Source organism: Mus caroli, unplaced genomic scaffold, assembly GCF_978045245.1.
Source record: "Mus caroli unplaced genomic scaffold, Mus_caroli_1 scaffold_7, whole genome shotgun sequence".
NCBI classification, from domain to species: domain Eukaryota; kingdom Metazoa; phylum Chordata; class Mammalia; order Rodentia; family Muridae; genus Mus; species Mus caroli.
In genome coordinates this window covers 31,022,902-31,094,990 of record NW_028227262.1, presented here as the reverse complement: position 1 = coordinate 31,094,990, position 72,089 = coordinate 31,022,902, and the positions used below count along the sequence as shown (strand labels likewise).

Here is a 72,089-nt window from a genome sequence, read left to right as displayed (position 1 = left end):
TGTGAGCATCAGTGGCTTGGGTTACATCCCTATAACCTGATGCCTGGAGCATACATCAGTACTTTCTTGCCCTAGCTTTACTCAGTGCATATAACCCTCCTTAAGAGGCATCCCATATTCTGGCATCTCCAACAACCAAGGATCCCACTGCAGTTTAAATATGGGGGTGCTCTTCCACCTTTTCTGACTTTCCTCCCTCTCTCCTCTTCCCTCCCTTTCTTCATATCGCATAAGGTTGCGATGATGTCACCCATAAACCAGAGAGTAAGTCCTTTTCAGATTTGACCTGTCAACACATTGACCTTGGACATACCTTGACCTTGGGTGCACCCTGACCTTGGATGTAGCCTGACCTTGAATGCACCTTGACCTTGAATTTCTGGCCCCCACAACTGAGAGAAACAAATATTTATAGTTTGATCCACCTCCTGTGGTATTTGCTATAGTGCTTGGCAAGACTCATCACAAGAGCCTGCCATATAAGTTAACTATCTTAGTGCCCAGAGCTTTTTTTCCAGTAGCTGCCTGTCAGTACCTCCAGGGACAATCAGAATAGTCACGATTTCTCCAAACGCTGTTGCTGGTGCAAACCCTGCCCCAGAGCTGGCATCCATCCTCTCCACTTTACCCCTCTGATTCTGATTCTCCCCAAAAGAACATTTCACTCAAGTACCTTATAAGCATCCAAGGGAAGAAAAGCCCAGTGGGTGTCATAGGGGAGAGGTGGGTATGGATACTTTAGAAATATAGCTTAAACCACAGAAGTTTGTTTCTCACAGTTCTGAGCCTGGAGATCCAAGGTCAAGGTCCCAGCCAGGTCGGTTCCTGGTGAGTCCTTTCTCCTTGCCTTCGTTATCACCACCTCCTCCCTACATGTTCACGTGATAGAGAAAGTGAGGGTGCCTGCTCTCATAGGCATGAATCAATGGAAGCCCAACACCTGTGACCCTTAAATCACATCACACCCCCAAGGCCTCATCTCCAAATACATTACATTGGGTGTTAAGGGTTTAACCGACTGTCTAGGGCCAAAACTCAGAGGTGAGGTCAGCAAGAGAAGATCAAGTCTTAAGGGCACTGCCTGCATGGATGAAAACAGCAGCTTTTCTAAGAGCTCCAGGACTAAGGGAGCCCTGCTGTAGAGCCAGACCTTGACTGCTTTGTGGGCTCTTCTTTCCTCCACCCTTTCAACCTCCTAACACAAGACAGGAGAGAGAAAAGGATCGAAAGGAAAGGAGTCAGTATTATCCTTTGACTACTTCCTGCTGATTAGGGGTTCAAGTTCCTTGAGGCAAGTTTGATCTTTGTCATCAGGATATCTAATTTCTTCTCCTTTGCACATGACTACTCACAAACCATGACCAACAACCCACAACAACCCATAAACAACAACCAATGACAATCCACAACAACCTCCCTCCCAACCTCTTGGGGCCCTAGCATTTATATACTCTCTAAGTCCCCAGAATTTCAAACATCACGCAATCATAGAAACTATCTGCAGCTGGCAAAATTACTCCCCTGCTAGAACATTAGATAAATCAGTCTGCTGCTGTAGACAATCTGAAGCAGCCCCATATTGCACACCTGGGATTAAAACAAAAATATATTTTTATAACACTTCTGTGTTTTTCAAAGAAACCAAAACTCCAAAATTGTTGCTATACTTCTGTAGCTTTTACCTTCTCCCATTTAAGGACACAGTATCCAAGGGGCATTTGAGAAGCAGAATGCTCAGCAGTACTCCCCAGGGACCAGTGTCAGGGCCTTGATCATGGGCTCCCCAGCCTCTAAGTGTGAACAATAATCCGATTCTTTATAAATGACCCAGCCAATGGCATTTTACAGCAGGGCACGTGCTCTAACCCTGCCTCCATCCCCAAATCTCTGAAGTGCATCTCTTTACACCATGGTCTCCTGCTCTACTCCTGGGCTTGCCCCATAGAGTGTGGATGGATTTGTGATGTGCATATAATTGCCTGAGAACATAGTAGATCCGGACCCTCAGCTGGCCAGGCCTATCTGTTCTGCTCCTTCGAAATACTCTCCCACAAAGTCACATGAGAGGAGAGACAAGGGTGGCTCACAGTGGGACAAAGATCTAGCTTCGTGAGTGTGAACAAGAACCAAACAGGCGTTGTTAGGGCCACTGTTGGACCCTTAGGACTGATTTGCTTTCTAGGGAAGACGTCAAGTAGATGGGTTGTCCATGGTCTAAAGATCCAGAATTGGAGAAGATACAAAGTCAACTTGACACCAGAGAAGCTAAAGCACAGAGAATCTCAGTGTTCCGACTGCAATGGACAGTGGGGTCTCAGTCCCACAGAGTAGCACCATGTATGTGTGACATCAAAACTGACTCCTCCTGGCAGTGACCTCACCCCATGTGTCAGTCAACTTTCCATTACTGGAACAAACTACCTAAGACAGTCAGCTTATCGGAGGAAAGGTGTATTTTGGCTTGTGCCTTCAGATGTTTCAGTGCCTAGTCACATGGCTCTGCTGCTTTAGGCCTGTGACATCAGACTGACAGGAGCATGTGACAGAAGAGATCTGCATGTGGCACCTAAGAAGCCAAGGGATGGAGGGGGAGAGGTTTGCCAATGTCTCCTTCAAGGGCACACCTCAGTGACCTAAATTCTCACCACTAGGCTCTACCCCCTCCCGTTTCTACTCCCTCTGCGCAGTGTCTCAGTCTGTGGAGCACACCTTAAATACATGGACCTTTGTAGGACCCACAATTCAAACTATAACAATGTGTCTACCTAGTGCTGTTTTTAAATGATGTTTACATTGTCTGTATGAGTGTTTTGCCTACATTATTAAATGTTCCATAGTTGTCTACACAGCTTTAAGTTCCTGGTGAGTAGTGCACTGCCCAAGAGATAACTCAGATCCAATAATAGAAACACACACACACACACACACACACACACACACACACACACACACACGGTCTCCCTCAGTCCTCCAGATTCTCACAGCATCCTAGACCTACCCGCTGCTCCTATCTTTGCAATTCTCAGTGTCCCGCCCCGTGTTCAGTCATTGGCTACTGGCAACTTTATTGATAGATGGAGAAACCAATTGAAGGCAAGGACCTTTAGATGTCCAATTAAATCAAAACATCAGAACCACCCTCGACAGTACCCATAGAGGCCAGAAGAAAGTGATGGCTCCCCTAGAACTGGAGTTACAGGTGCTTGTGAGCTACCGTGTGGGTGCTGAGAATCAAACCTAGGTCCTCCAAAAGAGCAACCAATTCTCTTAACCCCGGAGCCATCTCTCCAGCCCCTTTAATAGAGTAGCAAATAATATCAGATATCTTTCCATAGAAACCCCGGGAAACACAGATGCATAATCCTGCAACCTAGAAAATCCGTTTCACACTGGGTTTCCACTATCTAGCTTCTCACTGAGAAACAAGCAGAGAGACTACACAGCTCTGCAAGTCTCCCCGGCCTAGGCCCCAGAAGTGCTAACACGATTCCATTGCCACCCCCAAAACAAGTGCCGTGGGGCCTCCAAATCTGGAGCTGAGAGCACACATCTGCAAGGTTGATGCTCTGGGCATGGACCCTGGATACTGCACACCTGTCCAGGTGTCAGGTCCCCAGAGGCCAGCCTCAGCACAGAAGACAGGAGCAGACAGACTGGATCCGGAATATGCCCTCATCACCTCAGCAAGATTCAGTCCCTAGAAAGACTCCCAGGCTGAAGGTTGGAAGTTTCCCACCTAGGATCGTGTCGTGATTCAGAGGAAGTGGTTGTTGTGTTTCTGAAAGAGGACTGAACAGATCAGGCCCTTCCCTGAGTTCTGTGGGAGGGACTTGTCCACTTGCCACTCACGGTACCAGAAACGCCTCAGCAATGGGCCAGGACACGTTTCCCAATGGCCCAGGGCATATCTCACAACGGCCCAGAGAGAGTCTAGCAATGAATGGCCCAGGGCTGGTCTAGCAGTGGCACAGGGCTTACTACCCTGTATTGAAGGGAGCCGGATCAACTTCTGCCGGCGCTGCTCAAGGGAGCCCGCCCTGGCCCTTCCTGACCATCAGTCACTTTGCTTCAGCCACACCATGTTCTTGCATGCTGCCTCTACTGGACACAGGTCTCCCATACATACTTTTCTCATGGACTGTGTGTGTGGAATTGAACTTTCGACTCTTCCACTTACTCTTGGAAGCAGCGCCTTTTCTCCTTTGCTCAGTTTACCATGTTGAAGTTTATGTCCACTCCTGACTCCGTCATTTCACATATAGCTTCATATTTTAAGTGGCCCTGCAACCACTGTAGGACCTTTTGTCCCCATGCTTCCTGGTCGAAGTCAGGTCGATGACAGATAAATATGCCAGCGGTTCCAGTCAACCTTTTGGTTAACATATGATAGACTGTAAGTTCAACAACAGAGCTCCATGGACATCCACTAGATGCTATCTTAACTGAGAAAGCCCGCACTTGGCCTTCTTACATCAATTGTCTTCTGGATAGCTGTAGGTAAACCAAAAATCCAGTAAGCAGGTCAGAGCCTTCAGTGTTTCAGAGTGCTCAACCCACCAGCTTCGACCTTCATTTGAGTGTTTTTATCCACCGTATTGGAGTCCCTGCTTTCTCATCCTTAGGCTTCCAACTCATTGCCCAGGCTAGCCCTCACTGATGAGCTGAAGTGTGGCACCAGCACTCGGCTCAGCCTGTGAGCCCAGATCCCTAGAGCCTTGGCCTGTCCCCCGAGAAGGCACAGCCTCCTGAAGCAGCCATCTTTGTTATTATTATTGGATTTTTTTTCATTTTTTATTATTATTGGATTTTTTTTTCAGGTGCACACCATGTCTTACAGATTTCATCTGGAAAACTCTTGAAAAAAATCTCTCTGTCTCTCTCTCTCTCTGTGTCTCTGTCTCTGTCTCTCTCTCTCTCTCCTGTGTGTTGGAGGGTGAGAGGGTGTAAGGGTGTGTTCGGGGGTTGGGGGTATGATGTAAGTGTGTGTGTGTTTGTGTGTGTGGGGGTATGGGTGGTGTGTATGTGAGTGTGTGCATGCATGCTCACCTATAGGCACATACCTATAGGCACACACAGGGGCCAGGCCAGGGCATTGGGTGTCCCACTCTATTACTTTCTGCCTTATTCCTTTCAGGCAGCATCTCTCCGTGAACCCAGAGCTCATATTAATTAGATCTTCTGGCCGCCAACAATCCCATGCTGTGTATGGGTGGTTAAATGTGTGAAGCCAGAGAAAGACTTGAATTCCCTCACAAACCCGGGCTCCTCCCATCCTTCTTTTCATGGCTAATTTAGTTAAGTGTTTAAACAATGTAAACCTGGCAGCTCCCGTCTATTGAAGCTGAGATGAAGCACAGCTGCCGCCCAGCCCCAGCCCTGCAGTGCAGCCTGGGCTGCAGCACCCATCAGCTTTCCTGAAATAGCAAGGCTTGCTTCCTTCCAGGCTTCCCCTGGAATAACCCGGGGAGGAGGCTGTGTTTCCTCTGCCCAGGCCACTCTATTCATTACCACTCAGGGAGTCCATATTTGGAGAAAAAAGTTTCACTGCTGTTTGGAATGAAATCATATGGTTGCAAATAGCCAATATGGATTGAAATCAAACGGAGCTAACAATGAGATTGTGTGCATATGTCAATCCAGACAAGCCTCTCCGGGGGAGAGGCAGGGCAGGGGTGAAGGTCACTCTCAACAGCAGGTGACAAGTGGGGCTCAGACAACTGCAGGTACCTTTGGTCCTCGGTCTTCCTGGTCCGACTCAACTAAGTAGATGAGGACAGCCCAGCTCCCTCAAGACACAGTCCCAGTAATTATCAAGATGCTACGTGAACCGCTTACAAAGCAGTCTATCTTTACATTTTCTGTGTATCAAAAAAGGGGCTGGGGACCAGATTGTGCAGGTCACGTTTTGAGTGCACCTCACTCCTGAAATCATATTCTCAACTTGCTACTAAGCCAAGTCGATTTTTATTTCATAGGTGTGCACCCCGTGCGTTGCATTAAAAAAAAAAAGCACTCTAGAAAAAGCTAAATCTAATTGACAACACACTGCATGTTGGGTGTTTACGTTCCCTTGAGCTAGCTCCTTTGTGGCTGTGAGACATCACTTTGCAAAGGTCTCACTGCTGTGTACCAGCACCTGCCTAGATGGCAAGGGTATGTTTGCGAGGCTGTTTAGGACTTACAATGAAGATCCCTGCATCTAAACAGGAGCCTTTGAGAGTTGCACACACACACACACACACACACACACACACACACACACAGAGAGAGAGCAAGGCAGCAGCATTCAGAAGCACATCCACATGCCTGGAACCCAAGAGGGAGTGAGAATCTATGGAAACCAATGCTCTGCTCAAACTGGAGATGTTACTTATTGGCGACACTAACTCCATTTGATTGCATCAGTGCTGGGGAACCCCATGGCTACAGAAGAATGGGTGTATAGGAGTTGAGTTGCACTCGTGACTAGGCCCCGGCTTCTCTGCTTCTCTTTTGAGTGCATGCTGACAGCCTAATCTCATGTGACATGCTCATCACAAACTCCATTAATATCCTATGACAATAGCCCTCATCCTAGGACCTTCCAACAGCACTGGCTGGTCTTTGTGAGCCAAAGCTGGGCACTGGTGGGAGTGTAGTTACTCGGGGGAATTCATGCCCTGAGGACATCGCTCAGTGAGGATGTGGCTCCGTGAGGATGTAGAGAAGCTGTGCGTTCCCCATCCGGGCTATACAAGTGGCTGATGCTGTTTGAACCCACCGTTTCTGTCCACATGATCTGTCACCCTCACTACAGTAACAGTCCTCTCTTGTGTTTTCTAAACTCTGATTAAGTACACTCAATTCTTTATATTGGTGATCCTGTTAGCTAAATAAATTAGCATGGTTACTATATTGACTAAGTCAACAATGAGTCCCATTCTGTTCCCTGTTCAGGGCCCTGCTGTTGCTCTCCTAGTATTTGAATTCACCCACTGTATCTTTTCCTATTGCCTTATTTTAGAATTTTTGGATTGACTAGGCACACTAATGCAATTATTAGATTTTTTAACCTAATATAAATTCTCTGATTCAAGATGAAAATCCATCATAATCATTTTCGTAACAGGATTCATATACTTGGTTTTATTTCTGCTATTTTACTTTCCTTTCTAATAGACCTTTTCATATGCCAGTTTTTTTTTCATTCTGACTTTTCCTTTGTGATTTTGAAAATTATACCTACTTTTTTATTCTTTTATTAATGATGCTTAATGGATATGCATTCAAATCCATTTCATCTAATTCTTATTATCAAAATAAAGTGATGTCAATTGACTGTTTTCTCTAAATTATAAAGACTATTCTGTGCTGTCTTGTTCTCTGGCCACTCAATCCTCAGTTTTTGCTGGTGGTGGTATTTGAAGTATAGTTATTATTATTAAGTTGATGATTTTAAAACATGAGATCACTTTCAAAAATTTAGGCATTTTATTATGTTTTAATATAATATTGAGAATTAATTTTGTTCCATGACTTTTTGTTTCGTTTTGGGGGAAGGAGTTGTTTGTTTTTCATTAGGCCATGAATCTGCCACTCTTGAGTTTGGTGTTTTGATGCCTCACTCAATTGGCTTATCTAACTCAAGTAAGGCTAGTTTTTCCAGGCACTCATGTAGGGTATATAGTTTTGAGATTATGTATACAAACGTCTACTGCCTGCTGCAATGTAGCCAAAAGACACCTGTGCAGGTGCTGAAGTAAGACTCATTTTCATTTTCAACAGCAGCTTTTGAGGAGTAGCATACCCCCAGATTTGCCTGGACACCTCCCCTTTAACCTGGCCTGAGTACCTTCTCTTTAACTGGCCTAAACATCTCTCCTTTAGCCTGGTGGCCTCATATGACCTACAGTTCTTTGCTTCATCTTGATTCTGCAGAGACTGATTGGTTAATGTCAGCTTTCTGTTTCAAAGGCAAAGTTGGAGTCAAATGTCATCTGCTTCGCTCCTCATTGAATTTGGGGTTTTTTGTTTGGTTGTTTGGTTGGTTTGGTTTGTGTTTTAGTCAGGGTTTCTATTCCTGCACAAACATCATGACCAAGAAGCAAGTTGGGGAGGAAAGGGTTTCTTCAGCTTACACTTCCATACTGCTGTTCATCACCAAAGGAAGTCAGGACTGGAACTCAAGCAAGTCAGAAAGCAGGAGCTGATGCAGAAGCCATGGAGGGATGTTCTTTACTGGCTTGCTTCCCCTGACTTGCTCAGCCTGCTCTCTTTTTTTTTTTTTTTTTTTTATATTTTTATTACATATTTTCCTCAATTACATTTCCAATACTATCCCAAAAGTCCCCCATAGCGCCCCCCGCTTCCCTACCCACCCATTCCCATTCTTTTGGCCCTGGCATTCCCCTATATTGGGGCATATAAAGTTTGCAAGTCCAATGGGCCTCTCTTTCCAGTGATGGCCGACTAGGCCATCTTTCGATACATATGCAGCTAGAGACAAGAGCTCCAGGGTTCTGGTTAGTACATCATGTTGTTCCAACAATAGGGTTGCAGATCCCTTTAGCTCCTTGGGTACTTTCTCTAGCTTCTCCATTGGGAGCCCTGTGATACATCCAATAGCTGACTGTGAACATCCACTCCTGTGTTTGCTAGGCCCCGGCATCGTCTCACAAGAGACAGCTATATTTGGGTCCTTTCAGCAAGATCTTACTAGTGTATGCAATGGTGCCAGCGTTTAGAAGCTGATTATGGGACGGATCCCTGGATACAGCAGTCTCTAAATGGTCCATCCTTTCATCACAGCTACGAACTTTGTCTCTGTAACTCCTTCCCTGGGTGTTTTGTTCCCAATTCTAAGAAGGTGCACAATGTCCACACTTTGGTCTTCATTCTTCTTGAGTTTCATGCGTTTATCAAATTGTATCTTATATCTTGGGTATCCTAAGTTTTGGGCTAATATCCACTTATCAATGAATACATATTGTGTGAGTTCTTTTGTGATTGTGTTACTTCACTCAAGATGGAAATTGTTCTGTTGAATATATAGTCCAATTTAACAATAGGGCCCATTGTCAACTTTATTCTCAATACATAGTTCAGTCATAAATTATCAAGGCCCACAAGCTGCTCGGCCTTCTATAGGATTCTGGCAAGATGTTATATGGATAAGATTTTCTATAGGAAGCAATTGTGGCTTCATTCTGTGATAGGCAAGGTGCCAGGAAATACTAAATCAAGTGGCAATGGAGTCTCTTGAGAAAGTTATTCCTGATCTGTGATGATAGTTTGAACAATGCTGTTGCCCTTGTTTGTGCACTGGAAAGACCATGGAGTTATGTCTTATTCTAGCAAGGGCCAGCCAGTCTGCCAAAGCCGAGCACTGGGGCTGAGATACAGAACAGCTCCATCATGTTAACTCCCAATGTCTGGGAAAGGCAATTTCTTATTACCACAGCACAGCATAGCTATGTGTTTGTTTCTGCCAGCACACCTGGCACACCCAAGCCTATGAGGGCATTGTAGAGGTGGGAACACAGAATGCTGTGGGTTTGAGGAAAGAGCAAAAATAGAGGGCAAGAATACAGGGAAAAATGGATGACAGTCATAAACAAAAGATGACCAAGAGTACTGGGCTGTAGTGCACATACCTTTAATCCCAGCACTCCAGAGGCAGGGTCAGGTGGATCTCTGTGAGTTTGAGACCAGCCTGGTCTACAGAACAAGTTCCAGGACAGCCAGGGCTACACAGAGAAACCCTGTCTCAAAACAAAATTGCCAAGGGCTATGGGATGAATCTGTGGCTATGCATTTGAATTGCAAGAGGAAAAAATAGCTCAGCAAAGTTAGGGTCCAACTGTTCAAGTACCTATAATGTTGGCGAGAGAGAGAGAGAGAGAGAGAGAGAGAGAGAGAGAGAGAGAGAGAGACAGAAACAGGGACAGAGAGACAGAGATATTGGGAGGTTGTATTCTCTTATCTAAGTTCTAGAAATTTAAGAATAAAATAGACTAGCATAGCCCAGTAGAAGTGTGATATACACACCACATGTGTAATTTCAAATTTTCTCATAGCCACATTAAAAGAGCACACAGAAAACACTAAAATCATCAGGAACAATTTATTTGATCTAAAGTATTTGAAGCATTCTCATTCTGGCATGCACCATGCATTAGCCTGATCCATGGAATAGGTGATGGTCTTCTCTTTACTCCAGGCCTTAGAAGCCCAAGTGAGTCTGGGATACATTTGGTGCCCCAGGAAACTCCAGCAATCCACCATCCTCCATCCCAGGAGCCTTGTATGCTAACAGGAGGGACCAAATGGCTGCTGTGCAGAACAAGACCCTTCCTGGATGTTCACAGTCCTGCTCACCTCTTTTTGTCTCCCTGAACCTAAAGTCTCTCTCTCTGGATCAGTACAGACCTCTCAGTGGCACCACCTTGCTAGCCCTTTGTTTTTGGTCCTGTTGCTTAGCACGACAACACAAGGTTAACTGGGTCATATGTGAAAGCTGAAAAGTCAATTTCATAGAAACAGGAAGCAGAGGAGTGGTAAGCAGAGGTTGGAACCGGGCGGAGACTGGGTAAACCAAACTACAATAAGATCAGAGGAGCATTCTCTGATGCTACAGAGAGCAGCAGGGGACTGTGACTTACACCTCACTGCAGAAGGTAGAAAAAAACTAACGGAGGATTTTAAAAGTTTCCCAGTATGAATAAAGGGTAAATGTTTAAGACAGAAACATTGCTGGCCATGGCAGTGCATGCCCATAACTCCAGCACTTGGGGAGACTGAGGCAGGAGAATTACTTTGAGTTCCAGGCCAACCTAGGCTACGTAATTTAAGAATCAAAGAAACATGGAGAAAGAAATGCTACCATCCCTTTTGATCTTTCTTGGCACCAGATATGAAAGTTTCACATGGCACCCTGTAAGTGCTCACAGCTATGTGCTGATAAAATGAAAAATTGAGGAATTCTGAAGGAGCCATTGCTCCCAGGGTTCTCTGCTAGCCTTACTCAGTAGGTCCTGCCAAACTATACAATTAACAACGTGACGCTGGAAAACCCTGTGCGGGAGCTGCCTGGCTGTGATGACTAATCTTAGTTATCAATGTAACTTGATCTAGAATCAACTAAAGCCCAGGCTGCTGGGCACTCCTATGAGGGATTTTCTTGATCAGATTATTTGAAGCAGGAAGACCCACCCTTCACATGGGCAGCACCTTCTGGTGGCGATCCACATAAAAGGGCGTGGGAGAAGGAAACTTTCACTGTGTGCCAGCTGCCCTCGCTCTCACTGGCAGGTTCTTCCCCGATGTTAGAACCCACTTCTTCAGGCACCCAAAGTAGACTGAAGACCAGCAGTTCTCCAAGAATCCTCAGGGTCTTTAGCACCAAATTGGAACTTCCAAGCATCCAGCATTGAGGACTGTCGGTGTGAGACAGCCACTGTTGGACGACAAGAGCCACACCATGTAAGCTTAATATATATTCACTCTAACAGTTCTGTTTCTTTAGAGAACCCTGACTAATTCATGGCAGAACAGGTAGACTTCCAGCAGGCTTAGCCGTTGCTGCTCAAGTCTGTCTTCATCTTGCTCTATCTCCTTTTGAGGCTCCCTTCCCATGTCATGCAGGGCTTCCTGGCCTCAGAGAGGATGCAGCAGGGGGAGGGGAAGGGTGCTGTTCTGTAGCTGGACCAGTGCATGAACCCAAGGGCAAGGCTGATGGATGCTCCAAGATGTACAGGAAGATCAACAGGAAGATCACCCCAGGCAGGTCAAACACATTAGCTGGTCTGTCTAGCTATGAGATGCTTGACAAATGGAAAACACCTGACCTCTCCAGGCAGTTTGGAGCTACGTCTACCGATCAAACCGGGCATCGTCCAGAGTGGTCAGGCTGTGGATCAGAACGGATCCATGCCACAGGATGACAGAGTATGTCTGATCAAAACTGTCCTGTCTCTAACTCCACTTCCTGAGGCCTGTCACCTGCCTGACTTCAAATACCTGCTCATCACTTCAGTCTTCATGTACACCCATAAATAGTATCATTGAGCTAACAATAAACGTCTGATCTTACAGATCCCCGGCCATCACCTTCAGCATTTGAATGGGTAAACTGTGCGTGTAACTCCTGTCAGCTTGTCTCCTCTGAATTGGTATCCTCTGAATTGGTATCACCAACTTTCTCTGCAGCCCTAAGCTGTAGGCTCGGGGCAGCCCAAGGTCTCTTCACTGGCTCATGCTTAGGTACTCACGCTGGAAGAGTAGAATCATCTGTGCCTGTGAGCATCCAGGACTAATGGTCTCAAGGCTGTCCCGGTGCTGATGAGCTCTGCAGAGTTTCTCCATCTTCTGATGAGCACCCAGTCATACTCTGCCCCTTCCGCACGCCCATGTAGAAGCACTGTCTCCTGTGCTATCTTTACAGGCCTTTCTCGAAGGAGAGATCCGACAGGATCTTCTGTCAAGTGCTTTACAGCTTAGATGAGTATTGCCTTCATATTCTACCTGCTTCACTAGAAATGTCTGCCATTGCCCAACCACCAGAGGAGACTTCCCCCCAGGTCACTGACACTGGAGTGGATCCAGCCTGCTCCCGACACACCCATTTCCACTTCTTTCCCTCCTGTTTCCAAAGCTTGAAGCTCTATCTTGAGGCACTGAGTAAGCAATGATTATGGATGCTTCGTAATCTTTTTTTTTTTCACCTTTTTTTTTTTGAGTAAATGTAAGAAGTACTGATGCCTTTGAGCCTGAGAAATTTAGTTTTGAGTCTTGGCCCCGAGATTTAATAATTCTATGACATGTGGGCAAATTGCTTAACGTCACCAAGCCTTACTTTTTCATCATAGAAATGTGCTAAGCTGTGGGGAGCAGATGACATGGTGAGGGGATGTGGTACTGGCATGTCACATAAAGATCCCGAGGCCTCAGACCCACAGACATGGCAACGCCTGCCCCTGGTCCAAGTACAGATGTTACCAATGAAAACAAGTATGCTACACTATCGATTTTAGCTTCCATTCTCAGGAAGATTGCAGCAAGAGACTTTTCCCCTGCAGAGACCTCCTATCTATATTAGCTCACTCATCTCCTACATGTTCAGATCTATACAGCAAAGCTGCCTCCTTGCCCAGTGGTGTATAATAAATATGCAGAGCCTCCAAGCTACTGCATCTCCATCAGAACACACAGCCCACTGGTCCCAGCTTCTCAGTCCATGTGTCTGTGTGCCTGCCCTTTCTTCATCACCCTAATCAGGTTTCCAGGGACCAGGTTTGTGACAATAAATCCTATTGATAAGGTTGTCAGAATGACCGGGAATATCAAGAACGGTGGAGTGAGTAGGATATTTTCCACAAAACTAACATTGTTAAAGACAAAGTGTACTATAGGCTCATGGGAAGGAAGCTGAGATAAAATAACCCTTCAGACTGGAGCCTTATTAGGAAAGTTAGCTGTCATGAATATTGTGGTAGGGGTCCTTAAGGGGGAAAGCTTTAATGCACTTCGGTTAAGAGGGAAAGCTTTAATGCACTTCAGTTCCCAAGGATCAGGAGAGTTACAACATTGATAGAGCAATAAGGTCTCTGAGGGAGAAATAGACCCTTCAGTTCCAAAGAAGAAAGAAGGGAGTCTATCTTTATGGGAGGTAAGTTCCATACTCTATGACTTAGCCTATGTACTAGAAGGCTCTGATAAAGACTAGCTATAATTCAAGGGAGTTTTGTGTCTTAGCAGTAGAGAGGGGATCAGGTTCTGCCTGAAGCCTCACAGAGGAGGGAGAAAACTCAGCCCTGTGGTTGTTGAAAGGACACAGCATTTTGGTATTAACTCTGTCCAGGACAGAGAATGCAAGGGTGTGGCCTGATTGGCCTGATTTCTGGGTGAGATTAGAGGGAGGATCTATTTTAGTGTGTGTTAGAGACAACTGCTTTTTAGTGAACAGTTCTTTGCCCATGACATACTATAAGTTACTCCCTCCCAATTCTGTCCTATCTTAATAAGTGTTAGCAGCTCCACTTCATGCTGTCCATAGCCTGAATCCCAGGAATAGATGCTATTTGGTGGCCTTGTATAGGCTGTTTAACAATGATCTACCTATCCCAGTTATCCAAACTCCCATGTTATGTCCTTGTCTTACTGTGATTGGGCCTCCCTACATCTCTTGTGTGTGTCCATGAAGCCCCACCCAGGGTTCTGAACATCTGGACTAGGTAGTATGTCTTAGTCCATCTTCTGTTGTCAGAGCAAGGTATCTATAAACAGAGAAGTCTACTTAATTCACGATTTATGGAGGCTAGAGAGTCCAAATAGCATGGCCTCCGGCCCTTAAGAAGAGACCTCTCTGCCCACAACGTGGCAGAGAAAAAGAAAGGAAGCTGGTCACAAGCAGGATTTCTGGTGCAGCATGGCCTTGCGTTATACTTCACCATCACAGGAACTGCCCAAGATCGCTAAGCACTCCCGGCTCTCAGGCTTTTGGACTCAGGCTGAATTCTTCTACTGTTCTCCAGTTCTGCAGGCAATAAGCCATGGGAATCTCCGTCTTCATAGCCACTGAATCCTATTCTTATAGAGAGAGGCCATCTCTGTGAAGGTGAGTGCAGGGTTCTGTGTGTCTGTCTGTGTGTCTGTCTGTCTGTCTGTCTGTCTGTCATGTCTGCGTGCCTGCATGTCTCTGTGTCTGTGTTTACTGTGGTGGCTCTATTCCTCTGGAGAACTCGGACAGTGCTAAGATGTATCACCCATTCCTGACAACCACTCCTAGTGCCTGCAGCACCCCTACCTGATACCCCTTTTCTCCAAGTCCTGTCATCATCCTGGGTGAGTTCTCAGTCCTTTAAACAGCTTGTTTCCAGGGACCGTCACCTCCTTGCCACGTGTGCCCATGAACTCTCCAGAACGCTGTCATCAGTGGTGCCTGCTGTGTTCCTGAAGCCAGGCTTTCAACACCCACTCTCTCCTCCCTTCTCTTCTCTGCTCCTTACCTTCAGTCACTCCCACTCCATCCATGTTTTAACACCATCAAATTCGCTGCCTCAAGAACCGCCCGCTTTCTTGTTATCCAGCAGTTCCTTGTGTCTTTGCTTGTTTGAGTTTCTAATCCACTGAAGATTGCACAGGACAGCATTTCTGCCATGGTTGACTGTCTCCATAGCTTCCTCGTTCCTCCATCTCCCTCTTTGACAAAAATCCCCTCAGAAGCAATACATCTGCCAACTGTCTTGTGCTTACATCCCAGATGTTAATCACTGTTCAAGAAAAACAATTCCGCAGGGTTGAACAATTTGGTACCATTATAATAACTGGCAACATTTATTGAGGGTTTAATCTTGCCAGGCAGTACTCAAAGCATATTACATAGATTATCTCATCCTGCCTTCTACATCAAGCTGGCCAGATGCCCAGGATTCCTGTCCTCAAATCTCTGAAGCTCATTTGCATCAGACAGCCTTCTCCTGAGCAGAGAAGTTAGAGGCCATCTATTAAGGACACAGTGCACATCTTCCTCCATACTGTACCAATGTTCAACAGAAGTGGCCTCCTTTGCCCCTTCTCCTCTCCCCTTCCTTTACCCTCCCCCACCCCACAGTCTTCCAGACTTCTGTCTACTTCTCTAGCCCATGCTCAGCTTTCTCTCACATTCTTCTCAGGTTTTCATTTACATTTTGATGATTCCTAAAATGGTTTCTTCTTTCCCAATCACTATTTTTTTGTGTGTGTTCATGTCCAGCTGTAGAGACTTCATTACATCTCCTATGAAAACTGTTCTCCAATCATTCTGTCAAACTGGAAACAAACCAAAGAAAAGTGATTCTCCAATTGCATGCTCACCCCACATCTCTCAGTCCACAAATACACATATTTCTCCTTGGATCTGGCCATCCAGTATGGGAAGGCATAGCAGAACTTCCCACACATGCGGCCACTTCTCTATAGCTGTGACCATCTACAAAGATTGCCCAGTCAGGAATACAAAGCTGTGTTCCTATTTTCCCTCTCCCACAAACCTCCCAACCAATTTCTACTTCACCTGTCTCTTTGGAAGACAATAGCCTCTATTTACACTCAGTACCACTCCGTAGCCTAGAACTCCCACTGCAGGACAGCAAGACTCTCTAGTCTCTTCACTCCATTATGCTTATATTCAGCTTCATTTCCCTCAGGATCGTGCCCCACAATCTTTCCTCAAACCGTCAGTACATCTGGTGTGCTCTTCAGAATTGACTTCTACTGCTGAGTTCCCTCGCCAGCGCTATATTTCGTTCCTATCTTTCTCTCCTCTGAAGCATATATAACCTACTGAGAAATTGTTCTCAATAAAGTTTTGTTGAAAAGATAAATTGTCAATAAGTAAGTTAAAGAATCCACCCAACATTTAACAAGTGAATCAATATTTAGTTTAAATTGCTTGAGAATGAATAAAGTTCCTTATTTTGTTTGCTTCCCATGGCACCAAGATTAGTCTTTGTATTGACTAGATTTTCACTATTGTAGTGTGTGTGTGTGTGTGTGTGTGTGTGTGTGTGTGTGTGTGTGTGCCTGAGATGATTAGGTTTGGAAAAAAAAAAAGAAAGTTCTGCTTTAGCTCAGAGTTTTGAAAGTTTTACTCCATTGTCTGTTAACCCCATTGCTTTCCAGGCTGGGATCAAGCAGAATACCATAGATTGGGTGGTGGACAGGTATGGAGACGAGCTGCTTACTTCACAGGGAAGGAGAAATAGGGGAGAGAAAGAGTATGGTTTGTACTCAAAGAAAAGTGATTCTCCAATTGCATGCTCAACCCAGATCTCTCAGTTCACATATACTCAATATTTCTCCTTGGATTTAGCCATCCAGTATGGGAAGGCATAACAGAACTTCCCACATAACGGCCACTTCTCCATCTCTGTCACCATCTACACCACAATCCCTTCAAAGACACACCCCTAAGAACATAGAGCTTCCACTTTAGACATTCCATCTTCCAAAGGCTCAACCATTGTTACAGTAAATTACCAACCAAATCAGCTCAGGCAATGAAAACACAACTCAATTAATATGAATCCATGCTGTGTGCCTAGATGGGACAGATCTACCACTACACTACCATCTTCCCCATTTAAGAGACCCCTAATACCTTGTGGTTTCTCTAGGCCAGGTGCTTCTGCTCCACTTTCCTTCTTCCTCCCCCCCCTCTCTCTCTCTCTCCCAAAACCTTCAGCTCCATCTTCCCCTCTTTCTCCGCCCAATCATGGGCACTAGGCTTTATTTATAAATTAAGGTGGGAAGAGGGTTTACAGGAAATCATCTGAGTGCTGACTCATTCCTTGTTTGCAGCCCCTCACAGGAGAACAGAATAAACATCAAATATAAGTAACCCCAGGTCTATCTGCAACAAACCATCACTAGTAGCAACAGAGACATGGGACCAGGCCTCTAACATAGGGACCTTAACATGATTAACCCTTGTTAAGTGTATGATAGGATGAATGTATGCAACTCGGTTCAGATCTGTAATTCTAAAGTCTTCATGTACTTTTTTAGCTCACTGGACCAAATTTGTTTTGAACTTGGAAATACCAAACATTCCACATACTTCTATCTGCATCCTGTTTTCTTAAGTTGAGTTTTTTGACCCTCTCCAGTGGGTCCTGACCAGCCCAAACCACTGAGTTTAGAGATCTAGATTCTGTGGGTTTCCGGTGGAGCTGTGTTGTATGTAGATGGTTATAGAGATAAATGGCTCACAGCAAGATCCAGGGTTGGCATTCCTTAGATGCTGGACCCAGAAACCGAGCTAGGAAAGAGCAGGAATAAGAGAATGTGCGACCTTGAAGGAGAGGCCAAAGCCTTCAAAACAGAAACAAGTGACTTGAGTCTAGGCCTCTGTCCTGGGACCCTGGGCTCCCATCTTCAACAGTGCCAACATTCTGAGAAAGGGGTCTTGACACCCTGAGCATGGATGACTTCCTGAGCCTCAACAGCTGAGCTTTGTCTCATGCAGTGGCTGGCCATGCTAACACCTTGGGAGACCTGGGAGCTCAACAGCATCCCATTTTCCATATTCTACACAATCCAGAAGGGGTTTTGTTCCATTTCAATTCTAACGGAGGCTCCCACAGTCAATTTGAATCTAATTTCAGCGATGCAAATCTAGCATCTATTACATGTTTTTAATGTAAGCAATGTATGAGTCATCCTCTTGATACATTTCGTCTTCAAAAAAAAAAAAAACAAAAAAAACCAAACAAACAAACAAAAAAAAAAACAAGCTTATGGCCTAGGTCAAGCAGTAGCAAGAAAATATAAAGAACAGAAGTTCAACCAAAGTCCGAGAAGCAATCAGAGACATAGGATGGAGGCAAGTCTGCTCAGAAGGCAGCTAATGAAAGGAATGTGCTTTCTGTCCACCATCCAGTAAGCTAAATGCCAGGCAGAGCAGGCAGCTGGGAGCCTGAACTGTCTCTCACATGTGTATATCTATAGAAATAAAGAACCTCAGACATTAGCAAATGACACCACATCAGCCTGTCACCATTTAGCTCTGACATGTATGAGTGTGAACTCCTCGTAAAATGTCACAGTGTCGAGGGAACAAGAGTGATTGGGAACCCAGTAACCCCCTCCCCCAGATCACTTTCTGCCTCTCGGGGCCACTGAGAGTCTCGGGCCGCCCAGCATAGCCTGTATTTAATGCATCTCAGGGAATCTACTCCCCCACAGCAGGGCAGGAAATGTTTGGGAAAGGAAAACTTTGTACTAGACATCTGCACAGATATGTTTCATCAATGGCAGCGTTGCCTGGGGACCTTTCTCCCCAGTCTGCTCCTTGAAGCAGAGATATCTGTCTGGGGCCTTAGAGTCACCCCTCTGGGAATTTGGTAGTAACCACAGATATGTAATTTGTAATAACTGTCATGATTCTAAGGTCATGCAAAAGAGCATAGGTGGCCTTAGTGTAACTACTTGTGATAACTTGGACAATTGCCAAAAAAGGCATTGCCCCACCTAGGTCAGTTCTGACACCTTCAGCCCAAGCTCTACAGACTGGTGGTAACTTTGTATTATTTGTTCAAACAGGTACCTAGCAGATGTAACTTTGTATTTATTTGTTCAAACTGGTACCTAGTATCTTCTCATGGACTTGATGGGATCCTACAGGAAACAGAATTCCAGTGTCAGTGTCCCTTCCTCTGCTCTCAGACTCTAGGGCAAACCAAGAGTCTAATGCAGCTCCTGTCCTGCAGAGGTGATGAACACCATGCAAGAGGTCACAAAGTCTCTGCCCACATCATCTTGGTTATCAAACTCAAGTAGAACTAATACTGCTCGAAGACAAATGTCTTTAAAGTCCCACTGTCCAGTTACAAATAAACAGAGGAAGGAGAGAGATGGGGAGGTGGTACAGAGTGCCTTGGGGACAGAAGGAAGAAAATACCCAGAGCATGCACAAAGCCAAGTGGTGACGAACTCTGGAGGACTTATCTCATCCAAGAGAGAGATAAGAGTGGCTGGAGGAAAACAGGCTTGGGAGACACCCCAGTCTCTAAAGTGCTGGCCCCACAAGCATGAGGACCTGAGTTTGATCGCCAAAATATACACTTTAAAAGTCAAGTTTAGCAGTGTGCACTTGTAATTCCAGTACTGGGAAGGCTAACACAAGCCGCTACTGGGTTTCACCAGCCAGACAGCCTAACCAACTAGGTAAGGTGCAGACCAACAAGAGAGACCATCCCGTGAAACAAAGTGGGTGTCTCCTAAGGAATGGTGCACACACACACAAAAAAAAAATTAAATATAAAAATAAATATAGAAGTAAAAATCAGGGCAAAAATTATTTAAAAAAAAACAATTAGGAGAGAAAGTAGAATTTAACATTCTAAATAATATCGAGTAGTACTCCAGAGGAAACTACAGAAAAGGTGAATAACATGGGATTCCTTTGGTTCAGTGTTACGCAGCAGAGCAAAACTAAATATGATGCTGTTTCCGTGTGTCCCAATAAAAGGATTATAGAGTAGGAAACACCAAGATAGAGGCCTTGAAAAGTAAAAGCTGGTGTCCTAAAAGGGAAAGTACCCAGCACCTACCACACTGGCCTCAGTGCCTCTTCCCGGCAGAGTTCAAAGCAGCAGGAGAAAGTGTCTCAGATGAGCCCCGTCATGGCCCAGGCACCATGTGTCTGCAGCAAGGGGACACATTCCAAGATAGATGTTATCTTGGTGAGGATTATCTATTAATCATCCTTCAAAGCATAATCTAACAAAATCAAATTTTAAAAACAATTTTTTAAAATGGCATGCTATTCAAATATAAACTATATACATGTACTATACTAATGTTGAAATAACCCTGAGACCACGCCCATTCTTGCCACAATGTAATTGCAACATGGTTGTTTGAATGTATTCCTCTTAGGTGAATTGCAAGGACTGTGTACCCTTTCCATAGTGATGCGATTATTTTTCAGATATTTTCTGCCGGCAGTTGGTTCAGTCTGTAAATGTCAAATCCATTGATGCAGATGTCCAACTACACTATAAACTAAAGCAACCACCAGGGGAGCACATCACGGTCTTAAGACGACAAGCTAAAGGGGAAATAAAGCCAACTGACTGAGCCAGTAATCATCTTCATCCACCAAAAAGGAGAAAGGAATGAAGAGAACCAAGAGAAGACTGAGGCAAGGAGAAGACAAATAGCAAGACATCAGGCTTCAAGTTAACAGACCCGCAAAGTAAGTCGTCGGGAGCCTGGAAAGACAGAAGACAAGACAGAAAGGCAAGACGTGAGCATGAAACACAGTGTGAGTTAAAAGATAGAAAAAGGTGACAAGGTAAGGTTGGGGAAAAGGTGTATAAGGTTGACACCCATCAAAGGGAGATGTAAAACTCTACATAAGAAACATGCAAATGAGTGAGCAACGAGACCCGGTCATGGTAAAGAGCATCTCTTCACAGTGTCGGGATGGCATGGTCCACAGCTCAGACAGCAGCTCACAACACATGAGGAGGCACTGACAGGCTTCAGAAGAAACAGGCCAACTGGCACGTGGAGGGGTAGGGTGGGGTGGGGGTGGGGTGGTTTTGTTTTTGTTTTTTTCAAGACAGTGTTTCTCTGTGTAGCCCTGACTGTCCTGGAACTCACTCTGTACACCAGGCAGGCCTTGAACTCAGAGATCTACCTACCTCTGCCTCCTGAGTACTAGGATCAAAGGCGTGCACCGCCACACCCAGTGACAGTTTGACTTTTATTCTTCTCTAAATTCATATCTCAGTAATTACTAAAACAGATGGGGAAAGCAGTAAAATCAAATTTAAAAAAACATATATTTGAAATAAACTACTGACCAACTTTAACCTGATTGACAGGCACAGAATGTACCAGCCTTCCAAGGGTCCCCCATGTTCAGATGTACACATGTCAGACAAAGTTCTAGGATTACCTGGTGCTAGTTCAGATACCAGTAAAAGAAAGATGTCTCCCCAAAGTCCCCGTTGTTTAAGGTAAGTAACACACATATCCATGACTCTTGAAGCAAGGAAGAACTCCAAACTAGCATCTGAAAGATGCTAAGGTGAAACTGTAGGCCTGAGGGCTGCCTCTGCGGAGGAGTGCTTTCTCAGCAGGAGCCCAGCCCTGGGTGTGTTTCCCAGAACCAAAGGAGAGGAAGAAGGGTGGGAGAAGGGCAAGGGGGCTTAGATGGGGGGACGGAAGGAAGAGAGAGGGAGGAGAAAGAAGAAAAGACAAGGTGAAATGAGTGATGTTTGGCTAAAGCAAAATTCGTGAACATTTTATCACAATAAAATCCTGCACCAAAAAAAAAAAAGAAAAGAAAAAGAAAAAGGAGGAGGAAGAAGAGAAGGAGGAGGAGGAGGAGGGGGGAGGGAGGGAGGAAGGGAGGGAGGGAGGGAAGAAGGAAGGAAGGAAGGAAGGAAGGAAGGAAGGAAGGAAGGAAGGAAGGAAGGAAAAAGAAAAAAACTCACTTCAACAACCTCAGCAGTCTCTTCAAGAAAATGGGAAAAATATTATAAAGCGCCATGTTGTACATAGAAAGTATATACAATCTTGCCAATTTAAAATACATGAATAGATCAGAAGTAAAGAATATTAAGGGCTCACCCTACACTGAAAAGGGAACTGGGAAAAGTGAACCCGTGGCAACTCAGAATGAGTCAAGGAAAATGATCGTGAAGACCTTGGCAGGAAAGCCATGCCGAAGGGAGGAGGAGAGCAGAGGATGAGGAAAGCCCTCAACGCAAACACCCCCCCCTCCCGCCAGCCAGGACAGCCAAGCATCCTGACTGAGGAGGGGGCACAGACAGGAACGATGCCTGGATAGAGCGACTGCCTCACACACTGAATGGAAAGGAAAGGTTGGCGAAGGGTAAGGGGCATACACCTGCAAAGTGAGGCGGGGAGGTGGCTGACCTCCACACTTCCGAGAGATCGTGACGGGTAGAGCGTGCTCCCCAGAGCGTGCTCCCCAGTTTGCTACCCTGAAAGAGGCTACAGACCCAGTGCTGGGTATGGCAAAGAACTGTTGATTCAGCTATGCTGCGCGCACTGCGTGCACACTGCCATCTGTGTGGAGAGACATAAGAAACACTGGATTAGGAGCTGAGTGTTAACAATAGATGTCTTAAGCTACTGGAACTCTGGAGATTTTTGGCAATGAGCTTATTTCATTTTATAATAAAACAATAAAGCTATTTTTGCAGCATTTATCTTCACAGGAGAAAGCCATGCTATTGAGGGTGTGGGCAGCGAGCTGCACGCATTGTTATGGTAGAGCTTTGTCTGGAATATAATTTGACAGAAGCTATTAAATTTTAATGTGTGTATATATACACTCACTAGGAATCTGATCTTGAATAAACACTGATATTAATATGTGAGGATGTGTTGTGGAAAGGGGTGCAGCTGTGAACTCTAGGACACAGTACTATCCTTCGAGTCGCTGTGGATCTGTGTGCTCTACAGCAGTTTTCTGGCAGGAAGTGTCTTGAGAGATGCCTCTTCCTCCTCGCAGGCTCCACTGGGGCCAGCAGCGCTGCCTGGAAGATAAAGGGATTTTGGTAGAAAAATATTTGTAAGGCCTGGGGGAAATATAAGGAGAGGAGAAGGAAGGCAGGGAAAAATTATGAAAGTAGGAAAAAATGCAAAAGGAAGAAGAGAGAAAAGGGAAAAGAAGGAAAAAAAAGAGGTTTGAAAGTGAATTACAGTGAGGCCTATGAATACTACCCAGACCGTCTGCAAAGAAGGAGCGAGATCCTGTTGACCCTGAGAAGGTCAGAGTTGAACAGCAGAGCAAATGACCCGAGCAAACTTTGTCTCCTTTTCTGTTTAAGGGAAGAAAACATCCTGTGCCTTTGTACATGTTGTTCAGGACCACAGAGAAAACTGGAAGGATGCATTCCATCTGGCCGATGGTATGGAATGAACAGCGTTTCTATAGATCTCAAGCCCAGCATCCTGGGGATGGCTTCATGGCCATGAATTCAAGGGGTGCAGCAGTGGATGAGGTACCTTTTAGATGTACAGAAGCCATGAGATACAGCATGCCATTGATCTCATGGAAAGTTGGGGGGGGCTGGTGTCAGCGTGCATTGTGTGCACACAAATAAAGAGGATGTGTTTGCACCTGAGTATGAAGGACTGACTGGCCCATCACTCACACCAGGTACTCCTTATCCACGTAAATAACCAAGTTCCTTCAAAGCCTATTGCTCAACACCCAGCCCATCCAAGGCACCTACCTTCACAAGGCTGAAGTTTATGGAAATGTCCCCTCTCAAGCTCTTGGGGGTCAGGGTGAGGAGAGATCAGCTTTCTGCTGTTGGTGTTTTAAATTTCTTGCCACCTTTTGTAGGTGGCACATGGAGTGATGGAGTGAGTTCTCGGCCAGAAGGGAAAAAAAAATCCAAAGGGAAGCCCCAGAGAATGCGCAGCTGAAGAAAAAGAAAAGCAAAGCCTGAAATGTGCTCACAGCAGCCTGAAGCAATTTAAGAGAGAATGGGGAGAGGGCTTGCCGGAGATCTAGGCATGGAAATTATTTCCCCCTTTTAATGCAGATGGAAGAAAATGAGAAAGCTGCACTCCCAAGAGGAAACCCAACCAAAAGGAAAAGTCTCCTAGCATTCCCAGCAAAATGTGCCTTGTGTGTGTACAAACAACTTGCAAAGGACCACAGCAACTCCGGATAACGCTGGTGTTTCCTCCTCATCTGCCTTTCAGCTCCTCCTCTTACCAGTCTGCACTACATGCAGAAACCCCCTGTGCCCGTCTAAGGTGATACACACATAGGGACGGTTCATGCAGATGCCACACTCTGCTCTGCACTCCGCTCTCTGAACATCAGGAGCTTCTTTCTTGGGTTGAACTTTAATTTATTGGGCCAGGTCCCCACTGGGGGACCCTGGAGTGTTTCCAGTGGCCTGCTATAGCAATACTAAAGTCAATGCTAACATCAGTATCTGGGATATATTTCCAAGGCCCCTTTATATCAGTGAGTTGAGGCTAGAACATAGGACATATCTGTAATGGTCAGTTTTCTAGGTCAGTTTTCTAGGACAACTCCTGGAAGAAAATAGGAAAACAGAATCCCCTAAAGCAGAATTTTGACCTTTCCAATTCTGAGCATAGCATTGTAGGGGATCTGGCACTCTCTAAGCCTCCTCCAGGAGAGGTGACTTTCAAAGACGCCTTCACTGGGTCATGAAGAAAAGATGATTCATCTTTACAAAACAAAATCAAAATTCCTCTTTCCTCTCCTCAAATGATTTAGGAAACAAAATTGGAGACTTGGAAAGTGTCCATCACAAAGCGGCTAAACCCAGAATGACTGCGGAACCCCGGAGTGGGAGTCCTAGTCGGACATGCCGAGAGCTGGACCACCATTGTGGCTGGAAATCTGAGTGGGTGTCAGAGAGGAGATGTGAACTTCTGTAACACGCCGAATTGCTAAAAATTCCTGAGACATTTCCTTCCCCCAATAAACTGTCACGCAGCAAAGCTGTTTCTGACAGGATTGAAGTTCCGGGAAAGCAATATGGAGACCTTCACCCCGCAGGTGCACATGGTTCCCAACATGAGTCCCCGAGGATGGTCTCCTGCGGCAGTTTATGTGTGGCTGAGGTTGGCATAGTCAGAAAGGAAAAAAGAAAAAGGAAAAGAGAAGAAAACCAAGCATGCTTTGCAGTGGCAGGAGGGGGAGTGTCTAGCCCAGGCTCACACCATCAGCCCACGCCCACCCCATCACTCCTCCAAGACAAGGTCATAGGATACAATGAGGTAAGAGAAAAGGTAGAAACAAAGGGAAATGCACCTTACAATAATTACCTCATTTAATTCCTGAAGAGGGGGCTGGAGGAGAGCATTGTTCCCAAGCTATGAACCACATTCCAGAGAAATCAGAGAATAGTGGAAGAAAAAACTTACCCTAATCCCATAATTGAAACAAAGCCATTGTTTCCATGTCGGCATTTCTCCACCCTGACATGATTTGTTATTATTTTCATGAAATTACAGAGTAAGTGGTACAATTTAATAGTCTCTGTTTTAATTTTCATTAATCATCGTATCAGACTCAGTCCCCTGGTTGCTGAATTCTTCAAAATCATCACCTCCAGCACATGACCCAGTCACCTCTGCGCAGTCAGCCTTCCCAGGACAGCCCTATATAGTGAGCGGTTACGTTGCTCTCTGCATCCTGTTTCTGCTTTGTTTTAAGTAAAACTACAACTTCAGGTTGTTTATTAAGATAAATAGCTCCAGTCGGTAACAGGCAAAGGACTCAGAGAGGAAGTGAGAGCACAGCCATCCTGAGGTGCCCTTGGGAACCTGAGAATGAGAAGCAGTTGGGAGTTCGCTGTAATGATAGACCAGAAATCTGTGATGGCTTCGACTTGAGATTTTATGCTGGAGGGGTCAGGGTGACAATATTCAAGGCACCAGTGTAGTTAAAGAAGTGACGATCAAAACTTGGGGTGAGAGCTGGTCCACTTCTATTTTCTCAGTGTCATTATCAATAACCCCTCCCAACCTCACTCTCAGAATGGCCAGTGGAGTGGAATGGGGTGAAAGAATTTTTATATGTGTAAAAAGTATATATATATAAACTTGGGATGGACTTGATTCCTTGTCAAGGACAGGCTAGCAAGTCTGAAGGATCCTGACCCCTCAAATGAGATTAGATGTGGAGCCCAATGTGAGGCAGCTGCTTCAACTGTACAGGGTCCTGGAAAGGAAGCTGCAGGACGTGGTCCCCAGCTTGAGCCAGGAGATGCAAGGACACCCCAAGCCATCCCTCCCTGCCAGGTACCCTCAAGCTGAAGGCCCAGAGCTCCACATCTGGGGAAGTGGAGGCTCAGTAAACCTGAATTTTTCCTGAATTTTCAGATGACCCCAGGATTGCAGAAATGCTTTTAACCTGTCACCCATGACTGTGAGTGACATCAAAGGAACATGGTGCTGGTGCTCAACTGAGAGTGTCGGAATCCATCCAGGCCAGGTAAATGCAGCAAGCAGCCGGCCCAGGAGCAGAGGGAGAAGGCTCTCCTCATGCCTTTCCCGATTGGCATTCGCTTCCAGGAAACCCAGAAAGGCTTTCCATGTAGGTCCATGTCTCAAATTAGTCCTTGTGGCACCTGGAAAATCTGGAGCAGGTTTGTTGGTTTGTTGGTTTGTTATTGCATGGAGATCAAATCCAGGAGTTTGGAGAGGGTTTATTTCAGAAGTTTGTAAGTTACAAACTTCTGCAATCGCTGATTGTGATGCAGGTGACTTCGTGATGGAAGCAAAGGCCTGAAGCAATTAGAGAGACTTCCTGTGTTGCGCACAGAAAGGCCATCTTTAGGTTGTCAGGGCTACTTCGTTGCTCCGGGACCACCACTGTCTTCCTTCAGTTCAACTTAGAATGGTTTTTTAGCTTGGGGAATCTGTACACCAGCTGTCCTAGGAGTGAGCAGGAGCCTGGCTGTCTCACCTCCTCCCTGCCTCCGTTTCTAACCCACCCCCAGCCACTTCACCCTCAGAGAAGACCGGGGTCATTTACTTCTCAGCAATGAGGATACACACTTTGATATTCCCCAGGATAAAGGACTCTACTGAAAACAAGTGATAGGAAATTCTCAGCTCTGACTGACGCTTTGCAAAGATCAGAGTAAACAACAAGAGCGCCAGTCGTGTGGCTCCACACACTATTTTTAGACCATCCCTCACTGTTCAGAGCATACGTGCAAGATGGGAGAGGTGGGGTTGGCTTGCCATTCATATTCCATTCTGGTCCCCTCGGCCCCGGAAAGTGCTAGATCCTTGATTGTTTTGCTCAAAACATCCCAGAAAGGATTTTTACCGTCAGCTGCTCTTGAACTTTTATAATTTCCTGCATTTGCTGTTGACTGGCATTCCTGACCTTGATAGAAATATCCAGACAAAATGACTAGCCTGTGAGCTGGGACTTGGTCATCCACAGCTTGCACCACCCTGGTGGCAGTCCCTGCATTTTGCACCCATGGCTACAGGAAGGCAGGCTGCACAGACACACTGCTGTGGCCGAGCAGTGGCCTGGGGGTCACCCTTGCTCTGAGTCTCAGTGTTCCTGTTAAGCCCTGAGTGGTGATTGGTGTTCTCATGTAGAGCTCTGACACGGGCACAAAGATCACTTGAGTTGTTTAAAATGCCACCCACAAGATCAGGACCATTCAGGGTGTGGTACACACCTTTAATCCCTGCATTAGGCAGGCAGAGGCAAAAGGATCTCTGAGTTCGAGGCCAGCCTGGTCTACAGAGTTTCAGCACAGCCAGGTCTACAAAAAATAAATAAATAAATAAATAAATAAATAAATAAATAAATAAATAAAAACATCATGACTTGAGAAACCAAACCATGAATGAATGAATGAATGGATGGATGGATGAATGAATTGCTACTGAGTTATGCATATTCTTTGTATTGCCAAACCCAGGCCTAAAATGCGGCACTTTCAGCACAGAAGGTTCAGAGCACAGTAACTGACTATTGTGATTTATGACACTCTCTGAAACAGCGCCAGCTGTCCCTGGACACTCTTCAGTGTCTCACAATGAGGGATGCTGCACAGCACTGACCTCCCAGGAGAACAACCATCTTCCTAAGACCAGCTGTGTCTGCGAGGGAACAGTCCTCACAGCTGGCCCCTTGGCTGCTGACATCCTCTCCTGGGAGTGAGTATGGAGGGTCACTGGAATCCGGCCTGAGTGTCCAGCCACTCCACTAAGCAATGTGTATGCAACCCTGCCCTATCTGCACGGGGCTTAGGGAAGGGCTAGAGTGTATAGACTCAGGAAGACTAGGAGATGGGCACGCCATGTACATGGCTCTAAGGAAGGCATCATCTCTGGCTGAAGACTTCCCAGTGCGTCTGTTTTGGAGTCACCCAAGTTCCCATCAGTAATCCTTTACCTGTGTGTGAGGATGCATTAAAAAAAAAAAATTGCCGGCTCCCCAGGGTGGAAAGTGGTGGAATTGTGTTTGTTTTGTCATCGGAACCTCAAAAGGGAGAGAATTCTCTCAATGGTGTTGCTCTTGGGAGAAGGTCAAGTTACCTCAGGATCCTCAGCACCCAGTCAGGAATCCTCTCTCCTAATTCAGAGGTCACCATTATCCTTGAGGGTTTGTGTGTCAAGAACCCCGGTGCACACCTGGAGCCCACGAATCCATGGCTATAGTTTCTGCTTATGTCTGCAACAAAGCTTACTTATAAATTAGGCACAGGAAGATTTTGACCTCAAAAGCCAATGATAAAATACAACACATAACAATATATTGTAACAAAAATGATGTGCACATGGTCTCTCTCTCTCTCTCTCTGTGTGTGTGTGTGTGTGTGTGTGTGTGTGTGTGTGTGTGTGTGTCTTTCTCAAAATATCTATTGCACTGAAGAGCTTAGCAATGCCTCTTGACTTACTAAGAGGTGAAGTTGAACCTTTAGAGATGGCCCCAAACAGTACTAGCCCGAGGAAAAACTCAGACACATAAGCTATGGCTTCAAAGTACATATGGCTTTCTCACCATGTAAAGGCTGGAAATCGTGCGTCATGCTGTCCTAAACCAGGGATTTTCTGTACTTGCAACAGGAGAGGCAAAGCTTAGCACTGACATAGAAACCATCCCCACAGCGGACCAACTGTGACCACGGATGCCATGTGCAACCCTGGCCATGTATGTTGTATGCAACCCTGATCCTACATGCTGCGTGCAACCCTGATCATGTGTGCTGTGCCTTGGCTACACATATGGACTCTGATTTCCCATCACTTGGACCAAATAACAAACTATAAAGTTAAGGAAAGTAGAGAACTCCCACTTCTGATTCTTTCCCTCTTGCCAAGTCCCTGAGCCTTATATGCTATACTGTAATAAGTTAACAATGGCTGGGACACTAAAGAAGAAGAGAAAGGTCTATTTATTCCTTGTTCTCCATTCAAGGAGACTGAATAGTGGGAGGGAAGGCAGAACTGTACACACTTAATACACACACTGGAGTTTGACGGGAATTACTGAAACAAAACACAGGAACTCCCATTTCCATTAAAGATGACATAAACACCCCATCAAAGTCCATAGCGTCTGCTAACTTCAGATGCATGTGGCATAGACACCTTTGAAAGGCCATGAGATAGTATTTCTAACAACTACTTGTGCAATTATCCCTGAGGCAAGAGGAACATGGGATGTGACCTCTGACCAGAACTCAAGAGGAACATGAGATATGATGTGTGCCCAGGACATGGAGCAGGGACTACAGCCTGTGGTTCTAGGCTCTCTGTTGAAAGAGAAGCAAGACAACTGAAATGCCCTTGGACAGTATCATCTTTTATTATGAAGTCTATTTTATGTTAGCTGTAACAGCTAAGGAAGTCCAGAAAAGGGCTCAGTTTCATTAGTGTGACTGGAAACACAATTTCAGAGCTTGTTTTACTTAACATGTCAAATCATTTTGTGACTCGGAAATTTTTCTCCATCCATTGCGAGTTTTTAAAGGATGTCTTTTTGTCTTTCCTTCCCAATGTGATAGACGACATCTCAGAATGTGGGCATTTAGCAAGTTCACTTTAAAGAACCAAGGTGAGATGATAATTTCCAAGAAGACAGGCTGGTCAATACAAGAACATGAGGCACTCGAATGGCTACTGTGCCAAAAGCTTAAAAGGTGGCAATGTCCCGACTGGGACTGTGTCTCCACTAGTGTCACACATGCCCTGTGCTCCACATGATGTGCAGAAGTCAACAAAACAAGTTCCAGAACCACTACAACCTAGTGCCACTGCCAAGAGAAATGCCAGGAAAACGCTCAAGAAGTGCTTTGAAAAATTCTGTGATCTCTTGTAAGTGAGATTTGGTGCAAACACATCCATATTCTTTTTGGTCATCTATTCTAGACACAAGAGGGCCCAGGCTTCCTTTTAATCTGTGGGTCCCTGGACCCTGACTCTGGAATATCTGGTACCATTTACACAGAGTTTCAAAAAGTGTCTCTTTTTAACATAAATCCGGAATCTGAAAATTCTCTTCCCAAAGAACTGAGCTTTCTTCTCCTCCTACCAGCAACCATCCTAAGCCGAGAGGGTTCTGTGCTAAGAGCTGGGATGACACAGCATTCGCTCACACAGTTTCATTAACCGCCACCAACTTCTCTAATTATCCCTGCTTCGTAACAGCTTTTAAATGACAGTAAATTTTGACCAAAATATACTTCCCTTATCTCTAAAGGCCGCTTTCTCTTACGAACAAAACATAAACCACTAGCTGATTTTAAAAGCACAAAGGCATTTCTGCGTCAGGCTTTTTGGATAATTTAATAAAATTCAGCACATGGGAAGAGCTGGCCACCACACGTGACAGGCAGATTAGTATGCGATTCCCACAGTACTGACACATGCTGCTGCACGAGAGTCTGTCAGCTGCTGTGTGGCTTTGCCATTTGCACGAGGCAGGCTTCAGGAAAGCAAACATTTTAACTCTTCTGGGCCCTCCCCATGGTTATCAGTGGCTAAATGTAGCTGTGATGGATGTGCAGAATCATGCCACATCACAAATGAGCAAGAGGCTCTAAAACCATAAAGTCTAAACTCTGTCCTAGACTGGAGCCTTCCTGCTACTCTCTGCCTGGGCATTCCTGCACTGGGGCACAGGGGAGCTGACTCTGTTCCGAGCAACACCATCTGGGCAGACATTACAGTGACTGCAGGTTCTGCTCATGTCCAGGCCCACTCCTGTAGGTTTCAGGTCTACAGCCTTCGAGTGGAATTGCGCATCACAAATTCTGAATGTTACTCAGTGGAAACACGTGGCACGCATCCACGAGCTCCCATTTGATCTGAGTCTAATCAGACTGTACACAGGTCTAGCTAAGTGAATGAATACATCTTTATCTGCCCATCCCCAGGTCAAAAGGGTGATTTCACCTCTTCAATTGACTCCTATGCTCTCCCTGTCCCCAACCTTGCCCTGTGTCCTCCTACATAAGTCATTCTTCCTAAACAAAAGTACAGTTCTACAACCACCTGTTTGACACTGCATGGAGCAAATAAACCCAGACTTTCTAAAGTGACACAGAATCCCCTCACACAGACACCTACTCACTCTTACTTTACATCTGATGGGTCTGATGTAAAGGGACCCCTGCCCTCTTTAGAATCATCAGATAGTCGTGTCTGGTTTCTGCTCAGAAACACTAGTCCTGCTCAGTATCCTTTGCTTAGATGGCCTCGTGGAGAACTCTTTCATGCCAGTCAGTACTCGTCTAACCTGTTAGCACAGAGGCGTGGACAGCCTGGAAGCCCCGGGTCTGTTTTCTGTTCTATTATCTTTACATTCTGCGTTGCACATAATGCACAACTCTCTGATATCATCATATCTTCTCTTTATTATCATTACATACTCCTGAGTCTGAACCATGTCTCGCCAAAGCAGGCACAATATTCATCTTCTGAGTCTTGGTGCTCTGCATCACTGGCTTCACCCCTCAGATTATCTTGTCTCCAGGTAAAATGTAGCTAGCCCTCCATGGGGCTTCAAGAATCCACTCTCTTCTGGGCCTCTCTTCTCAAAGAGCAGATTTGAACTCCACTCTGTACTTGCCATGGACCTCAGTGATTTGTCTCCAAAGCAAGCCTGGAACCTGGGAAAGAAGCCAGAATTAGCAAAAGAAGCCCAGGACACCAAAAGTGCCTTCAATAGACTGTCTTTGTGCTCCATGCTTTACTCTAGTCAATCCCAGAGGAAGGGGTGGGTGAAGATCCTAGACTGCGAGTCCTTTCTACTCCAGCCACCCCATTCAGATCCTCCCTTCCAGACTCTTTCATATGATGTCTGAGCCTCAGTGTATGGCCTGATAAACAAATACAAAACTCAAACTAAAGACTGGAAAAACAAAATTCTTGTCACCTACAATGAATTCCAAAAACTAAACAGCAAAACGATCAAGTTAACTTCTCAAAAGATGAAATACAAATGATCAATAAATACTTTTAAAATTGTTCAACATCTTTAGCCATCAGAAACATTCAAATTGAAACTGCTTTGGAATTCCATCTCACCCCAGTCAGAAACACTATCATCAAAATAAACATATGGTGGGGAGGGGTGCTACTTATACACTAGTGATACAAAGGTAAAGTGGAGACACCAGTTTGGAAATCAGTATGGAGGTTTCTTAAGAAACTAAAACTGGAACTACTACATGATCCCACTACACCACTTCTAAGTATATACAGAAAGGCTTCTTAACTCAGCATACCACAGCAATGTTTGCACAACCATATTTAATTGCTGTACTACTCACATTAGCAATATATAGAACCAGCAGATTCCAGTTAAAGCAATGGATAGAGAAAATGTGGTACGTGTAAGCAATGAATGTTTTTCAGTCATAAAGCAGAATAAAAGCACAGCATACTTGGGGAAATGAACAGAACAGAACTTGTTAAGCAAAATAATCCAGACACAGAAGGACAAATGCCATATTTTCTTTCATATTAAAAAATCTAAATTTAAACTTAAATAGGCAGACAGAGAGAGATACACACAGAAAGAGACATGCACACAGAGACACTTAGAGAGGAGAAGGAAATAGAGAATTGTGGGGGAAAACAGAAGGCAATGGAATATGTATGTCATGAAGGCAGAAGTAAGGACAACTTGGGGGCATGAATAAGATCACCAAGATGATGCAGACATTAAAGAAGGCTGGGGAATGGATAGGAACCCAGAGTAACTGCAACTCTGCAGGTGTGTGCATGTGCATGGGGCACAAATTCCATACTGAAATCCATTACTTTGTATGCTAAGATTAAAAACTTAGAGACTGGAAAAACAAAAGTACAGGCTCAAATGCAAGTACTCACGTCTGGTGTCAGGAAGCCCAATGTAATGGGTCCACTCTAGTATTCTCTTCAGGACAAAGATGGAGGATGCCTAGGTGCAGAGGACATTCCAGTGGTCTTTCATTGTTGTGAAAAAAATATCAGGAAAAAAAATCATCTTAAGGTCTGAAAGGTTTATTTAGGTTCCTGGTCTCAGCCTCAGCAGTCCATGAGTCCATTGTTATTAGTCCTGTGGTGACATAGAACATCATAGCAGATGCACACAGAAGAAAGCTGCTCACCGGAGGCATCCAGGGAGCAGAGACCAAAAACAAAGAAGTATCTGGGGACAAAGACAAAACCTTTCAAAGGTCCCATCTCCAGTGACCTACTTCCTCAACTCGGCTGCACTTCCTAAGAGCCGGTTCCACTATGAGCTCATCACCAGATTTGCCCATTGATGCAGATAGCATCCTCCTTATCCAGCCACCTCTCAGGGGTACCACTGCCTGGAGAGCAGGCCTTTAACAGCTAAATCTCAACACTGCTACCAAAGCCACCTGGCCTTGGAAGATTTCTGTAAGCCTCTGGCCTGCAACCACTACTTGCTTCTCATCTTTCAAGTCAGGAGGTGAGCTAATTTCTTGGCTGAATCAACTCAACAGAGAGCCAAAATGGTTTGATAGCCATCTAATTTGAAACCAATGTAATAGGCCAATCCAGAAAATTTGGTCCACAATGGAATTCATGACTTGAAATTTGTTTCCACTGTCTCAGAAACCAGGTGTGCAGAACACTTCATGCTGGTGGAGTCGTCTGTATAATAATAGAGTGGACCCTTAAAAACCTTAGAATCAGATGTGCATGACAGACTCTTAGGATATATGTAATAGTCCAGCCCCTAGATCTTAGCCATGGCTTTGTCCCTGACCCCAACGCTGTTAGTTCTTTTTGTATACCTCCTCCTCTGTGACCAGACTATGTTTACGCTCATCATCTCCAGGATGTCACAATCAGGATTAAGTTACAATCAGCTCCATTGTCACCCCCTCAATGAGGTCTTTTGACAACTGTGTCTACAGTACATCCTATCCTCTGTCACTGTTCTGTTTCCTCTGGCTGGCTGTCCCAACCTAGGGTGACTCACTCGCTTCTTGTTGACACCCTCGGCTCCCCCTCAGCACCTTCATTGCCAAGTTCCAGAGACCCAGGAGGGGGTCCCTGGCACCAAGCAGATTCCCAGCCTGGGTGACTTAATGCTAGTTCCTCCCTTCAGATGAAGCATCTGTGGCCTAGGGAGGTTAGTCCCTCACAAACACCACCAGTCAGCACTCCAGTCCTTAAGGCTCCAGCAGAGCCCAGGGCTCCTCTCCTGCAGCCTCACCCTGGCTCTAAGGTTTAGCTCTTTGACAAGTCTCCAAATAGAAAAAATAACCATTCTCTGGAAGATAGTTTTGAAACCCTTCCCACTTAAGTTGAAAAGCAGGAGCCCAGGGGCAAGCTGGCTATTAAGGAAACAATGGTATCCATGGGCAAGAACTTTTCAGATGTAACATTGCTGGTGTTTATATTGAAGAGGAAAAGAGGGATGCTTAACTCATCATTGTAAGCTCACTCTATGAGACAATTGAAAACGGACCTCAAAATTAAATGCCCTGCCTTTGTGTTCTTTACCTGGTGGAGAACATGAATATTTGGGCACTATTTGTCTTTAAAAAACAAAGGAGTGGTAATCATGAAAATAGCCTTATATTTGTGTTAAATATAACTTAATAAAATTCCAATTGCTATTTTAACTTGTTTACCAGCATGAAGCCTGTCATTGGTCCTCATGTGATATTCTCCAGTAATTACATATATGGATTTTAAAGAAATGTAATCTGTATGGAAATAAATGTAAATTCTATACCCTAAGAGAAGAGCATTCTTTATTGGAGGCTTATGAGGAGTATCTTCAGGGGTGCTATTATGATATGAGACCTGTTCTTTAATAAAGAAAGTATGGCATCACTAATCTTTCACCCTTCTATGTATTTGTGTGTTGGCACATGAGCGCTAGAGCAGAAGTCAGAGGACAACTTGAAGGAGTCAGTCCTCTCTCTCTCTACCACATGGGCTCTAGGCATCAAGCCCAGTTCATCAGACTTGGTTGGTATCAAGTACCTTTGCCCACTAAGCCAATTTGCCAGTCCAGTATCATCAATTTTTTTAAAATCCTAGTAGCATCCTGGGACACGAAATAAATAACAGCCCAGTGCCCTGCCTGGTAAGACTCTTTCTACACCTTAACACCTCACATGAGTAAGGACAGAGATAAAGAGGAGGTGTTTCTCCATCTCAGAGGCTCTGAGCATTAGAAGAGAGCCGAGAGCGAGGATAGCCTTTTCTACCATTCCTGTACTCTAACCACTGTCCCAAGGAAATGACTTGTGAGAACAGGTCTCGGTATAAAGCTGGCATGGTGCAGGCATGGAGAATTCCCCAATCGCTGCACCCACATAGAACTGAGCAGCTAGCTATACCACAGCCTTCAGTGAGTCTAAATAAGGGTCATATCCCATTCTTGCCTCCTCCTAGCCTTTCGCTGATGGAAACCATGATGATCCCACAGGGCCCATGAGTGAAAAGACAGAGCCACAGGAGCAGAACACCAATTTTGGATAACATGGACCCTGGCATTCACACTGCCCTTGGGCACAAGCCTCTTAGAGTGACCATGGATTCCCTTCTCTGGCTCTTAGTCAAGTCAACCTCAGCTCAGCTCTGAACTCCAAGGCCAGAACACAAAGGAAGTCTACTTGAGTCGGAAGGGTGTGGCCTCGGGGAAGTCAGCAGGTCAACGAGCCTCCAGGGTCCACTATGCCATTGGCAGGCCCCATGCCGTACTGGCCAAGGCACCGCCCTATGTGGTTTTGGAGCACGTCTGCCTCACATAGAAAAGATTGCTTCCTTTGCTCTTGGATTTTCCCCCAGCCTCGGCCCCTGAGAATGAATGCACAATAACAGGTGGAAACCGAATGCTGCTCACGAGAACAACGGCTCTCCACAAGTGCCAAGGGCCACCAACATACTTTAAACCCAAGGGGCTTAACCTCAGACACTCAGCCCTGCCACCCTGGGTAAGAGGGCTATGAACTCAAAACAAGTCATGCTGAAACAACATTACCGCCCACAGCCTCTCTAAAGGCAGCCTGTTCTTGGACCCTGTGGACGTGTGTCCATTCATTGAAGTTGGCCTCCTCTGCCTGTCTGTCTGGGTGCTAAGATATCTGTGCATGCTGCATACATGTGAAACCAAAACCTGACTTGTAGGAAATACCTTCTCTCTGCCATAATGAAATCTTCCTCAGAATAACTACAAGTGTTGGGGGGGGGGGTCACCCTTCTCAGTACTTTTGGTTCAGTTTCCAAAAGTGTAAGGTCAAGAATGAAGTTGTCCCCAGCAGCAAAGCTGAATAAAGGTAGCACCTAGGCCAGAGCACTTCCTTAGCATTCAGGAAGCCTGGGGTTCAACTCCCTAGCGCTACACACACACACACACACACACACACACAAAACTAACAAACAAAAAAAACAAGAACAAATCAACATAAAAATCTAGTATCTGTGGGAGTTAGGCACTCTCCTGAGCCCAGCCCCTGCCCACATGTCATGAAGACCCAGAGAGCTACAACAGTATTGAGGCCAGCGCTCTCCCCAGAGCAGTGGAAGTAAAATGGCAGAAGATAGGATTTGAAATCTATACAGACAGCTTGGGTTGACACTCTGAATCAGGCCCCAAAGAGATGCAGGAGCTGAATCTGGGTTGTTCCAAGAGTCTGCTTGCAGTTCTATGTGTGCAAGTGACCAGCCTGCTCCATAGACATATTAGCAACCAACACCTGGTCATGCTTTGATATAGATCCATGTCATCTAGAAGATCAGAAAGGCCACGGAGTCCTAGGCCAAGGTCCTGATGGGAGATTTTTATTCCATTTCTGTAGTTTTTCTGATGCCCCCTAGAGATTGACAGCCCATGACCTGCTCCATAAAAATCATAAGTGACTATATAGGCAGATGGAACTAGCCTCATGCAAGTCAGTGAATTCAATGAGTTCAAAGAAGACATGAAAACTAACTCAATGAACTTAAAGAGGATAAAAATTAACGCCTGAGCGGTGGCCAAGAAAACACAAATACACAGCTGAAATAAATGAGGAAGATGAGTCAAGATGTGAAAACTGTACTCAGTAAAGAGAACTAGTGAAGAGCACGTGGAATGAAATGAAGATGGAACTAAAAACAAAAAAATAAACCAACCTCAATTAGCCAATTAAAAAATTCAAGGGGCTCCAATAAGGCAGACAAAGTAGAGGAACGGGACCACTCAAGCAAAGAATGTGGAAAAAGTTACTAAGAGAGACATGCAAAAAGGGTGGGACATCATCGTGCGATCAAATCTTTGAATTAAAGGCATAGGTAAAGAAGAAGAATCCTAGATCAATGACACAGACCAGATCTTCAATGTGGTCCTAGAAGAAAATTCCCCTAAATTAAGGTAAAGCAACATATCCATACAAATACAAGACACACAGCACACCAACTAGGCATGTCCAGAAAAGAAACTCCCTATGGCATATTATAGTGAAAACATTAAATATACAGAACAAAGAGGGGACACAGAAAGCAAAAAAGAGAAAACAAAATTCCACACATAAAGGAAAACTCATCAGAACAACGATTTCTCAGTGGAGTCTTTTAAGTCTGGAAGAGCCCGCAGCAATGCACCCCAAGTTAAAAAAAAAAAAAGAAAAAAACAGAGCTTGAAACCTAAACCGCTTAACTCAGCAAAACTATCTGTCATAGTTGCAGGATACAGAAAAACTTTCCATGACATAAACCAGTTAAAAGAATTCATGTCTGTCAAACCAGCCCTAGAGAGAATTCTAGAAACAATGTTCTGGGCTGAAGAAACAAAAAAGCATAGGAGAGATTACAGAAACCAAGCAAATGAAGCTACAGTTATGGAATCACAAAATAGAAATAATAAGATAAACCAAAAAAAAGATAGTGACCGGCACACATCTTTCAATAGCTTTATATACTGATGGCCTCAATTCCACAATCAAAGCAAATAGGGTAGTTCAATGGATTAAGAAGCAAAATCTCGTATCTCTGTTGTCTACAAAAAAAAGTATAATACTTTCCACGATAGGAGCAACCAACAAGTAAAAGGATAGAAAACCCTATTCTAAGCAAATGAGACCAAGAAGCAAGCCATGTCGCTATCTTAGTATTGACAAAATAGACTTCAAACTAAAACTAATCAAAATAAATAAAGACAGACAGCTCATTCTAACCAGAGAACCATTAACCAAAAAGACATTACAATCCCATATAAACATGCACTAACCTCTGGCACACCCAATTTCATAAAAGCAAACTATTGAACTTAAAGACAAAGATTAAATCCAAGTCAGTAATAGTAAATGATTTTAATACCAGACTTTCTCCCAAAAGACAGGTCATCTGGACAAAACAAAACAAACAAACAAACAAAAACAGAGAGACTCAGAATTAAACGGCATCTTACAGCAAATGAACCTAACAGACATCTACAGAATTCGTCAACAAACAATGAACATTCCACTTAGCAACCTGTGGAAGCTTCTATAAAATAGACCACAACCTCAGACAAAATAAATCTTAATAAGTTGAAATAATTCCATGTATCCTATCTGACCATAATATAATAAAGCATACAATCAATAGCAAGTGGATATGTACTAATTACACAAACTCATGGAGATTAAATAACAAACTACTGAATGATGAATGAGTCAATGAAGAAACCAAGAAAAATTTAAACTAACTAAATAAAAGTCCTGGCACTAAATGAAAATGAAAACACAGCTCAACAAACCCTTGGGACACATAAAACATTTCCCAAGAGGGAAATTCAGAGACCAAAGCCACTATATTTAAAAAAAAAAAAAAAAAAAAAGTACAATTGAAGAGTTTGGAAAAACAAGAACAAGCCAACCCAAACCCAGCAGACAGCAAGGAACAATAAAAATCAGAGAAGAAAAATGAGTTAGAAGGAAAGAAAACAACACAAAGAACCAATAAAGCTAAGGCTGGTTCCTTAAGAAGATAAACAAGATGAACAAACTCTTGGCTTAATTAAGCAAAAGAAAGAAAGAGATGACACCAATTAGCAGAATCAGAGATGAACAGGGAAATGTTAACAACAGACATCAAAGAAATTACAGTTAACATATGAGAATACTTCAAAAACCATTACGCTTTTGAAGTTAGAAATTTTAAGCTAGAAAATTTGAAAGAGATGGATAAATGTCTAGATGCATCCAAATTACAAAGATGAAGAGCTATAGGCAATTAATCACTCATGACAGAGGGAGAACCAGTCTTCTCCAGGACCAAGCTCCCCAAAGTCACAAGCTCTAAACACAGACACATATGAGCAACACTGCACCACCTCACCAGGTTAAACGTGTGTGTGTGTGTGTGTGTGTGTGTGTGTGTGTGTGTGTGTGTGTGTGCTCGCCTTCGCGTGCTTCATGTGCATACTTGGGTGTGCACATGCACATATGCACATGTGTATTTAAGAAAAGAGCCATGAATTTGAGGAGTGTAGATAACACAGATGCCTAACCCAAGAAGGAAGGAAAGGTAAGAATTGATGTAAATCCTCAATTATAAAATTCTCAAAATATAAACAAAAAGTCACTAGTTTCTCCTGTGCCTAGGCCAAGATAAATGGTCTTTGTCTACCCATACTCACACACCAGAAATCCATTCTGGAGAAGTGTCCGTGAAGAACTTCAAATCCATAACCCCTGTGAGCCTGGGGCAGGCAGTCTTCATTCTTTCCAGAAAGTAGGTAGGAAGACCATACTTCATCAGAACCCAAAACTTAAGCTGGAGGCTAATGAAAAAGACTGTCTCCCAAGACAGAAGTCTCATATGAGATGGCCCAACCCCGCATTTGACTGTTGAGGTTTGCTCTTGCTGTGTATTGTAAGGCTAGGTGTGGGCCACCAAGACCTGGTTGTCCCAGAGACAAAGAATCTGCACGTAGAACCAAGTGACAGTGTGACCTTGCCCCAAGTTATTTCTGATTGGTAAACAAAGATTCCAATAGCTAATAGTTGGGCAGAAGAGACATAGGTGGGGTTTAGAATTCCCAGGCTTGGGGGTCAGAGGAGAACTATGAGTCAGGGGAAGATGGTAGAGGAGGAAGAGAAGTTGCCATGGAGTAGGTGAGTTGGGAAAACATGGCGCTGAGGGCTGGCTACTTGGAGTTAAAAGGAGCCCAGATGAAACATAGTAAGTAATAAATCGGGGTTATTGATAGAAAAGTAAATTCTAATGGCATAGGAGATAGATATCTGCCCAGTTCTTGTGCTGTTTAAGGCTTATTGTAAATATAAAGATTATGTGTGTCTTTTAGCCAGGAACCAAATAGTCAAAAGCAGGGTAGAAACTCCAGATTAGTATTAAAAATGTCTTCTTCCCCATTAGGGCTACCACACAGTTTTTGGGGTACACAAGGAGAATGCATGAATGACTAGGAAACCAAGCTCACTTCAAAGTCTGCTAAGAGCCCTGAGACTGGCAATATCCAGGGAGAGACAAAGGAATGGCTGATGGAGACCAGGTGTCAGACCAGCTATCAGCCCAAGCTCTCCTCTTCTGTAACTTCCCTGAAAGGAAAGACCCAGCATCAGGGTGGCTGCACTGTGCTAGCAAGCTGCCCTCCCACTCAGCCTGCCTGACGCTGAGCTGGACAGTCTTTCCTAGTGCCTGAGGTAATTCTTCCCTCTAGCCTGAACCCCAGGAAAGTCTACCATAGGTATGCACATTGTCTATGCCCAGGCGTACTATAAGAACTAGATGGGGGACCCCAAATCTAAACTCTCTGAGAATAACTTCCCCTAAGCTGAAGGCCTCAGTGTAACCCTGTACAGCATTTGAAATGAGCTCCGGTTGTAGGAGACTGGGGGCCTATGAAATCTTCCTCCTTCAAAATAGTTTTCTAATTTATAGAGTTGACATCTACTCGAGAGAAAAAGAGTTGGATTTATTGCTGGTAAAATAATAAGTATGTAACATGATGCCTCTCTAAACCTCACTATGTATTTTTATAGGCCGGTCAGTAATTGTCTCCAGTTCTGTAGCTCTGACAGGCCAGGAGAGGACTCTCTGTCTCCCTATGGAAGGAGAGAGTCCAAGGCCAGCCTAGCAGGAAGACTGCAGGACAGGGCAGCACCAGGAAGAAGACAAGAACACGAGGCCCAAGAACAAGAGAATCAGGAAGCCATGGAGACAGACAGAGGTGGTGAGCAGGGCTGGAGGGAGCCAGGAGCGCATTCACAACAAACTCACAACAAACTCAGGAACCCTATTCTTACTCCATCCAGGCAATGACTATCCCTTCAGGGCTTCCTCCTGGTAAATCGGGCACAATGAGGATTCCCAAGGGTGACTCATTCTGTCCCCAGCCTGGCCTCTTCCCTTTATGAGCTTTGTCCACCCCACCCCCCACTCCCCCCTCCCTGCCAAAAAAAAAAAAAAAGGTAGCCAAATTAGGAATGCTCAGAAATCTAAAGGCACCAATTCTACTGGCCAGTCACCTCCATCCTTCACATTTTTTTGCCTGGTTCATGCTGAGAATATCCATAAAATTCCTCAGCAAAGATGGGTATTTATCAAACCCCAGTGGCTTCTACAGAAGGCAACCCAGACACTTCTGTGTCGTGGTAGAACTGAGCTAGAGAAGTTGAAATAGGCATGTCCCTGAAGCACAAGGAAGGCTGCCATTGGCCTAGACATTATCCAAGTTGACACAGTTGACAGCTCAGCTGCAGAAGGGCGCCAAGGAAGAGACATGTACTCTGTGACCCCCATCTCCAGTGCTCCTCTTAGATGCAGTGAAGGGTTGTCAAAGGAGCTCACCACCAGGCTGGGGTCTGGAGGACAAGATATTCATGGAAGCTTCCAGAAGGCACTGAGTTTCAGCATCTGAGAATAGAGTTGTAGGATTTGGGGCAGGGGAGTTGGTCTTTATTATTTTTGTTCTTTAGGCCAACTCATAAAAATTATAAATATGAATGTGTACAGCATGATGTTTGACTCCATGAATGCACTGTGTAAAGACAGCTGCCACTTTAAAAACTACCATTTCCATTTGTATTGGCCTATATTTGTTGTATATCATGGTAGGTTTCATAAACAATATATTGCAAGAATATCGTGTTCCTTGATTATATTCATCACCCCCTTCCGTTGATTGAGCCCCTCCTCTTGCGCGCATCCGACTCGACCAGCAAGAACGACGCTGCAACAGGATCCTTCTGCACATGTTTATTGGGAGAGCTTGATTGTAGAGGTGGATAGACCCCGAGCCCAGAACTGGTGCTGCTTATATAGGCCTAGGAGAGGCGTGTCTCACACCCAGATTGGTTATGCACTATACCTCATTTGCATGTTCCTCATCTGATTGGCTACTTTCTCTCAGTATCTCACAGAACCTCATTAACATACCTCATTTGCATGTCTCACATCTGATTGGTTATTCTCTTAGTACTTTGCAGAGCCTCATTATCATGCCCAGGCCAGGCAGTGTTTTGGTGAAAAACTTTACTGCATAAGTAAGCATTGGTCGTTTGCTCAAACTTATGCGTGGTGGCCAGCAGAAGCCTGCGCCACTCTGCAACGGCACATGTGGCTTCCCACACCCTCCTACCTCTCCCAACAGTTGCCTTCTTCTTCTACTCCACTTACATACCGTACGTTTATGTAAGTGTCAGTGTGTGAGTAGGTGTATGAGTGTGTGTGAGTATGTGTGTGTGAGTGTGAGTATGTATATGAGTATGTGTGAGTATATGCGTGAGGGTGTGTGTAGATGTGTATGAGTGTATGTGTGTGTGTGTGTGTGTCTGTTTGAGTGAGAGTGTGAGTATTCTGTTTGAGTGTGTAAGTGTGGGGGTGTGTATGTGTGTTAGTATATGAGTGTATTATAAATGTGTGTGAGTGTGTGTGTGTGTGTGTGGTTTAATGAACCTATATAACATTAAGGATCCACAAATAAGAAAAAGTGTGCTATTTATTTCTCCAAGTGTAACTTACTTTCTTTGATATGACTATCCCCAATTACAACCATTTCCTACCATTTGGCATAACTACCTCCTTTTTAGAGCTAAAGAAAAAAAAAGCTCCATGGTGTATATGCACCACATTATCCTTATGTGTTCATCTGTTGATGGCCACTATTGCAAATGTTTATTAGCCATGTGTACTTTGTCTTTGGAGAATTATCTGGTCATTTCACTAGCCTCCTTGCCCACTGTGTTGCTTGGTTTTGAGGCTGAGTTGCTCAGTATTTGGTTCGGGGGGGTTCTTTATGTAATCTGGGTATCATCCAGCTGTCAGGTATACATCAGCAAATATCACTCATGTCACTCAGTTGACTTTCCCCTTGCTGTGCAGAAGCTTTTGCGTTTCATGTAAGCCCACTTGTGAGTATTTGGTGTGATTTCCTGAGCTGCGTGAGCTATTTTCAAAATGTCCTCACCTTTGCCTGTACAGTTAAGTGTTTTCTCTGTTTTCCTCTAGAAGTTTAAACAAGACTCATATTAAGGTCTTTGAAAAACTTTGGCCCATGTGGGTTGATTTTGATTTTTTATTGATTGATTGTGTGTATACACACTCATGCAGACACATGTACTCATGCATGCATGCACATGAATGGGAAGGGGGGGTCAGTGCACAAATGCGTGATAAACATGTGGAGGTCACAGGACACCTCCCAAGAGTAGATTCTTTCTTGCTTCCCAGGGATCCAGGGATCAAATCCAGGTCAACAGGCTTGTATCCAGCTGCATTCAAACATCTCTACCCATTGACAATCTCACCAGCCCTTAGGCTGATTTTATTCCTACTCGTGGGGATTTCAAGATTTCCCAGTATTATCTTTGAGGAGTCCATCTTTTTCCAATGTTCGTTTTTGACATGTTTGTCAAATATTAAGTGGATGCACTCTATGGGTTTCATTCTGGATCCTTTATTGATTTCTGTGTCTATGTTGTGCCAATACCATGCTGTTTTTGTTATTATGACTTTGTGGTATAACTTGAAACCAAGTTTTGTGATACTTTCAGCATTGTTCAGCACCCTGGGCTTTTTAATGATTCCATATAAATTTTACTACTGTTTGATCTAGTTCTGTGAAAAAATGACATCAGAACGTGGGAGGGAGGGTTGTATGGAATCTGTAGATTAGTTATATATCTGTTTCCACTGCATTCATTTTTCCAATCCATGAAAGTGAGCAGTCTTTCCACTTTCTACTGTCTTTTTTCTGTCTCTTTTATCTATTTAAATTTCATCTATTTTAAATTTTTTTTATTGTATAGGTTTTCCACTTCTTTTGTTGAGTTTTTTCCTGTGTATTTTATGGTTTTGAAAGCTATTAAAAATAGGTCTGCTTTCTTGTTTACCTGGTTTCTTTCTTAACATGTCCATTATTTGACATATAGAAAAGCTACTGGTTTTTATGTTGATTTTGTATCATCAGATCTAGGATCTTTCTGGTGGTGTCTTTAGAGTCTTTTACATAGATACTGACATATAATCTGCAAAGAAAAATACTGCAATCTCTTCCTTTCTTACTTGTATCTATCTTTCTCTTGTCTTATTGTATCAATGGGTCTACACTGCACCAAAACAGATAAAATACCAGTTTAAGAGGGAAGGCTTTGAGTTTTTCTTCATTTAGTATAGTATTAACTGTAAATATATCATATATGGCCTTTACTGAGTTGAAATATGACCCTTCTATTCTACTGTCTCTCATGCTTTTATCACCAAGATATATTGGACTCTGTCAAAGGCTTTTTCTGCATTTTTGAGATGATCATGTGACTCTACTAACTTGATGTACTGCTCTCATTGATTTGTAGATGCTAAATCATTTTTGCTCCCTGGAATGAGGACCAGGTGATAACCAAAGGTTCTCTGATGCGTTGCTGGTTATAGTGTGTTTTGTTGAGTATGCTTGAGCCCATATTCATCAAGACAAACCGATAGTTTTCTGTTGTGCTTTGCTTTTATCTGGCCTTATCAGCATAATTAATGTTGGCTTCATAAAATGAATCTGGTAGTGGTTTGCCTGTTCTATGTGATGGGATATTTGAAGAATATTAGTGTTCCTTTCTAAAGGTCTGGTATAGTTCCACAGTGAATTCATCTGGCCTGGGCTTTTGTGGTACAGGGGCTTCACTACTGTTTCAGTCTCATTAAGTATACATCTATTTAAGTTGTTTACATGCTCCCAGTTTAAGTTTGTTCAGCATCTGTGTATCTAGTAATCTACCCATTTCTGGTAAGTTTCCCAGTTTGTTGGAGTATATATTTTCAATATATGCCTGAATAATCCTCTGAACTTCATTGATATATATTGTAAAATATCTCCTTCTTATCTCTAATTGTATTAATTTCTGTCTTTATTTTGGTTGGTTTAGTTCAATTTCTCAATCTTCCTTATCTTTAAAAAAATCCAGTTTGTCATTATTTTATTTGTTATTTTGTTTGAATTTAATTAATTTCTTTGTTGACTTTATTATTTCTTTCCATCAACTGGCTTGGGGTTTGGCTTGTTTATGTTTTTCTAAGACTTGAAGCATATTATTAGGTTATTTATTTAAGATTTCTTTAATTTTTTAATGTAGGCAATTAGAGCTAGAACCCTGCTCTTAAATCGTATACCAGAGGTTCTGGTTTGCTGTATAGTAATTTTTTTAAGCTCCAGATATTTTAAAACATCTTTATTTTATTTCGGAGAAGTTTTATGACTGCTAAGAAAAATATGTATCCTACTGTGGTGGGTGGAATATTCTGCAGATCTATGTTAACTTGATTAGATCTATAATATGATCTAATTCTGATGTTTCTTTGTAATTTTTTTATGGAAGGCCTATGTACTGGCATTTTCTCAAGTGAGAGATTCTCAACCCAGATATATCTAGGATTCTGTGAATTTGACAAAAAACAACTGGTGCAAAATCTTTCACTAGATTTGAGACGTTCCTTCTATGATTGTATTAAATATACTATCGATGACTTTACTTTAAATTCTTTCCCTTGTGTTCTCATTATTCCTATATTTCATTTATTATTTTATTATATATAAATATAAGTTACATATATTTATATCTAAATTACATATAAAATATCAAACGTTATATATTTTATTATATAGGGCTACTAAATAAGGTAATTTTCATATAAGAATATAATGTACTTGGAGCATATTTTCCCCAAACCCTTCCAGTCTCCACTTTTTCTGTCTTTCCCTCATTAGCACATTTTTGTTTCCCAGATAATTTCCCTCTTTTTTTCATATAATGAATGGTAATATATAGGACTCACAAATAAGAGTAAACTTGTGCTGTCTCTCTGAGACTGACTTAATTTGCTTAATATAGTCATCACCAATTTCGCCCAGTTTGTTTTTTTTTTTAAACAAATGATGTAATGACTCTTCTTTATCGCTAAAGGAATAAATTGAATGCGATGTACTCATAGTCAAGGTATTTGAAGAATTGGTCCCAGTTCATGACAGGTTTAGGCCATGAGGCCTTACTGGAGGAAGGATATCCCTGGGGACAGGCTTTGAGGTGTCAAAGACTCCCACCATTGCCAGCTGATTTCTCACCTCACATTTGCTGTTTAAGATGTCAGTCCCAGCTCGCTGCTCCAATTGCCATGCCTGCCTGCTATCCCACTCTCCCACTGTTAACAGGAGGTTCCCTCTGGAATCATAGGCCAAATAACCCCTTCCTGCTCTAAATAGCCTTGGTTGTGATATTTTTATCACAGCAATGGGAAAGTAACTAAGCTATACATAAATTACATTTCATTATCTCCTCCTGTTGTCAGATACTGAGATCAGATCCATAACTTATCTGCTTTGAATAGCATTTTAGTAAACATCAATGTGCGGGTATCTCTATGATATGTTGACCTGAAGTCTTTGGGTCAAAGTACAAAAAGTAGAATAGGCTAGTTATGTGGAAGGTTTATTTTCAGTCTGGAGAAATCTGCATTTTGATGTCTATAGAGACTGGACTCACAGTCCCACCAGCAGTGTTTTAAGAGTCTCTTTTTGTCCACATGCAACTGTTAATTTTTACAATCTCATATTTATACACTCTCGTGCAATGTATTACTATCTCTTGTCTCTCTCTCCCACTCTTGCTGGTCTTCATCTCACCTAGTCTCCACTCCCACTCTCATGTCTGCATTCTCTGCAGATTCCATGCAAATAGCCATAGCTGCTGTGTGTTCATGATTCTAATGGCTGTCAGATTCAGGAAGCAGCTTTTCCTAGAACACCACCCCCTTTGGGGGGATTTGGTTTTTCGAGACAGGGTTTCTCTATATAGCCCTGGCTGTCCTGGAATTCACTCAGTAGACCAGGCTGGCCTCGAACTAAGAAATCTGCCTGCCTCTGCCTCCCACATGCTGGGATTAAAGGCGTGCGCCACCACTGCCCAGCTACAATCTTTATTCCTCCTCTTCCATTGTGTCCACTAGACTTTGGAGGAGGTTATATACATGCCCTGTTTAACAGTCACTTATTCTCAGCAAGAACCAATGATGTCACTGCATTAACCACTTCCCGCTGTGGAAAGAAGCACCTCTAACCCAGGATGAGAGCAGCAGCAGTCTCTGTGTACAAGGCATTTGGGCAACCCCAAGCCATAGGCCAGCTCTACAGTGACAGCACATATTCCTTCCATGCAGACTTCAAATCCAATCAGAAAGCTCTTAGTTATCTCCCAAATAAGCATTTAGTACTGCACCAGTAAATATATCTTTCTTTGCAGATGGGTATTGCAACATACAATGGGCCACAAAGAAGTGGGGTCATTAATGCCCTTTCTTCCCCAGTGACTTTCAAACACTTTACACTATGAGTGCTAGCCGGCTGGTAAGAAGTCTCCAGCTCAGTTTCAGTTTCATGCCCGAATGAATGTGTATGGTGTTATGGGAGTTTGAATGAGAACGGTCCCTATAGGTTCATATATTTGAATGCTTAGTCACATGGGAATGCAACTGTTTGAAAGGATTAGAAGGATTAGGAGGCATGGCCTTATTGGAGTAGGTGTGGCTTTGTTAGAGTAAGTGTGTCACTGGGGAGTGAGTTTTGAGGTTTCAAAATCCCATGCCAGGCCCAGTGTCTTTCTCTGCCTGCCTCTCTGTTGATCAGGATGTAAAGCTCTCAGATACTGCTCCAGCACCATGCATGCTACCATGATTCCCATGGTGAAAATGGATTAAACCTCTGAAACTGTAAGACAGCCCCAACTGAATGCTTTCTTTTTTTTTAAGTGAGAGTTGCCCTTGCCATGGTGTCTCTTCACAGCAATAGAACAGTAACTAATACAAATGCTACTCACAGAAATCATTCTGATGGGCAACAAAGAGCAATGTAAGCAGCTCACAGGAAAGTTCTGTATATTTGGCACTAGGATTTTTGTTTAAAAATGCGTGGCTTCTGGAGACATTATCCTCACATATAGAGTACATCTATCAAAGTCATTTTCTTTTATTTCTAAGTTATATTTTAGTTTGTTATAAAGTACTGTTTCTGTATAATTTTTTATATATTCATTTTGATAACCCTCCCCCACAACCTCAAGCATTTCCTCTCCCCAGTCCCCATTTAAACCTTTCCACCTTAGTATTCCCTCCCTCTGCTTCCATATTGCATGTGTTTTACTATCTAACCACACAGACCTCTCTCCCACACCTTATGGCTCTTTCTTGCTCCCAGACGGTTGCTCTAATATAAGCAGAGAAATCTGACATTTCAAAGCTAAGATCTACTTATGACAGAGCATTTGTCTGCCTGGACCTTGGATAATGCAGTATAATATTTTCTAGTTCCATCAGTTTTCATTGTGAATATATACTGCAACTCATTAACCATTCACCAGTTGATACACATATGATGATTAATATTTCCTAGCTATTGTGAATAGAGCCACAGTGGATATTGATGTGCAGGTCTCTCTCCTTTGTGTATATAAGCAGAAGGGATATAATTGAGAAGGGATATAATTGAGTCACAAATATGTTATTTGTACTTTTCTAAGAAATCACATTGATTTCTACATCAGTCATGTTTTCTTAATAGTAGTCATTCTGACTGAGGACCAATAGAATCTCACAATACTTTCATTTGCATTTCCATGATGACTAATCAGATTGAACATGTTTTTAAAATGTTTATTGGTCATTTGTATTTCTTCTTTTTAAAGTTCTGATTTCAGATCCATGGCTCATTTATTAATTGAGTTGTTTTGGTTTGATTTTTTCTATAATATTCTGGGCTTGTTGTTATTGTTGTTTTTGTTGTCGTCGTCATCGTCGTCTCGTTGTTGTTTGTATATCCTATATATTAATCATCTTTTAGATACATAGCTACAAAATGTTTCTCCCACTCTGTATGCTGCCTCTTCCCTTACTGGTGATGTCACAATTCTTGTGCTTCTTCACTAGGGCGTATACCCCTGAGACTAGGTCACTGGCTGGTTTGTTTTGTTGTCACCTATATTCTTTGGGGGGGGGGCGGGAGGATATTTTCAGTGTTCAAGTGAAACAGGTTTGTAGTAGGATTGTGCTCAACCTGTAGCTCTATCCTGAGGATAGAGAGGTCAATGCAGAAGCAACAACTACTTATGATTGAAAGTACAGCAATAACTGATTAAAAACGCTCACCCTTTAAACTCCAGTCACTTTGGAGGCGTAAAGGGTGAAGACAACACAATGTACAGGCAGAATTACTAGGTGTAGTGACAGCCTTCAAAGGGTAAAGTGGAAAGAAAAGGAGCGACCAAGATTTGCAACTAATGTTGGAGAAACAGAGAGGAGGGAAGAAGAAAGGGGCAATAAAGGCAAAGTAGGGGATTAGGTACCTCCAGCTAAAGGTAAAGAAACACAGTCAGGAAGTCTAAAACTATCCCAGCTCTCAAGGGGTTAAGGCAAGATCCCCAACTCCAAGACAAACTGTATTCTTTGGGAAAGCCAATAAAAATTTAAAAATATAGTAAAACACAGGGAGAAAAAGGACAGGGCAATATATATTATGTCATATTACACTGCATATTATATGTTATATAATTATTATATTCTTGATATATTTTTTATATATGTGTGTATATATATGTGTGTGTATATATATATATGTGTGTGTGTGTGTATATATATGCATCTATATGTATATATATATGTATATATGTGTGTGTATATATATATATATCCCTATGGCCCCTGAGTATGTCTCCATGTAGTCCACTCCAGTCTCCAGTGTAAGGCTCAGACCAGATTTCTGTCTTGCATAGTACTCTGTCCCTCTGACTCAGAGTTCCCCTCTAACCTGAGGTCCATTGTAGGCCAGGTTATACAATACTGACCCACAACACCTGCTCTGGGTTCCCAATGTGAGTCATACAGAAAGGGACTTGGCATTGCCCGACTGCTGAGTCAGAATGACTCTGCACCTTCCCTGTGCCCCTGCTAGCTGTGCCTTCTGTTCCTCCCTCCATCCTTCTCTCCCACTCCTCCCTCCTCTCTTCCTGTCTCCAGCATCTTAAAATTACATTCCTGTATGTACAGTGCAAACTAACTAGGCCCTCTTTATCTGAAGCTGTGGTTCTGACCCTCGGCTGTTGCTCTCATGATGCGAGAACATTTTCCAGTCAGGGCTGAGCCCTCTGGAATGGGCTCCAGGCAACATCCTGCTTTAAGGTTTCTTTCTACTGCAGCTAGCGAGACTACACTGTCACCTACTTTGTAAGACTGCTGCTCTTCAATTATCCCTGATTCAGGCCCCCACAGACTTTGGAGGCCTGTGCATGGCTGTCACCCACTGTCTCCATGCGTTTATCATAAAAAGAAGCTTCAACATCCATGTCAGTCACACTCAGGAGCCCACGACAGCCAGGGTCCTGGAAGAGGTGTCAGAAGGAGGTCTATGGGGCTAATTAACAATCTGTCACCTCCCTCTTCTGATGAACACCACTGAGAGCTGCTCTCAGCAGAGCACAAGGATGTAACCCAGTAGTTCTAAGGATGCTTCCACAGTGGCCAGTAGGTCATCGGAACGTATTCATCTTAGAATGTTTCCTGTGGGAAGCTTTAGCTTAGCTAGAAGAGCGAGGGAGAGGAAAAGATGAATTGCAGGAGTTACTCCGCATGCTAAGGCACTGGGCTTTTTCCACCTCTCAACGTGCTGAATGTAATCCATTTCTCCAGACAAGCCATTTGTGGTTAAAAACAGGACCATGTCTCATGGGCATTTTTTTTACTTTATCTCCCTCTGCAACCATCACAGCACTAGGTCTGCCAGCCCTTGGTGCCCCATGCCTGGAAGCATGGTCTAGTTTTCCTCTTCCCTGTGGCTCTCTGGTTCCTTGGAGTGGTTAAGTTTAAAAGGGTGCTGTTTACAAAGACTTATGAACAACTGAAGAGGTTCTCATGGCTCCAAAGAGCTGCCTCAGAATGTACTTCTGTGTAAGACAGAAGGACAAACTCCATGGCCTGTGATGTCCTGAAGACTATATCTAAGAAAGGGGAGTAAGGAACAAAGGATCCCTATCTAAGGTTAGAAACAAGCAAAACATGTACAGGACTGAAACCCTTGGAGCCATGCTATAACATCACACAGTCTGCAAAGGCAGAACCGGACACCACACAGCCTATCCGCATTCAAACCCTGACCCCATCTATAATGCTCCTCGGCCTCTCTGGGTCCATCATGTTCTTTGAGAGCACTTCATGCCCAAGATCTGATGAAAGGTGATGGAAGGAAGCCAGTTAAGGGGAAGAGGACACTGTCGCTGTGTAAACACCAGCTCTACACCACCCAGACAAGGTACAGCCCTAGCCACATGAGTCAAGCTGACATCAACATACAAACATCATCTGTGTACCAGTTGGACCCTGGAACAAACAATAGGGTGCCATAGGCATCCAGTCATCAGTGCAAGAATGGAAAGACAAGGTCAAAGCCGACCCTCAAGGGTGCACATAATAAGGAGCATGATGAACCTGGCCTACAATCGTACACAAGTGTTAAGGAAAAGCATGAGATTTATGGTCCTCTCTGGCTCTGCAGGCTCTGAATCAAGTTGCAGGTAGAGCATTGATGCTATTATCATAGTTCTTAGTGTTAGAGACTTACAAGTCGAACATTAGAAGTATATGCCAGTCCATCCAAGCACACTGTATTAAAAAGTACATGTCAGGAGCCAGAATGAGCCAGGTTTTCAGAGGAAGGCCTCCCTACATACTGGCTACATCACACCTGTGAGTGGAAATGAGCAGTCTGGCCTTGTTGGACAGTAACAAGGGCTTCTCAGACAATTAGAGAGCAAGTGTCTTATCTGATACATAGGCAGCCAGGCCTCCGCAACAGAGGCAAGTTGCTTCAGGAGTCTAGGAGGTGTTGATCTGTGTGACACTGAGTAGTCCCATGGGTAGGAACACCCTTCTACCCAGCCCTGGCTTATTTCCAAGTCTTCAGCTTTTTAAAGCCGAAACAATGACAATTCTGACCCTTGTCGTTTCCTAAGAACACTTATGGGACAAAGTCAGTGCTGCAGTAAACAGCTTGGGAGCCAAAAGTCTCTGGCTCCAGCGAGCATGTCAGGAATGATTCATCTGATGAGAATTCTCTTTCTAAAGAGAGAAAGTCGGGTTAAACAAGGCCCTGCACACAGTAGTCTTCCTGTAGCAAACAAATCCCAACCAGATCCATCAGACCAGGTGAGGGCGTGCTCGTCCGCCAAGCCCACCTATGGCTGATGTGTCTGTGAGCTCAGACTTACAAATGAGAAGAGAAAGATGATGATGAAGAAAATGGACGAGGAGGAGAAAGGTGGAGGGGAGGAGGAAAGAGAGTGATGAGGAGCAAGATGAGGAGGTGGTGGAGAAGGAGGAGGAAGAAGATGAAAAGGAGGAGAAGGAAGAGGAAGAAGATGGAGGGGAGGAGGAAGAAGATGGAGGGGAGGAGGAAGGAAGAGAGTGGTAAGGAGGAGGAGGTGGGGGGGCAGAAGAAGAAGAGGAGGAGGTGATGATGGTGGCAACGGTAATGATAATTATGATAGAAATGCATTTATCAAAAAATGTTCACAGCCTTGCCTATAAGTCAGTCTAATGGTGGCATTCTCTCAACTTTGGTTCCTTCTTCCCAAATTACTCCATCTTGTGTCACATTGACAAAACTAACCCACACACCAACACTGTCTCAGAAGAGCAATAGGTCAATGGCATCTAGTTCTCCGTAGGGCAGAGTAAGGAGAAGGGATGCCTTCAGGGGATGGGGAATCACGTGGGCTCCAGAGGAAGCAATAGAAAAGCCATTGCCTGAAGGAGAGCCTGGTGCTGGGAAGCAGAATCTAGAGAACAGAATTATGGCCACCAAGATTTGGGCACCTGTGTTCAGGTGCACTTGATCTTGTGAGCTCAACAATTAGAGCTGTGCCTTGGTATTCATAGGTGATTAATTCCAGGACCCCCTTACAGGTGCCAAAATCTAAAGACTATGGCTTTTCATAAGTGTCCCCCAGAAAGTGCATATTCTGAAGGTTTAGTCAGCATCCTATTGTGACCAAGCAGGACCTATTAAAGGGAATTAGGTCACTGGAGTTGTGCCCTTAAAGGTGGTATTTGAACCCTAAGTCAATCTCCCTCTCCTCTCCTCTCCAATCTCTGTCTCTCTCTCTCTGTCTCTCTCTCTGTCTCTCTCTCTCCCTCCCTCCCTCCCTTCCTCCCTCCCCCCCCCCTCTGTATTTGCCATGAGGTGAACAATTTTCTTCCTCCACATGCTACTACTATCATATGCTGCTTGCCACAGGATTAAAACAACCAATTACAGCATGAAGTTAAAAGTTCATGAGTCAAAATAAACCTTTCTTCCTAAGTTTCTTACCTCAGATATTTTGTTACAGTGATGGAAAGCTGACTGACACACTGAGAAGAAATCTCATATAAAATAAGGCTCTGTCTGCATATAGCCTGCACACATTCTCATATGCTCTAACTCATCTCTAGATGGCTTACAGTGCCTAATACAATGCAAATGTTAGATAACGTTTTACTATAATGTAATTTATTAAGAGAATAGCAATAAGGAAGAAAGTCTATCTCTCTTCTGTATAGTATAGACAGTATTTGTTTTCATTGATTTTGATCAGAATGTGATTGAATGCACAGATGCTGAACCCATCGATATTAGGACCTCATGTGAAAGTTTCTGATTTCTTTAAAAACTCACTTGTGTCACATGATGTTTTTCTGGATGCTGTCTTAGAAGAGGGCATCTGATGCTTTGCTGAAAACAGACACTTGAGAGAGCATGTGATGTTTAGAAAGAATATAAATAGAGCCCACAGACAGTGAAAGGACATTCCTGCATTGTAATGATTCACTGGTCTTCACTGATCTTCACTGGTCTTCACTGGTCTTCGCTGGTCTTCACTGGTCTTCACTGGTCTTCTTCGCTGGCCCTGCAATACTTCGCTGATCTTCTCTGACCTTCACTTCATAGAGAGAAACGCACCAAAGAACTTCTTGTGTTATTTCAGTTGATACTGGCTGCTTCCGCTGAAGAGTGGAATCGCCTCCAAGAACTACTTCTAAACAGGTCCACAGACCCCTTTTTCTATTAACCTTCTTTCTCTCCCACCTCTGGTCAGTAGGCTAGAAAGGAAGTCCTGACTTGTCTTGTCATGCTGGCCTCCCTATCCTGACCATCCTCCATTGCACCCAAATCTTACACAAGAACCCTACATCATCCTCATCTGCTCTATATTTCCTTTGCCATGGTTTGTATCGCTTTCAGGCTTGCTCTATAATTTGTGAACCATATCAATTACTTGATGGCTGCCTGCCTCCTGTCCTACCCCACCCTCAGCTTAAGTGTTCTGCAGTCACAGGGGAGCAGGAACCATTGCCCGGCTCCCCATCTCCATCCCAGTACCTTGGGCCATGCCTGGCACATAGTAGGAGTGCTGAAGGACGTGAGCTGACTTGAACCTGAGCAGGCCCACCTGGTGGTCTGCACACCCACTCCCTGCTCTCGGCTGGTAATTGCTCAGCTGCAGCAATCCAGGCAGCTTCCCCACACAGACTCAGACCCAGCTCTCTGTCCAGACATGGATCTCCCTTCACCACTGATTGGAACCAGATGGGGTCTCAGCTGTAATACAATTGAGCACTGACTTCAGCAAAGTAAGTGAATTACCAAAATGTAGTCATTATAATCCATCTTCATCTTAGCGACACACTTGGCAAGCTATAATGAACCAGGACTTAAAAAGTGAATGGGAATTTGCCGAGCTCTCGGCTCTGCCCACAGGATCCAGAGCTGGCAGAGTTGTCATGTCTCTTGAGCTATTAAATGAGATGATGAGCACTTCGACCCACACACTCGGCCTTAATATACCTACTAGCCCAAGAGAGGGCTCTGTGATCACTCACCCTAAAACACCAGACTTGGGCAGACCTAGAAGGTCATGTAAACAAATTCCATCTGCTTGAAACCCATACCAGTCAATCACAGCTACTTCTCTTCCGAGCTGTACCAATGCCTGCTTTCCCTACTCCCATCCCAGATGTCCCACACACAGAGCAGATCAGTCAGCCTGAAAAGCAGCACAGCCTAAGCATGCTACGAAAGGCACTGAGCCCACACTGGACTCCCACCCAGGGCTTCTGACCACCAAGCTCTGAATCCCAGGGGAGAGCACTGAGTGAAACCAAGGGTGTCGGGTCCAAGTCTACTCACTCATCAGTCTTATCAGCATTAAAAGAGACAGGGCCAGACACTATTGCTTCCCAGTGTAATGTAACAGGAAGTGCCTAGCAGAGATATAGCATGCTCTTGCCAGAAAAAGAACCTGAATTTAATCAAGCCTTAGATATGACTACCAGTTTTCAGGAAGTATGGAAGATAAAAACACTTCAAGAAGAGATCAGTCAGCTAAATGTCCCTACAGGACAAGGCTGCATAACCCAGTTTCCCCGAGTAAACGCATAATAAAGACCCTGTCTACATCCTGTCTTTCACCCACAAAAGAACACTTTCAATGGGATGTGTCTGTTCGGTGTTAATGGTTGCTGTATCGGGTGTGAAAATAATACGATGGGGCAATTTAAATCCTCTTCTGTATGCAACCCATAATGATGGATTATGGGGAAAATATGGTGTCTAGAATTTCAAAATACTTCAGAGAAAAATAAGGACTAGATGAAGTCAGAACGGCCAAAGTGCTGATAATCGCTGAAGCTGGGAGACAGACAAGAGGTTGCACTCACTCTTTGGTCTGCTCTGTATGTTTAACAGTTCCCACCGAGCTGGCTAAAAGAACAAACAGCGTCTGGGAGTCAAACCTTTAACAATAAAAGCAACAGCCCAACTTGACTTAGATGCAGTCAAACATGTCCCCTGAAAGCTTTTCTATTACAAGAGACAGAGTGTGTGATTTAGGAGTTCTCACAAGCTTCCCAGACACATCCCAGGAAATCCAAAAGGAAAATGACCCCGTGAGAAAAATACACAGTTTGAGAAGAGTTATATGTTGTAGAATGTAAGATACTTAAACGCATATAATGAGTGGGGAAGTGCTTATAGAAATACATAGCATAAAAATACTAACATTATCATTAAGTTTGTAATTTTATAAATTGATGAGAGAGAATAATAACCCCCTACCCCAAAAGTGGGCAAGAGGCACCCAAGCAGAGAGACCCAAGAAGAACAAGGGAAACTACCTGGAAGTCAATGAGTAGAAAGGAAGAAACAAAAGAGCTGATCACTTGGAATAGAATCATCACATGTTGAAAAAAATGCCAAGGCTCCCACACCTTGACAAGGTGAGAGCATAAAAGAACACCCCTTAGTCTCCAGTGGGTGATAACTCAAGGGCACGGTTCCGCATCCCTGCTGTGTTGTGTGGTTCGTGTTCTCTACACATCTGCAGTACAGACTGCAGAGTCACACTGTGCACAGTCCTTCTGGCGTGGGTTTGTACGTCATCTAGAGTAAGAGTAAAGGCAGATCTTCCTCATGGAAGAGCCAGTCACCACTGAGGTCTATGAGCTGCCCGTGCCAGCAGAAGGCTTGAATCCTGATGCTGGCCCTATGCAATCGTAATTCGACTTTCTTCCTGTTCTATAAATGGAAACTTTGCACCTTCAGTCTGTAGCTTCCAGGAAACTGGAAGAGACATAGATCTTTGTTTGGGCTTATGTGCTAAAGCAACTTGTTAGAAACCTGATTTGCCAGATAGGTAATACTAAAATCATTTTTTAAAACTTGGTTTTCATCAGTCATGCCCCAGCTTCTAAGTCTCAGAATCTTAATCTACATGGTGGTCAACACCTTTGGTCCAAACACTAATTTTTAATCCCCAATGACAAGTGCCTCACATGCCAGGTGTTCTAAGATGAATTCTTAGAATTTTCCAGAAGCTCGATGTTCTCAGACCCAGGTTTGCCGTAGGATTTACCTTGTGGAGAGAAAATTCAGAGCTCATGAGCTGAGCAGTTTGTGGCTCAGTTCACGCCTGTCTGTATTAGCCTGGGGCTCAGAGTCTACGCAGAAGCCAGTTTGCCCAAGTTCTGGGTCCTAGAGCACAGAACCCCCTACTTCCGCAGCCAATCTGATAAAGCCAGAAGCACCTGCATGAAACCTGTTAAGAACTGATGATAACTAAAATGATTGCGTCTACGAACCAGTCCCCATGCTGAAGTTAGAGGGGACGCCTCGACTTCATCCAGATTCAAATCAAACCGGAATGCTGCAGTTTCCTAGAAACAGGAGGCCCTTACTGATGAGCACCAGAAGAGGAGAGACTGTTGCTGCTATCCATGCTGGGAACTGAAATCTCCGCCCCCTCCTTTCTTTCTTTCTTTTTTTTTTTTTTTTTTTTTTGGTTTTTCGAGACAGGGTTTCTCTGTGTAGCCCTGGCTGTCCTGGCACTCACTTTGTAGACCAGGCTGGCCTCGAACTCAGAAATCCGCCTGCCTCTGCCTCCCAAGTGCTGGGATTAAAGGCGTGCGCCACCACGCCCGGCTTTCTTACACTTAGAAACCAGAGACTGACATAAAAAGCAGACGAAAGAAGAAAATGAAAGCGACAACAACAGAGAATACCTTCTGGGTGATGTCCCGGATGGAGTTCTGAGGGTGGTTTGAATCTGCCGGAGAGCTAGGGGTGGGGGTGGGGGGTGGGGATGGGGGTGGGGGGTTGGAAGCTACATCAGAAGATCGGTGAGCACGTGATGAAGAAGGCACTGAACCTAGAGAGCTGGGCTGCATCTGGGATCAAGGCCAAAGAGCAGGGTCCACGTCAGCTGCTCCCTGGAGCCTTCCTTCAGGTTAATAAACACCTAACACAGTACGGACGATTTCCTAAACGCCCAACTCAGACGCCCGGTTTTGGTTTTGGGTTTTTTGTTTGTTTGTTTGTTTGGTTGGTTGGTTGGTTGGTTTGGTTTGGGTTTTTGGGTTTTGGGGTTTTGGGGTTTTTGGGTTTTTTGTTTTTGTTTTTGTTTTTGGTTTGGTTTGGTTTTGTTTGGCTTTTGTGTGTGCTCATTGTTAGTTAATGTACACATCTGATCTTAATATATGTGTGGGTTTATAGGTTAAAAAAAAACTAACAGCATTAAATTCATACTCATTAAATTTGCAGGCATACATAACTATGGCACAAAGTTCTTTAGAATGTGAGCCCAGGTTATGTTTTTAGAACCCGCATTCTTCCCTACAGCCATCTTGTGATAAGATGACACAGTCAGCCTGTGCCAGCGAATGAGGCTATCTCTGAGCCCACTTCTACAACTACTAGCTAATAGTTGTGCAAAAGATTGTGGGGTGGGGTGGGAGAGGGGCTAGGGTTAGGGTGTGTGCATGGCACTTGTAAGTGAGCAAGTGGCCCACCTGTCTGTGCCTGCTGATTTGGAATCCAACTCTCTACCATCTCATGGCCAAATTCAGAGATCTACTATCACGGTACAGAAAAGTGCTTCCTTGGGGCTGGAGAGAGGGCTCAGAAGTTAAGAGTCCTTCCTGGCTGTTCTTCCAGAGGATCCAGGTTCAACTTCCAACACCCACATCGCAACTCACAACCATCTGTAACTCCTCTTCCAGGGAATCTGGTGACATGCGTGCAGGCAAAACACCAATGCACGTAAAAATATAAAAATCATAAAAAAAAGGGAAGAAAAGTACTTAATTGTTAAATGTATCCAAAAACAAAGTACAAGCAGCACAAATCAATTAGCCTCCTACAAAATGATGGCCCTGTCTCTCAATTCTTGTCACAAGTGTTGTAACGTTGTACTGACAACTCTTCTATTAAAATCATCTGCAAAGAATTGAAGCGATGACCTCTTCAACGATGGTTTTCCAGAACCCCTACTCTATTTTTTTCTTTGAAATTCCAAGTGACTAACATACCATACTGCAAATATATAGTCCTTTCCCCCCCCCCCCAAAAAAGCCCTAGTGGGCAAATAGAAATGTTCCCTCTTCGAATCCAGGAAATGGTATCTCATGATTAAATTAGTTTGAGCAGTCCGGGCTCAGTGTGTTTTCTATTGGGGAGTTTGCAGCAGATGGCCTGGACATTCTTAAGCTGAAACAAGTTTGAGCTTGCCAACCTCAGTTAAAAATCTCTCAAATGTTTGCTTTGGACTGAACGGCTGCACAATGGGAAAAGAACCATATGCAATCCTTATCGTTTAGGGAAAATATTCCATAAAAAATACTGGATTTCATTACGGCCTGTTTGGTGCGAGCGGGCTGCAGGTTTGGTTGCCACAGAAATCGCATCATTAGGATACTGCAAGTCTGCTTTGAGTTACCCTAGCTGCAAAGTCAGCCAGCCCTGTGATCCCATCCCCTGCATCTGTGTGCTTACCCGCTGTGATTCATTACAATAACAGGAATTTGCTGCTGTTATGATTGAAATAAATCAGCTTTGTGGTCCGGGCAGCCCGTTGTGATAACCATGGCTCCACCTCAAATTTGCTGCCTGGTCTTAAGTCATCTTCTGTACAGTCTAGCCAAAGACACAAACAAACAGATACTATATATATTAGGAATTTATATATAAAGTACTTACCGAGAGCCAGGATTTTAACCAGAACTTTCTGCTACATTAACCCATTTCATCTAACGTCTCCACCATGGTACTTCCAGGCTCCTTCTCTAATCTGCTGTGGCCACACTAAGGGGTTGCTACCCTCTGTCCCCCAGCTGGCACCTGGCTCTGCTGGCCATAGAGCCCTGGCTCTGAACAGCTGTTATTTCACACTGGCATGCTGGCACCAGCTTGAGATCTGGAATCCTTTCCACTCATTTCTGTTGAAGGTCCTGAGAGGGGAAGGACAGGGCTAACTTGTTCACACACTCTCCAGATCACACCGGTGTCTGTACCTTGGGCCGGGCCCATCACGGGCCATAGGCTAGACTGGTCTCTATGAAGCTGGGCAGAGGCTACCCATTCCCAAAGCTTCTACCCAGTCAGCTCCTTCCAGTGGTATCTGTAACTCCTCATGCCTGTTTTATACTCTAATATTTACTTCTACAACAGGGGTTTAATATTTCATTTTCTGTGTGATGCGTGTGTATGCTGTATGATCTTAAATTTAAGTTCAGCTATCTTTCTGAATATTCACCTTGGTCGTGTTACCTGACGTGTCTGTAGGTGGGGCCACACCTGTGTTAAACAATCCACAAGACTGAATGACTGATTAAAGCTTCAATGACTGTGGTCAGTGATTTTCCCAGTTTTCTGCAACCTGCTTGCTTAATGTTCCCACCAGTGTACTTATATAGGGCCTTGGTTTATTACTTTCTGTTACTATTACTATTTAAATATTCCGCTCTGTTACTATAAAAATATTCATGAAAGTGTTCCCATGTTGGAGCATGGTCTTTGGGATAAGCTGATTCTGTGATCATAAGTCATGGTGACTGGTATTGGATTCTAGGATAAACTCTTTCGTGTTGAGCTGTCTTGGCATCAACACTTAAGGATGCTACCCTCTTTACACAGTAGGGTAAGGCCCCAGTGAGGAACATGGGCTCTGACACTGTCCCCTCATGAGCACACTCTGTCCCTCTGCTTGTGTGGCTCAGGTTGTGCTGGCCACCCTGTTGTTATCCATTCCAATTTCAACTGTGACACCAGCTCCTGCAGATCCCCAGACCAGCTTGCCAGACCTGTCCTAGTGCTATGGATTGACTGTGCCCCCCAGTAAATCAGGGGTTAAGTAGAACCCTTAGGAAGGGATTAGGTCAGCAGCCTCTGTTTACCAGATAGGACTCCTCTCAGAAACAGGATCTTCAGGAAAGGACACACACACACACACACACACACACAGAGTCTGCCCTGTCCTGCTTTCCACCATAGAATTATGCAACAAAAAGGCTCTTTCCTGCAATGAGCCCTCAACCTTGGTCTTCCTAGATTCTAAATCTGTTCTTTTATAAATTATTCAGTCTCTAGTATTCTGTTACAGTAGCATCCAACAGTCCAAGATTTGTCATCCATATTTATGATTTCCAAATCGTGCTAATAGCTTTTTATAACGTGTGGCTTTAGTCATGTGTAGCTCCACCTACTCAGAACACAGGATCCAGGCTAGCTTGGGCAGCCCCAGCTAGTCCGTAGTAGACTGTGTGACACTTAGAGGGGTGGTTTCCCCAAGGAAGCCTGAGCATATCCCTTGATATACTAATGAAGAGTGATGCACACTGTTCAGTAAGTCACATGCCTGTGCAAAAATGTCCACGGCCACAGAGACTCAGTTTGGACCACAGGTAATGTACCGCATTGCTTTGGTTCTCAATTCCAAGCCAGTTAGCGCTGCTTCTCTGTCACTCACCAAGGTAATCTTGCAAGTCCTTTCTTCTCTGTGTTAGCTCTCAAGTTGGGTAAGTTTAGAAAAAGCTGAAACTACTTCCTGGTTCCCTCAGCCAGGTGAAATGATCTTCTATAGATCATAGATAGATAGATCATAGATAGATAGATAGATAGATAGATAGATAGATAGATAGATGACTTGTACTCGTGTCCTAGGGTCAAATAGCTTACCTGCCATCAGGTCAAGGATCAAGGTAGATAGAGGCCTCAACAGATACTGCACAGACACGGGCAGAGCATGGCCAGCCAGGAGAGGGCTCTCACTCTTGTCTTGTAGGGGTCACCAGATGGAGAGCAGGAAGCAGAGACTTGGGACTCAGTTGTCACTAATGAAATAAGAAGGGTGCCCAGGTGACACTGAGACAAGAAATAACCACAGGAAGTAGCACAGGTACCGGTTACTGGCTTTGCAGAAGCATCTTCAAGACCACACATGCCACTCACCTCTACAAACACTGATGAAAAAGATGTGGTCCCCAAGGAACTGTGTTTCCAATTTTCTCCTAGTCTCCTCCTGAGAACAGAGATGCTTTTGATCCACAGAAGCTAAGAGAAGATCTCTAGTAAGGGACATCTCACATCTTTTATGTTATTTTATGAGACACTAGAATGAAAGAGCCCCAAAGCTAGAAATACCCATAGAAGAGAAATTGGCAAACACGGTGTAAGAAGTCATTTTCAAGAGGCAGCAGTGGAGTAGGCTCACCTTTAGGAGTGAGCATTTCTTTTTTCCGGGATATAGTCAAGCAGAGACTAACTAAGCTGCTTCCTAACAAGAAATCTGTGGAGAGAATTCACACACATTCAACATGACCCAGGTCTCTTTCATGGCAGGACTCTGGTAGGACTTTTAGGGTTCACGTGGTGAGGCTATTGCTGCTTTCATAGTCAGGGTTCTCCAGAGAAACATGCTAATAAAATGTATATATATAACTACATGGACAGAGATTTATCATGGGAATGGGCATGTAAGGTTACAGAGACTGTGAGTCCCAAGACCTGCCGTCTGCAAGCCAGAGGCTCGGGAAAGCTGACAGAGTGACTCAGTTCAAGTCTGAAGGCTTGAGCGTCAGTGGAGTCCAGGTCAGTCTGAAAGCCTGTGAACTAGACATGTTGACATAAGAGGGTGAGAGGAGATAAATATGACAGCTATCCAAAGAGCTGGCCCTTCCCTGACCTTTCTATTCTATTCAAGTCTTGAACAACGTTGGCTGGTGATGGTCTAACCTTCTTTATTCATTTGAGTCTAGTCTCTTCTGGAAAGTCTCACAGGTGCCCCAAAAATGTTTTCCCTGTTATCTGGGCATCCTCAGCCCAAGTGGACACATAAACAAACCACCACAGACCAGCAAGGAGGTACCAAGTGGTCTCTTAGCACTTATCAGTTAACTAGCCCTGGTCTTCATAGGTGATCAAAGTCCTCGTTCATTGATAGGAACCTTGCAATGGAACATCACCCAGTGATGTCTCCTCCACTTGTTCCTGCCCCACCTTTCTCTCCTCCTGCAACTTCTCATGTGTGATGCAGGTCTCTATCACCTAACAGCCGTACTTCAGCAGAAGAAAAATCCCCAGAAGCAAGAAGGGGCTTGACTCTGTCCCTACCCTGGGAGATGGGGATTTCATCAAGTTGCTGATATATATTCACATTCCGTTCCAGTGGCATTCCTGTGTGAAAGAACATGTCCTTTTAGACACACAAAAAAATTGAATCTCATCTCTACATCTGGAGCTGAATAAGGAAGTTACCTTAATTAAATGCATCAAAATTTAAATGAGTTGCTTACCACGCAGAGTGTTCTTAGTCTCCTGGGACCAAGCTTGACGTTATAAAAACCATTCCCACAGGCGCCCGAACTCTTACCCACCTGCCAAGGACCAGCCTCAGCTTGCAGAGGGGTTCTGAGAGAAGGGGTGTCTGGGAGCAGCAAAAGCAAGTGACTCGAAGTCAAAGCATGAGTCTGAGCTGGAGTCCAGCTCTGCTGGAGACAGCGTGGCTTTCTAGCTTGCTTTTCTCTCTGTTCTACTTTCTCTCTTTCTGATCTGCTTTCTCTAGAGATTTGCTTTCTCTGGAGAGTTCCAAACAGCTCTCTATTTATGTTCTGCTTGAGACAGTTCTTCAAGCAGTTCTCTCTTGCTAGTCTAAAAACTTTTCTCTGAACAGCTCATCTCCTGTAGGTCATAAGCCCAGTCTTTTATTTTACATATCAATCCAGCCATTTACTCCAGGTTTTCTTTTGATTATCCTAAGAATCAGCATCTTGTGGCCCCAACCCCTTATTTCTTAAGAGACAGCAAGCACACATTTTTTTTTTAACATTGCAAAGGAATTCAGAGATATGCCTGCCTTGGTTAAGCACAGATGCTAAGCTAGCTGGGAGGGACCCTGTTCTGAAATTACCATTTCTACCACACCTGACCTGACCTACACCCTTTGTGTCCCAGGCTAACCTTGAAGTCAGGACTTGTCTGCCTTTGTATTTGCCTGTCTTTGTATCTTTCTGACCAGCTGGTTCATTAATGCAGTAGCCTTTGTTCCTTTAGATTTGTGAACCCCCTCATAATTCATATTGAAACCTTATATTTTGCATAGTTGAGAAATTATATATTTTTGAACTCATGATTTTTAGAGTTCTTTTCCACAGCCTTAAGGGCTGTCCTAAAGGTCCCAGTGTTAACCATTTTGCTAAGACATTAGCCACACCTTCACCTCCTGGACTTGTGTTGTCTGATTATCATGGAGTCATTGACATTAACTGGGAGGGCATTCCTTAAAGGAAGAATGCAAAATATGTACATTATTATACAAACAAAGCTTATACCCAAGGCAGCTTGAAGACCCATGTCCACTGGCCCTGTCCCAGGGACAGGAACCATGTCAATCTGTCCCCACTAAGGCCATGCCAGACCTGGCATCCACCTATGTTTGTCTGATTCATGGACTCAGAGAGAAGAGATCTGCTCTTTCCTTTTCAATGTGCTAAAGAGACCTATCATTTAATAAAAAGATTTAATAAAAAGCATAAGAGCAATGGAGCTGGCAGAAAAATAAATATGAAGTCAGGTAGCTGCCGACGCCACGTGTCCTTCTGGCTAAAGCTGTGGGTCCTTCCTCTCCCTCCTCCCTCTCTCCCCTTCTTCCTCCACTAGAATAATAGACATGTTCTTTGTTCTCAATGAATTCACTTGTGCTTTGGCATCCTGTGCATTGCTTCAGCCCCAGGTAGTAAAAACAGTTGACTGTGGGAAAATAGTTAGAGAAATAAAGTCATAGATCAATGTATACATAATTAAGGCCTGAGAAGCAGATTGTTTCCCCAGCAAACAGGCCTAATCCAGAAAAGAGGAAACACAGAGCCCTGGAACGGGGTGAATGGTCTAATTGTGTCAAGCAACTGAGAAAAGACTACAAGAGGCACCCCATCCACTGAGCCAGCCAGAATTCCCTCTGAAACACTTCAATAAACTGCAGGAATCCTCATTACATAGGCATGAGAACATCATGTAAAGACAAAGGCTTTGGGCTGGAGGGATCTTTCTACTGCACTCACCTTGACCTTGGCAGGGTTCTTCCTTGGCTTGCTCTCTTTGCTTGAACTGAGTCATCTCGGGTTGCTATCATTACCTAAACCACCTTTCATTCAGTAACTAGAGGCTGTTCCCCAGAGTCTCATTTGCAAAATGTAACTGGATGCTCCCACTGTCTACTGAGCATCTCTGATGAGGTTCCTTGTTCCCATCTAAGCTTAGTATCTTTCCTTGTAAATGTGCCTCTCTCCCTCCATCCTCTGACCTCAGCTCTCTCTATGGCCCTAGACAGCCCTGGCCATCATGCTGGTCCTGTATTGGCTGCAGAGACAGGATGGGCCTAGCAGCACTTAGTCACTGCCCCAAACCGCATCTCTAATCACAGGTCCTGCCATGCCTGCTTGCCCCTATCCATGAGCATAGTGGGGGCATGAATGGGCTCCTTCTGATGCTTCCAGCCAAACTTCTCCAGGTGAGAACCCATCTTCTCCTGCTATGCTTTTTCAGCCTGTACCAATCCTAAGACTCCACCATGTCCTGCTTTGGCGTTGAGGCCCCTCATGACCAGTGGATCCAATTGTCAAGCCACTTGTTTGAGAAGTACCACTCCAGTACTGTTCTGACACCTAAGAGACACTCCCATATTGGTCCCAAGTAGTCATATCTGTCCTCCTTGGAATCCTGGTCCAGGTCTGGAGCTCCCCTCTGCATCCCACACAGAGCAGAAATGCAGACCTGCTGTGGCTGTCCCAGAAGCTCCTTGTGGGTCCCACTGCCTGTTAATCACAACCCAACTGCTTTAAGACCAGTAAAAACCTTTTTTTAAAAAAGCCAGATCCATCTGGCTGCTTAGCCTCACCCCCACAACCTTCATTCAGGATCTTGTCTTGTGAGGTTGTTCCTCAAGTGAGCCCTGCACCTCCCTGCCTCTGTCATTTGCCCCAGACATGAACACCTTCTCCATTCCCAGTGACCTATCTTACAGCTCTCCTGCAGGATTCTTCTGACCACAGCCTTACAAGTCAGTCAGCTGCTGCCAGCGAAAATGCCAGGCTGAATGGACAGCACTGGCTTTATACTAACATGGAGTGGACATTCTGCATTTATATGAGAGGGGATGTTGCTGTGTTGCTGCATGATGAGAAGAGCTAAACTCTGCCAACTGTTAAATATGTGTGCATGCATATGTGAATGTGTGAATGCATATGTACATGTGTGCATTCATTTGTGTGTGTCTTTGAGTGTGTGCATATGTGTGCATGCATATGTGCATGTGTGCATACATTTGTGTGTATGTGTGTGCATGTGTGTGCACACGAATAGAGGTGTAGGCAGCAGGTCAGTGCTACACCACTGAACCACATTCATGGCCCGTTTTTCACTTTTGCTGTTTTGAGGCGGGGTCTGGCTCAGTTACCCAAGCTGGCCTTGAACTGACTCTGTGGTGCAAACAGACCTTGAAATTGTGTTCTTCCTGCCCCTGCTTCCTGGGTAGCTGGAATTACAGGTCTTCCCCAGATTTGGCCTTCGATAACTTCAGTCCTAATTAAAGATCTCTACTTTAGTCCTGTCGCTATGCAGTGAGTAAACGGAAAAGATGAAAAGTAGGGAGAGAACACTTTGTCACATGTCACCAACTGAAATCTATAGACTTCTGACCCGACATAAAAATTAGACTGCATGCTTACCTCTTCCCTCCCCGGTGTCTAACTGATTAGACATCTGCATTGCCTTCAGCTATTATAAACAATGTAGAGATGATTTGGAACACACGGGACGATGTGTTGAGGTTACATACAAACACTGCATCTGGGCAGCATCTGATCACTTGGGTATCTCCATGGGACCCGAGAATCACTCCCTGCAGATGACAGTACATTGCTGTGTATCTTATGACAGTGTGTTACTACATTCTACAGGTATCATTAATTCTATCATATGTTTTTGGAACACCCAGAAATTGACATTTGAGACGTTAAAAATTCTTCATGCCATTTTAAAGACTGAGACTCCTCAGAATGCTCTCTCTACACAATGTAACGAAGCCCAAAGTTAGTGATGAAGGAAGGGCAACAGTGTTCTGCTCGAGCATCCAAATAAACCTGGCTAAGCATGGAAACAAAGCTAACACTGAATGGTGATCAAGGCGCTCGCTCCATCCAGAAACTTCTGGAGCTCATTCAGTGTGGCACACAGAGGAAAATTTATGGAAATGCCTCTTCGAAGTGAAAAATAATGAAGTAAACAAATTAAGCACGCAACATAAAGGTTATATCAAAATAATAAAGCTATCCAAAATCAGTAAGAAAAATATAAATACACACATTCAAATAATATAGGAGGAAATTACTTCATGGGGAAAGTCGAATAAACAGTTGGTTATTTTTGAAAAACAGACAAACATCTTTAAGTCAGGCCAAGAGAAAAGAGGAAACCAAGCAGAGCGTAAATAATAAGAACGTGTGTGTGTGTGTGTGTGTGTGTGTGTGTGTGTGTGTGTGTGTGTGAGCTCAGGCACAGAGGAGACTGAGTCACAGTAGGGTAGTTCCACGCTCAACTCCAAACAGCACACACGGAGATAGAAAGGAACTGGACTGTGTTTTGAGAAAGCATGTACAGACAAAAATGAAGTAAAAATGAGAGAACTCGAGTTTTCCAGAGCTTATGTCCCTAAAGCCTTTGGCCGAGACTTCCAGTCCCCAAGGCACTTCCAACACAGCCCTGTGCTGTGACCAATGATGGGCAAGCTTGTGCCTGGTATCCAGGTCAGGTGGCTGCAAACCCCATTAGCTCACAGAGCCACTCTGGCTTCTGCAGTAGAGATGTCTCTGCCAAATCAAGACGAAAACACAGGAATAGAGTTCTGAGACCAGAACAATAAAATCATCACACAAAACTCTTACTGGAGAATACAGTGATTTTGGTTAGCATTTCAACATTCTCACATCAGTGCCTCATGAAGCTATAAAATAAACTCATCTCCCTCAAGATCGGGGCTGCCACCTAAGATTTATTTCAGAATTTGTGGCTCACCCCATGTCGTGTTTTCTTATCTCACTATATATTTATTAACCTAAGAACATTTTTTCTCTCTAAAGACTCAACTAGGCTGTCAACTGACTGTGAGGACCAGCTGTCCCCAGGTAGACAGAGTCCCTTCACTCTCTGTATTTGCCACTGTTCCCATCAGCTCTCTCCTCATAATCCCTCCCTGGCCCCAGGGCTTCAGCCACTCTCACCTTCTTTTCTGCTCCTTGAGCAGCTTACGAACCCACATCCATCTCTGTCTGGAAGGTTCTCCCATGGATAAATGCTAGTCATTCTCCAGCCATCACTGTCTATCTTGAAAGAATGACGGACATCCCACCCTACTCCACTAGTCACCCTTTCACCATTTTGATTTCTTCATAACCCTGCATGGGAAAGGGAAACATTCTCTTATTAGAATATAAATTTAGTGGTCCAGAGACCTTAGCTCTAGAACCCCAATAAATATCTGTCAAATTAACCCATGTATAGCTAGACGAGCAGTGGGTACGAGAGCCAATATTTAGATGGATGGATGGATGGATGGATGGATGGATGGATGGATGGATGAACTTATAAATTAGTAGGCATCTGTGATACCACTTAAAGAGCTAATTGCTTCCTGCCCTCGTGTACTGACATGAGCCTTCAAAGATGAAGACAGAATCCTTCTGGTCCATGGCTACCTAGGCCACCAGCCTATCACTGATTTAATTTACCCTTTTTTGCTTGTTCGTTTGTTTGTTTGTTTGTTACCTTAACTCATTCTGAAATGATTCACAGACTGAGTTGCCTGGTATAATCCCTGCTCATCTTACTGTCCTCCCCCTTTTGTGGCAGACTGTGTATAGCCACATTCCTTTAGCACAGTGAGAAGTGGGTTCTGATGTCTTTCCCCTTAAATCTGGGCTGATCTGAGTGGTTTTCTTGGGCTGCAGAATATGGCAGGAAGTAATCCTGTGAATTTTAACACTGGATCATCAGAAGCCTTGAGGCTTTCCTGTGGCTCTTGGGGTCACATTCTTGGAACCCTGTTGCTGTGTATGAGACACACAGACCACGTAAGCAGTGATACTAGATCAGTCATTAAGTTTCAACAACACCATACAGAGTAATGGCTCAGCCAATCTACAAGCCCAGCTGAGCTAAACCTTCAGATGAGCTCAGCAGCCAATGCAAGGTACAGTGTCCAGCCAGCAATAGGGCAACAAGAGTGCCAACTGTTAGTTTAAACCACTAAGTCCCTAGATAGATTTCGGGGCTGCAGAAACTAACAGAGCTGCTGTGAAGCCATGCTGGAATTGAGAAGTAATAAGAGGAAGGCGGGTGTGTGCTGTGGGCAGACTCGAAGCTGAGTGAGTACACAGTAGAGGAAAGATAAAGGGCATAGGGAGGGAAACGAGCCCCTCCCCCCCAGAGTCTGGCAGAATCCTCTCACCAGGGAGAGTGAAGAATTCCATTAAAACTAACACGATTTGCTGCAACAGGTCTTCTTATAGGTTTGGTGGGAGCAAAAGAATGTAGATGCAGGCACAGGTGGGGCCTAGAACTGAGACTAAACTAGAAAGGGAATAGAAAAGTAGCATCTCGGCAGTTTGTAGACGTAAGTACAATAACCCTTTTGTATCGAGAGATTTCGAGCCGGGCATGGCGGCGCACGCCTTTAATCCCAGCACTCGGGAGGCAGAGGCAGGCGGATTTCTGAGTTCAAGGCCAGCCTGGTCTACAGAGTGAGTTCCAGGACAGCCAGGGCTACACAGAGAAACCCTGTCTCATAAAACAGAGAGAGAGAGAGAGAGAGAGAGAGAGAGAGAGCGAGCTGTCTGTACCGATTCATCCTGAGTCTCTTTCCTATGCTGAAGCTAAGGTTCTGTGCTGCCTTAGGAGAGGTCTCTGAAGCAAACACCTCAGGCCATGGCAGGCAAGGCATGGACCTGTTGCGCCAGCCTAGTTCTTTACCCCCGCTGCCATGGCGAAAGGACCCTAGGACCAGGTGTCACCTGGCTCTCAGTCTTTCTTGGGTCTTTTTGTGGATGACATTTTAGCTTGAGAAATTAGACTGGGCACCTACCGGTAAGTTCAACTCCTCTTTCCCTCTATGTGCATGTTTGTATCATCTGTTTTCATTGAAGTTTCTTTCGTAACCAAGTAATGTTAAATTCGAATTGTCTTGGGACTAAAATCAGGTGTCATCAACATCACAGTTTTGCCTTGGGTTAGGTCCAGTCTAAGAGACAAGGACTCCAGAAGGCTCTCCTGTGGCAAAGACTCCGGCTGCCACTGAGACAGAAGAGAGCCTGTGTTGCCAATGATCAAAATGTATCTGTTAGAGATCTGATGGCGAACCAGGCAGGAACCGGAAGCACTGAGATTACACTGTCTTTGTTCTGTTTCTGCTTTTAAATGAAGGGTTTGGTGATGTTGACAGGTTCTTAGAGAGGATAGGGCTCAGGGAAGAACAATCAATGTCCTTTCAAGCTCTGAGAGCCTCATTCTAGGACTTCAAACGCTAGCCTTGATTTCTAAAGCAGAAATCCGATCACATGGCTTCCTGCTGAAAGCCTGTCAGACTCCCATTGTCTACAGCAAAAACAAATTCCTTACCCTTGAGGTCAAGCTCTCCACTAGCCACACATGCTCGCACACACACATGTACGCACACACACACACACACACACACATTTCCCCATCCAACCTCCCATGACCTGAGCACTCTCATCCATGCATCCGTCTCCATGGAGATGCTCCTTCCTAAATGAGAGCTCACTTGCAAGGGCCAGTGGCAGGTTGGCTTGGCTGGCTCTACGTGACTCTAGGCCTGTTTGTTGGACTTCCCCACCTATGATAATGCTGCCTTGGATTTTAGAAATTATTGGAGCTCAGCTTTCTTTAATTGCCAGATCTTGGGGTACGGGCCCTACTTTGCACTTATCATTTGTTTGCAGGAAAGCTCTGGAGAGTAACACCCTCAAACTTGGTTACACCCCATCTTCCCCCTTGATGGGAATTCTCTACTACCTGACGGCTGTTCCCCATACCTTCTGTGCCATCAAGAGATCAGGGTGGGATTCATCTCTTTGAAAGGCAAGGCTCTCCATCAGCCCAAATGTCCAGCTCCTGCTGTGCCTTAAATCTTAACAACACTTGCACCCAACCCCATCCCTTCAGACGTCTCCTCTGGGAGGAGATAGAGTGTTCACTT

The 72,089-nt window shown here is 44.2% G+C and overlaps 1 long non-coding RNA gene across 1 annotated transcript; it reads right to left on the bottom strand.

Moving 5' to 3' along the window:
* Positions 1 to 31,869: 31,869 nt before the first annotated feature.
* Positions 31,870 to 58,632, bottom strand: LOC110296766 (uncharacterized). The gene is made up of 3 exons (XR_002378207.2): positions 58,555 to 58,632; positions 33,370 to 33,577; positions 31,870 to 32,144 (listed from the first exon to the last, which is right to left on the bottom strand). It is a non-coding gene; the product is annotated as an uncharacterized LOC110296766 (long non-coding RNA).
* Positions 58,633 to 72,089: the final 13,457 nt, after the last annotated feature.